General features: G+C 58.3%; 3 protein-coding genes across 3 annotated transcripts; all 3 read right to left on the reverse strand.

Annotated features, from left to right (window-relative positions):
- Positions 1–3,042: 3,042 nt before the first annotated feature.
- RBM38 (RNA binding motif protein 38) lies at positions 3,043–10,340 on the reverse strand. Its single transcript, XM_056107454.1, has 4 exons — positions 10,107–10,340; positions 9,492–9,615; positions 9,307–9,361; positions 3,043–3,331 (listed from the first exon to the last, which is right to left on the reverse strand). The coding sequence occupies exons 1-4, from the start codon at positions 10,296–10,298 to the stop codon at positions 3,061–3,063; spliced, it is 642 nt and encodes a 213-aa protein (XP_055963429.1). The 5' UTR covers positions 10,299–10,340; the 3' UTR covers positions 3,043–3,060.
- A 4,579-nt stretch (positions 10,341–14,919) lies between these two features.
- Positions 14,920–23,546, reverse strand: RAE1 (ribonucleic acid export 1). Its single transcript, XM_056107452.1, has 12 exons — positions 23,528–23,546; positions 21,534–21,627; positions 21,158–21,262; positions 20,879–20,971; positions 19,175–19,261; positions 18,401–18,487; positions 18,247–18,318; positions 17,155–17,262; positions 16,669–16,775; positions 16,521–16,596; positions 16,226–16,420; positions 14,920–15,236 (listed from the first exon to the last, which is right to left on the reverse strand). The coding sequence occupies exons 2-12, from the start codon at positions 21,618–21,620 to the stop codon at positions 15,150–15,152; spliced, it is 1,104 nt and encodes a 367-aa protein (XP_055963427.1). The 5' UTR covers positions 21,621–21,627; positions 23,528–23,546; the 3' UTR covers positions 14,920–15,149.
- Positions 23,547–28,362: 4,816 nt separating this feature from the next.
- Positions 28,363–45,485, reverse strand: SPO11 (SPO11 initiator of meiotic double strand breaks). Its single transcript, XM_056107453.1, has 12 exons — positions 45,352–45,485; positions 40,327–40,415; positions 39,861–39,927; positions 39,519–39,627; positions 38,748–38,834; positions 37,938–37,974; positions 37,527–37,636; positions 34,507–34,606; positions 34,165–34,202; positions 33,207–33,283; positions 29,233–29,344; positions 28,363–28,482 (listed from the first exon to the last, which is right to left on the reverse strand). Exons 1-12 carry the CDS (start codon positions 45,483–45,485, stop codon positions 28,363–28,365), a joined length of 1,080 nt encoding a protein of 359 aa, XP_055963428.1.
- Positions 45,486–69,011: the final 23,526 nt, after the last annotated feature.

A 69,011-nucleotide genomic window follows, 5' to 3' on the forward strand; every position in this document is an offset into this window, starting at 1 on the left:
ACCCAGGGCCCTTCAGCGCGTCCCCATCCGACGAGCTGTGCCCGCACCCACTGCTCGGGCCGTCTGAGTGTGGTCCCGCCTCTGGCCCTGGCGCCCCTCGCCTGCCCACTGTCCTGTCCACTGCTGGCAGCTCTCGGCCGTGCGGTTTCTTCTCCCTCCTTGGCGGAGATCCAGCCCCGGGAGTCTGCCGGGCTCTGCTCACCGCGCCGTCCACCCGTCCATGCCGAGCGAGCGGCCGGGCTGTCCGGCAGGTCCCTCACTCCTGCTGTTGCCTGCTACATCTGGGGTCCCCCCCGGCCCCGACCGGCCCCTCTGGCAGCTCCCGGCCCCCAGCGCACCGTGAGGAGCACAGCCGGGACGGGCTCTGGGCACTCGGGGTGCCCCTGGGGGTGCTCCTGGGGCCGGGCCGGGCAGATGCAGTTCCCTCTGTCTTGGGGACCCACCGCGGAGCTGATAGGCTCCTGGTTCCACCCACTCCTCACACATCCCTCTGCTCGCCCCCGCCTGGGGTCGGGGTCCACGCCTCCTGCGTCTGCATCACGGCTGTTCTGGGGGCGAGTCTTCCGCTCAGGGGCCGGAGCTGCTTCTTCCCTGGGTTCTTGGCCAACTGGCCCAGCAACTCGGTGTGAGCCCGGTTTGTGGTGCCGCTCAGGCCCTGTGGGCTGGGGAGTCCCCTGCCACCCACCCACGCAACATCCATCCATCCACCACCCATCTATCCCCCCACCCCCCGTCCACCCACCCTTCCACCAACTCTCCCTTCGTCCGTTCACCATGAGCCGCCCCTCACCTCCCCACCCCCTCACTCATCCCTCTCCCCAGCACCCACCCCCCACCCTCTCACTCACCCACCCATCATCCCTCCACCTCCCCTCCCCTCCCCTCCTTCCGTTTTGCAGGAAAACACCTTCCCCCCCCCATTTCTCTGAAAGGGCCCGGTCCCTGGGGAGGAGCCCCAGAACGGGTGGCAGCAGCTGGGGGGCTGGGCTGTGGGGGAGGCAGGGTTCACCCCATCATCCATCCCAGGCCGCCGAGTGCCCCGGTGTGTGGAGCAGACGCGGGGCCGGGGCTGATAAGCCGAGCCGGGCACTTATCGGCCCCCACAGGAGGCCCAGGAGGCTTGGGGTGCGGGCACACGGCTCTGGGCACCGAGGCTGCCCGTCCCCCCCACGGGTCCAGCCCACGGGTCGTGTTTACATCTGCACACACAAACGTGACTCAGCACCCGGGAGGGGGTGGGGAGATGTGGACTCTTGGGGTTCCCGACCTTGGCCCAGCCGTCCGGCGCCCCAGCCGTGCCGCCCCCGAGAAACCGGAAACACCCAGACCCAGGGGTGCTGGCCGTCGGAGCTCCGGAGCCTGGGGTGGGTCAGCCCGGGTCTGGCTGGCCGGTGTCTGAGCCTGGGGACGTGGGGGGGGGGGCCCGGAGGGGCCACGGGGCTCACGGGCCTGGGGGGAAGGTGAGAGCTGGAGCTAGACCCTGGAGGGGGGCACTGGCCCAGGGGGCTCTCGGCGAGCTGGGAAACGAGCAGCTGTCGGAGGCAGCCCGGCCTCGGGACTGGGGGACAGACAGACAAACCCGAGGGAAAAGGAGGTTGGTTAGTTCCGTGACGGAAAATTCTAGGCTTGTTTCAGGCGTGGCTGGGTCAAGGAGCCCCGGGAGCCTCTGTCAGCCACTCGCTGCTCCTGTGTGCTGGGCTGCGGGGTCCGTCCCCGTCTGCCCAGTGCCCGGGGTGTTGCCTGGGCCTCTGTCCGGCCCGGCGCTCTCATGAGGTGACTGCAGAGGGTCCCTGAGCTGCTGTGAGCCCAGAGGCCGCAGCCGGAGCCGAGGACGTGAGGGGCCTGTCCCCCAGCTGTGCGCCGGCCGATAGGGCCAGGAAGCAGGCGGGCCCTCGCGATAGCCCCGGCCCGGCCCCCGGGCCCTTATCAGCCGCGGCCACGGCCCCTGCTGGAGCCCGCTGACCTCCCGGCCCGTCTGCAAACAAGGCCCAGAGGTGAGGGCGGGATCGCAGAGGCTGGCCGGGGACCGCAGGGAGTGCCCAGAAGGATGCGGGGCAGGACCCAAGGCCACCGGCCTGTCTCACAAAGCCGGCGGGGAGCCGCGGGCAGCGGCGGGAGTGGCCTCCTGGCCGACGCATCACCGAGGCCTCTCCTCACCCACTTCTCAGAGCAGGGTCAGCGGTCCCGTCCCCAGCAGGGTCAGAGGGCCTGTCCCCAGCAGGATCAGCGGTCCCATCCCCAGCAGGGTCAAAGGGCCCGTCCCCAGCAGGGTCAGTGTCTCCCCCGCCCCCCCACCCCCGCACGGTGACAGGTGGCCCTGCCTGCCCACGCCCACCTAGAAAGCATCCCCTCCCGGGGGGCTCAGAGCCGCCACCTGGGGGTCCCTCCCAGCACCAAGCCCGGTCAGGCAGCTGTGGTGACTTGCCTCCACCCCATGGCAGAGAAACCTACAGAGTAACGCTTTAAAGAAAACAGGTTTATTCTTATCGGAACAATCTAATAAAATATAATAATAATAATAACATTAGCTACCTTCACTTCCGGGCCGTGGCCGGGCCGGCTGCACCCTGGGTGCCCGCCTGCAGGTCTGCGGCCCGACACCTTCCACTTCCCTGAGGTAGGTCCAAAGGAAGAGCCCCCCGACCCCACCCGCCCCGGACCCCCGGGAGGGCGGCAGCCCGGACAGTCTCCGCGGGCCGAGAGCGGGGCGGTGGCCAGAGAGGAGGGCACAGTGGGGGCGGGGGTGAGTGGCCCCGGCACCCCCTTGGGGTCTGGCCGGCCCTGAGCCCCCCGCAAAGCCCCCCCAACTCGGAGCCGGCCGGGCCCTGGACTCTCGGCAGGAGCCTCCGTGGAAAAATAGAAATTCGGAACCTCTTAGTAGCAAAGACAAAAACGGTAAGAAAACTCGGCCCTCAGACCGGGGAGGGGGCTGCCGGGGTCCGCGTCACCGGGCGCCCCGCCGCTCTCCCGGCTCGGTCCCCCGGGTAAGTAAGGCACCTGGGTGGGGTCCCGGGGGGCCGCGTGCGCAGAGGGTCGCCTCGCCCTGGCCACCCGCGGGCGTCACTGCATCCTGTCGGGCAGAGGCGGCGGCGGCTGGTACTGCAGGAAGGCCGGGCCGGGGGGCGCCGCGGACACGGCGGGGGGCAGGGCGGCCGCGTAGCTGTAGCCCACGAAGCCGTAGGGGCCCTGCTCGTAGGCCGGGTACTGTGCGAAGGCCGGGCTGGCCGGCGGGAACTCGACGTAGGGCGAGGTCAGCGAGGGCACGGGCGCGGCCGGGATCACCACGCCGGGCTGCAGGATGGCCGGCGGGTACACGTAGCTCGGTGCCAGCCTGCGGTGAGCAGCGAGGGGTCAGCCCGGGGCGGGTCCCGCAGCCCCCACAGGGCCACGCCGGGAGGGTTGGGGGGCGTGGGCGGAGCTGGGTGTCCCCCCAAAGCCCACGGCCCTGCCCCAGCAACACGCCCGGGGTCAGGGGGCGACTCCTCCTGTCCCGCCCACCCCCGCGCCCCTCAGTGACACCCCGAGAGGCCCCTTCCTCCCTCACACCTTCACCCGGGAAGAGGGAGGAGGAGGGAAGGAGGAGGGCAGGGAGGAGGGAGAGGAGAGGAGGAAGGGGAGAGGGAGGAGAGAGGGGGAGGAGGGAGAAGGGGGGAGGGAGGGGGAGGAGGGCGGGGGGGGCCGGGCTCTGGCACCCGCTCTGGGGAGTGGGGGAGCCCCTCAGCCCCGAGCTGAGCCGTCCAGCGGGTGCCCCGGGCCACCCAAGGGCTGCTCCTCCCGTGGCCGCCAGCTGCCCCCAGCGCCCAGGGAAGGGGCGACGGGCCGAAGCCTCCCTGCAGAGCACAGCGGCCGCAGTCGGGGGGGGCGCCGTCACGGGGAGGGCTCTGGCCTTGCCCTCCGCGCCCTCGTGTCCACGCATCGCACACACACACACGCACGTGGCCAACACGGGTTCGATCCCCAACATCCCCTACAGTCCCAAGAACCCAGAGCGCAGAGCCAGGAGTCCGCCCTGAGGACCGCTGGGTGTGACATGAACAAACACCAAAGACACAAACTAACAAAGACATCAACAAACGGCAACACACACAGGATCGGGCCCAGGCGGTGGCAGCACCCTTCGCCTCGCTTCCTGCTGGGCACAGTGCACAGGGTGGCCGGCAGGGGCCGAGGACACCGGGTGGGGCGCCCTACCCCCCCCACAGCACCCATCAGGGTCAGACATGGGGCGCCAGCACCCAGGCTGAGGACAGGGGTGCAGCGACCCCCGACAGAGCGACACCCCCACGGAAGAGCCGCCCACCCGGGGGAGCCAGGACCCACCCCTGACTGCCAGAGGGTGCACACGTGCGCACACACAGCCACACGCACACAAACACACGGCCACAGGCACGCAGACATGCGTTCACACACACACATGCACTCATTTGGTCGTGTGCTCAGTCATGTCTTCCGCACAGACGTGTGCATGCGTACGTGTCAATACGTGGATACCGTGCACACACGCAGTCACACATATGCTGCACACCCACGTGTAGACAGCACACTCACGCAGCGACACAGTGCACTCACAGCCTCGCGCATGCACGCAGCACACACGTCGGCACACACACCTGCACACACATGGCCACAAACGCACGCGTGGACCTGCACACAAGTTGCTGGCCATGAGCCCCAGGCCGGCCCCGCCCACCCCACTGTGCCCCAGGTCAGCCTCGGGCCCAGGTGGGGCTGGGCCTCCCGATACCCACCAGGCCCGCAGGGAGGAGGCCCTGAGGTCCCCCGACCTGCTCCCCGACACTCTGTGCTCCCGCCCCCGTCCCTGGTCTCCCCCACCTGGACTGCACCAGGGAGCCCCAGCGCCCCAGTCAAACCACCGCCCAGGCCCCCAGGGACAACCCCCCCCAGCCCTCCCCACGGCCCCTCCACTAGGGCCTGCGCCCCCACAGCTCAGGCTGCACTCGTCCCCACCCCCCCAAACAATCTCCCCGGTTCTCCTCTACACCCCAGCGGCTCCACCGACCTCAGGGCCTTTGCAGGCACAGGCCCCCTCTCCCCCCACCCCGGCCAGACCGGCTGGCTCCCAGCACCTGCCCAGGACCTTCCCTGCGGCAGGGATCAGGCACTAGGCACAGGGGTGGGGGCGCCTCCGTACCCCCGCACAGCCCTGACCGCAGAGGGGCAGCTGGGGCCCCTGGTGGCCTGGTCAGGACGGACAGAGCCCGCTCCCGGGCCAGGGCCCAGCAGGGGTGTCCTGGTACCTCGAGCCCGTTTCTGCCCGTGGTCGGGAGCACGGCCCCGACTTCCCTGGCTGCTGCGGAACCCCCGGAACCCCGCGGCCCCCAAGGTCCCTGCGTCCGTCTGCCTCGGGGAACCTGGCAACTGACAGACAGCAGGTGGACGGACAGATGCCGCCAGCAGGACCGGGCGGGCGTGGCCGTGGGGACAGGCCACCAGGCGAGCGCCCGGCCTGCACTCCCTCCGAGCCACGTGGGGACGGCCCACGGCAGGGCACCGGGTGCCCGGAGACCCCCGGGGAGCCAGGCCAGAAGCGTGGCAGGCCCAGAGGCCCAGATCCCCGGCCCCACGCCAGCCCCGCACCCCCAGGAAACCACACTCCTCTCCAGGGTTTTCTGGAATCTTCCGACTGTTCTCCGCCTGCCCTCCCCCGCCCCCCGCGGGCCTGTCCCGGCTGCAGCTCTGCCCCCAGTGCTCGGGCTGGGCTGATCGGGGAGTCTGCCCATGCCGGGCAGCTTCCTCAGCCGTGCAGGGGCGACGGGGTGGTGGGCGCCCAGGTCAGGAGGGGAAACTGAGGCTCGCAGGGGCAGAGTGTTGGGGGGCGGGGCTGGGAACCCCCAGGGACGCGGCCCCGGCCCGGCAGGCGGGACAAACAGCAGGTGCAGGGCCCCGCGGCCCACGTCCTGCTCCAGCGAGCTGCCAAACAGGAAGCGACGCCTGAAAGTAAAAACAAGCCCCGGCTCCCACCACAGGGACGGCACCCCCAGGCCCCCCAGCGCTGACCTCACTTCCTGTCGTGCCCCCCACTTTCACTGTCTGGTGACGCTGCAGGTCCCAGGAAGTAGAGCCCACCCCTCCACCGGGGGCTCCCCGGGGGAAGGGGCCGGCCCTGGGCACTGCTGTGGGGGTCGGGGAACCTGACGCATGCGGACCCCCCACCACTGAGGCCTCAGCGCTGCCCCACGAGCTCGGTCTCCCGGCCCGGGCAGGGCGTGAGGCGCCAGCGCGGGCTTGGCAGGGAAACGGTGCCCGGAGGGAGGGCGTCCGCCCCCGCCGCCTGGGGTCCCGGCTGGGGAACAACAGGACACCTGGGCTGTCCAGGTCGGGGCGGGGCCCGGCTCCGGGGTGGGGCGAGGGGACCCCGACACTGTCTTTTCCACACGGGTCTGCACCACCCCCGGCCCCCAGACAAGTATCCCTGGCAAGCCTGAGCTTCCAGCCCCTGAAGGCTCTGCAGACAGGCTGCAGAGACCCCGAAGGTACCCCCAGCGGGGCCAGCGAGACCCCCCGATACCCCCACAGTCCCCCGGCAGGGCCAGCAAGACCCCAGAGACCCCCATAGTCCCCTGGCAGGGCCAGCGAGACCCAGGAGACCCCCACAGTCCCCAGTGAGTCCAGCAAGACACCCAAGACCCCCAAAGTCCCCCAGCGGGGCCAGCGAGACCCCAGAGACCCCCACAGTCTCCCGGCAGGGCCAGTGAGACCCAGGAGACCCCCAGAGTCCCCCAGTGGGGCCAGCAAGACTCCAGAGACCCCCGCAGTCCCCCAGCAGGCTGAGGTGACCCCAGATACCCCCACAGTCTCCAGTGGGCCAGCAAGACCCCCCAACACCCCCACAGTCCCTCAGCGGGGCCAGCAAGATCCCAGAGACCCCCACAGTCCACCGGCAGGGCCAGCGAGACCCAGGAGACCCCCACAGTCCCCCAGCAGGCTGGGGAGACCCCAGATACCCCCAGAATCCTCAGTGGGTCCAGCAAGATCCCCCCGAAACCCCCCAGCCCCCCAGCGGGGCCAGCGAGATCACAGAGACCCCCACAGTCCCCCGGCAGGTGGCCCTGGGACCGGCTGCCCTCTGGCCCCCGCGCGAGGGTGGACAGGAGCTGGGCTGTCCGGAACCCCCCATGGGAGCCCAAGCCAGATGTGGGGGCCGGGGCCCACCGGGCAGGCGTGCCAGCCCCGGTGCTGCTGCAGGCCAGGCCCCCAGGGACGCTCTGCAGGGGGCTCCGCTGTCCTGCCAGCCGTGGCTGCCGCCCGCCCAGTGGGCTTCTCCGGCCCGGCTCGGCCCTTATATAGTTACGGGGCAGGAACCGGCAGAGGCTGCGGCAGGGCCCGAACGCTCCCGTCCGACTTAACCAAATAAACAGGCAGCGGCGGGCAGGGAGAGCCGTGCAGGGCCGGGTCAGGAGAGCTGCCCGGCAGGACGGGGCTCCCGGCTGGACCAGGCCCAGCTGCCCAGGCCCCCCTGGCCTCTGCCAGCCCCGCACGGACAAAACTGACCGCTGAGTCAGGCCCGGCCGCGTTCCGGGCGACTGTTCGCCAAGACAAAAGGGCCGCTGACGGCTCCAGGCCGGGCGCCAGGAGGGACCGCTGACCGGGCACCCTGCCTGGCAGGGCCCTGGGAACAGCCGGCCCGCGGAGGGCCGCCCCCGCCACCCCAGGGCACAGCCGGGGAGACCCCAACCAGCTGCCCTGCCAGGAGACGACACGAAGAACCAGGCGGCCCGACACCTGTCCCTGGCGTCCCGGCCCTTGGCAGCCCAGAGCGACAGGGAGTGCGAGGTCAGCCGGGACCGGCCATCCCAGGCACCCGCAGTGCTTGGGAGGGCGGCGGCGGGCGCAGGGCCGGGCCCACCCACCCCAAGCCCACGCAGGACCGGGCCCGTCCACCCCGAGCAACATGCAGGGCCGGGCCTGTCCACCCCTAGGTCACCAGCAGGTCTGACCCACCCAGGAAGCAAGGGTGAGCTCGGCGGTCCCTTGGGGACCAGAACAGGAGCCTGGAGGGCTCTGAGGGTCCGGCAGAAGAGGACAGGTGGACGCTGGGCAGGCGGCCGGAGCTCAGAGCAGCGGCTGAGCCGTCCCGGGGACACGGCTGTTGGGGAGGCAGGACAGGGCCCAGGGCCTCTGCCAGGCCTCGTGCCTGCTAGGCCAAGACACGGCTGCGCCCAGGGTGCAGACACGCACACTCCTGCAAACACATGTTCACACGCAAACATGCACACGTGTACGAGCACACACCTGCACACACTGCTCATGTGCAATGCTGTGCACGTGCCTACACGTATGCCCGTGCTCACAAATGCACGCACATGATCACAGGCCCACACATACGTGCCCCCCCCACACATGCACACCCACACGTGCACGTAAACACAAGGCCACACAGGTCCAGGCTCACACACGGACACGTGTACGCGGATCTACACACAGGCATGTGCCCCATATGCACATGTACACACACTCACAGACCCATGCCCCACGCTCACATGCACACATGTACACACACACACACACGAGTACACATACACACAGGCCGTACTCACACGCAAATGTACACACACTCACATAGACCCATGCCCCGCGCTCACACACGTGTACATGCACTCACAGGACCACCTCACAACCTCACATGCACATGTGTACACACACGTACACACACACAGGCCGTGCTCCCACATGCAGACATGCACGCGTCTGCACACACACTGCCTGAAGCCCGTGACCCAGTGTCCTGCACTCTGATAAAATGCTAATTCCCGAAAGGAGGGGGCCGGCCTGCAGCCCCCCCCCCCGAATCGCAGACATCAATCACGGCTCGGAGGCCAGAGCACATGGCGGGGCCCTTTGTGCCCCCGACGTGCGTGTAAAATGCGTGTCCTGCCCCAAACAGCTGCCAGGCCTTCGAAGCCCTCCAAGGGAAACGCAAGGTGGGGGTTGTTGGGGGGAGCAGGAGGGCGGGACAAAGGGGCGTGCCCTCAAGCTGGACATCTGGAGCCGGATACCCCACCCCCGGCTGTCCAGCACTGAAGCCGCCGGTCCCAGGCGGTCCCAGCCCAGCAGCCGGGCCACTCACCCTGGCCCTGACCCTGACCCTGACCCGGGACGAGCCGGGTGCCCCTCCCAGGGAGCCCGGGTTTGCTGTCACCAGGGCTGCAGAGAGCAGGGCACCCCCTCCTGGTGGCCCCACCCTGCACCCCAGGGTGAGCGCCGGGGGGAAGGGCCCTTGTCAAGGGAGCAGGAGGCAGGGGCGCCGCACGGTGTCCAGGGAAAGCCCCGCCGGCCCGCACTCACCCGTAGGTCCTCTGGATGAGCGCGGGGGGCAGCTGCTGCAGGCCGAAGGCAAACCCTGAAAGCGGGCGGGGAGGGGTCAGCCTCGCGGGGGTGGACGCGCCCCCGCCCCGCCCCGCGGAGCCGCGCTTCCTCCCTCCCTCGGGCCGGGGCCGCGTCCGTCCGTCCGTCCGTCCTTCCGTCCGTACCGGGGTGCAGGCTGCGCGGCTTGGCGCCCAGGTAGGCCAGGTTGACGTTGGCCTTGCGGCCGTCGATGTTGGGGTTCGGGTCCTTGCAGGCCCTCTCGGCGGCCGCGCGGTCGGACATGGTCACCTGCGGGCACGCGGGGGTCAGCGCGGGCGTCCCCGGCGGACGGCGGACGGCGGGGGCCGGTCCCGGGGCCCCGACCCCGCCTCGAGCGAGCGGGCGAGCGCGCGCGGGGGTCTGCTCGCCGGCCGCGGGGACCCCCGGAGGGAACCCCAGGCGGGGGCCGGGGCCGCGGGGCTGCCCTCGGGCGCTGTCCCCCACCCGACCTGCCGTTGAGCCCGGACGGCGCGGGCGGGGGGGGCGGGGGGCGGACGGGGCTCGCCGCGTGCCCCCAGGGGCCGGGCGGGCGGGCTGGGGGGCGTCGGGGGAGGTGGGCGGGGCCGGGCGGGGGGCGCCGGGGGAGCGGGACTAGGGGGGCGCCGGCGGGAGGCGGGGGGGGCCGGGCCGGGCGAGCGGGGGGGCGTCGGGGCGGGGCGGGGCGGGGCGGGGTCCCGGGCGGCAGGTGCCCGCGGCGGCGGCGGCGGCGGGCTCGGGGCGCGCGGGGCTCGGGCACTCACGAAGCCGTAGCCGCGGGACTTGCCCGTCTGGCGGTCGGTGATGACCACGGCCTCGTCGATGTCCCCGAAGCCCTCGAAGTGCTTCCGGAGCGACGCGTCCGTGGTGTGGTAGGGCAGGCCGCCCACGAAGATCTTGGTGAACGTGGTGTCCCGGGGCGCGCCGGGGGCGCAGGGCGCGGGCTGCAGCAGCATGGGTGGGCGCGCCGCGGGGCCGCGCGCATGGGCGCCGGCCCGGGCGGGGCGCCGGGCGCGCGGGACGACGGACGCGGGCCGGACCCTCGGCGTCGCCGCCGGCCAGCGAGCTGCGCTGCGCTGCGCTGCGGGGCGCTACCGGGCGCTGCGGCCGCTCCAGCCGGCGCCGCGGGGACTCTGCGCGCGGGCGCCCGCCCCGCCCCGGGCTTTGTAGCCGGCCCCCGCCCCCCGCCCCGGCCCCGCCCACCCGAAGGCCCCGCCCCCGCGTCGGCCCCGCCCCCAGACCGCCCGGACCCGCCCCGCCCCCAGTCCCGCCCCGCCCACCTCCGCGGCCACGCCCCTCCCGGCGCGCGGGGCCTGTCGGGAAGTGTAGTCCCCTCCTCGACGCCTACTACGTGCCCGGCTGTTTCCTTCCGGACGCTGCCCTCGTGGACGGCGCAGCCTCGTGAGCTCGTTGGGAGCGGTCATCGGATAATGTTTACTTGTTCTGCCTTCATCCCACGGCTCTGGGGGACCGTCCCCAAGCTTGTTACAAGGATTTCCCGAAAATTCATGCGGGGTCGGGGGAGGGCGTTTGACTTGCACGCGGCCGACCCGGTTCGGTTCCCAGCACCCCATGGGGTTGGGCATCCCTGAGCACCGCCAGGAGCGATGTGCAAAGCCAGGAGTAAACCTCCGAGCATTGCCGGGTGCGAACCAAAATAAATAAATAAAATAAGATTCATGCGGGGGAAGCTGTCGGGGGGGGCCCCGGGGAGGGGCGTGGGGGGCCGCAGGGACGCCCCAGCCCTCCCCGCCCAAGGAGCGCCCGCGAGTGTTTCTGAAGTCGGGGAACAAACGGGCACCGCTTGGGAGGTGCCTGCGGAGGGACAAGGCTTGGCCTGGTCCACGGCCCGTTTCTGGCCAGAGGGGTCAGCTGGGCTAAGGGATAGGCCAGGAGGCCGGTGCCCGGGAACGCGCTTTGGCCCGGGGTGGGTACGGGAAGTCGGATCGCAGCCTACAAGTCCCGGCGCTGCCCGCGCTGCCCGCCCGGCCCCGGCTCGCGCGCCGGACACGCCTCGGCCTGAGCAGGCCCCGCCCCGGAGCGCTCAGACTCGCCCGGGTCCGGAGGCCACGCCCCCGAGGCCTCAGACCACGCCCCCGTCCCGGCCACGCCCCCTGGCCGCGCCGGCCACGCCCCACCCTGGGAGCACGCCCCGCCCGGGGGTCGGCGGGGAGGCGGGCGCTGCGGGAGCACGTGGAGGCGCCGGGCCGGAAGAAGCGAGCCGGGCCGCGGAGCCGCCGGCCGGTGGGGTCAGCTAAAGGGAAGGCAAGGGCTGAGCCCCCTGCGGTTCCTGCACGGCCCCCGGCGGTGACGGTGGCTCCGGCTGCCCCTGGGGGGTTCATCCGTGCTTTCCCGGTCCCGAAGGCATCCGGGTGTCCACGCGCGCGAATTCTGCCTGGAGTGTCCAGCAGCTGCCTGCAGGCTGTGCACGGGTGCCTGGAGCCCGGCAAGCGCAGGGAAAGCGTGTAGCAACTCCGTGCTGATTGCACGATGCGTGAACGAATGAGTGCGTGGCTTTAGAAGCGTGTGTGTGATGCACCTTTGCATGGGACGGCATGCCCGGACGTAGGACAGTGCACACGGTAGTGGGACCCAACGAGACAGCAAGTGCTGGGATGAACGCCCGCCTGCATGGGTCATGGCAGTCCCTACCGCGAGTGAACGGAGCACGGCCACTGCAGGGCTGAGATCTGCACATCCGAAATGGGTTGAGGCTGTTTGGGGGGGGGGGGGGGGGCAAAGCTTGCTTCTTTTTCCAGAAGTGCAAGTCACACGAACCCCAATGGGTTTGAGTCAAGCAACCCTTCTACTCTTGGAGGACATGCTGTAGGCGGGCACTGTGGTCACCTGTACCCGTGTCCACCCTAAGGCAGCACTTATCCCAGTGAGAGGGGCTCCTTGCCTCCTGCCCTCTCTGGGCATGGCCACTCTAGGGCACTTTCACCCTTGGAAACTCAAGTCTCTCTTGAGTTATTTGCCCGGGGACCACACCTAGTGGTTCTGGGGTGCCGGGGAGTATGTGGTGTTAGGGATCGAACCAGCCCCTTGAGCATGTCCCCCAAGCTCGTTCATGACGTTCTATGTTCTGTTTTACAGCCAGTGACTAGACTCCTAGTTGGAACCCCCTCTTCCAGGAAGCGAGTGGGCTGGCAGCCTTTGCCCTTAACCGAGATTACAGGCCGTTTCAGATTCAGGTCACACTCAATTACAATGCCCCCCCCCCCCCCACACACACACAATCACAATCACACACTCTAGGGAACAAGTAAGGGGACCATTATGACCAGGACTCCTGGTACTGAACCTCAAGACGCATCCTACAGGAGAGGGGACAGGGACGGGCCGGGCCCCGACTGGGAGGTGATGGGGATGCCCCGGGTCCATCCACCCACAAAGGCTGCACATTTCTACCCCCCACCCCCCGTCCCACACCCCCCCCCAGAGCCTTGTCTTGCTCCCCGCGGCTTGAGCTAGTGCTGGAATATTCCTGTCATCGCCTGTGACCCCATTATTAACATTAAAAATGTAAATTCCTAATGGAGACAACCGTGGCCGTTCCACACCTTGCCGTGGGTCAGTGGGAAGCGCTGGCTGCTGTTCCTGCCCAGGGCCGCACGCCGGGACCGTCGCATCACAGCTGCTCCTCGAGACTCACATTCTGGGTGAACAAGTTTATTTCTCACATCACCCCAAAGTGGCGGACAGCTTCAGCCCAGGGGTAGAAGGCTAAGAATGAAGCCGCTTACTAGAACTTTCCAGCCAGGCGTGGGCCGAGCTCCTGTCTCATTTCACTAGTGACCTGTCCCTATGACTTCTCATGCTTGATTTCTGCTCAGGGCAAAAAAGCTCTGCGCTCTCCATTGTTTTCTGCGTCATTTCCTTCTAAATTAGCTGCTAGCGGCTGGTTTGGGGGCCACACCTGGTGGTGCTCAGGCAGAGACCACTCCTGGTGACTCCTGGGGCGGAGGGACTCGGCACAGCACCTTCCTCCCTGTAGTCTGTCCAGGCCGAGGACTGGATCCGGAACCGCTCAGCGTCATCATGCTCCGCCGGCCACCCGGTCCACACCCCCAGAGGGGGCGGGCCTTCTGAGAGAGCCAGGCAAAGCAGCAGGAAGCCAGGCGGACTCGGTCACTGCCACGCACGTGCAGCTTCTGTGCGGAACCGGCTGCTCGGTCAAGGGGAAAGGCGGCGCCAAGCGTGGCTTGGAAAGTCGAGACAACAGCATCAAGGTCAGGTTCGGCGACTGAAACAGCCACACCAAGTGCTGACTCCGGGGACTTGCTCTCCACGTGGCCCCTTGGAGCTAGAACATTCCATCTCGGTCCCTGGGGCACGGCTGCAGGTGGCTGAGCCCAGGGCCCAAGGACCCCAGACCCACACCTTCAGGAGACGGATCTCGGTTTGATTCCCCAGACAGGCATTTGCAAAGGCACGGTCAACTCAAGATCCAGTTCTGCACAGGTGGGACGCAGGCCGTGGCCCCTCCTGCTGGACCCAAAGGGGTTCCCTTCCTCGGGGTCTCCTGCAACCCAGCTCCACCCCAAGTCAGGTGCGTCCGCCACCCTTCGGAGGACGGTGAGGTCCAGTCTGCAAACAGCAGCCACGCGAGCTGCCCCAGGACTCCTTGTTCTGCACGCAGCCCCCTCCGCCCCCAGCAAGTGGTAACAAAGGGGCACCCTCCCCCATGGCAGGACCCCAACAGCCAAGCGAGAAAGGGAATGTGGGCCACCAAGTGACCTGAGAAATCGGGGCCGGAGACAGGCTGGCGGGAAAGGCCCAGCGAAAGGTGGCCCCGGCCCCCGGGAGCCCCAGGACCTGACCGCCGTGTGCCCCGAGCCACAGCAGTTTTCTTCTGGGCAGGGGCAGCCTGGCAGCCCTGGGTGAATCTGCAGCAGCCTCTGAGCCGACCCCGCGGCCTGGGAAGTCAGGTGCTCAAGTACACCCGCACTTTCCCTCCAGACCATCCCAAGAGCGGCCCCAGACTGCGGACAGACACGGCCCTGCGGAGCACAGTGCCACGGGGCCAGCCCTGTCCACGCGGGCATGGCAGCGCAGCACAGGCAGCGCGCAGAGCTCAACTCCAGCTGCAGTGACCGGGAGTGCAAAGGCGCAGACCAGGCAACGGCAGAGTCTTACAAGGAAACTTTATTCCGCTTTGGGAGGAGGCAAATACATTATTTATCACAGCATCAAGCCCGGAAGGGCCCCTCCGCACTAGCGGACACGCCAGACCCCAACACGGCAGCAGCAGGGGGGCTCTGGGCTGGACGAATGCAGGAGCCCCCGCTGGGCTGATGCCACGGCCAGACTTACCCATCGGGCGAGCTCAAAGACGGAAAGAAAAAGGCCCCCAACTACCACGACTGGCGCCCGGGCCGGGGAGTATTCCCATGCAGGGGCTGCCTGCCTGTCCCGCCCGTCAGGACGACGGCTGACCAGCAGGGCCAAGGACGCAGCGGACAGAACAGTTCATGGCAGTGCGCCCAGCCGAGGCGCCCTCTCCGCACGGCCGGTGCCTCCCGCGGGGCCTCCAGAGCCCAAGGCCAGGGCAGAGATGGACAGAGCCTCGGGCAGTCTCGCACACGTTTTATTACAAAATACAGTTCGAGGTGCTGGGGTGGGGCCCAGGGTGCCCCCGTGTGGGCGCCACTGGCTGAGGACGGGCAGGGCCTGGACACCCGCCTCCCCAGAGCCCAGAGCCACGTCCAGGGCTGACACCCCATGAAAGCTGGGCCCCGAGTCGTGGGGAGACGTGGCCAAACAGAGCGGAGACAAGACGCCTCCGAGGCCCGGGTCTCCGGCCACTACTTCTTGTTCCTGGGTTTTAGCTCCTCGGCAGCATTCCGCAGGAAAATGTAGTTTTTCTTTTGTGGGTTATAAAATTCATGTCCCTAGGGCAAGAAACCAAAGCTCAGCGACACTGACATTACGGAGGGGGGCTCAGCGCTGCCCGTGCCCCCACGGACCAGACACAAGCGGGGACTGAGCAAGCTCACGAGTGGCCGGCCACCCGAGGCCAAGGCCCGTCTGCTCAGGAGGGGGACACGCTTTACTGGCGGCGACACGAGGCCACCTTCCCACGTGGATGTTCCGAGCTCCTAGCACTGGTTCCAGGCCCAGCGACCCCACGCGGACCTGTGTCCCACCACAGGGCAGGAATCCGGAGCGAGTTACTGTGATTTCAAAAGGCCCCCTGCCCGCCCCGGGGGCAGGAGACACTCACGAGCCGAGTGGGGGTGCTAAGGACAGAGCACGCGGGCAGCCTTGGGAAGGCCCACGTGCCACGGGGGCAGAGCACGAGCAGCCAGGAGGGGCGAGTGCAGGCAGCGGGTGGGGCCGCCTGATCTGCTGATGGCCCCCGTGCCCCTGTGGGAGGGCGGCGGGGAAGGGGCCACATAACTGGCAGCTGGGTAGCTCCCAGCAGGCCGTTCCGGCGGCTAGTGCGGGCAGAGGCCGGTTGGAGGGAGGGCAGGAGGGGTCAGAGCCAGCACAGAGCGCGAGGGGCCACACCCAGAGGTGGCAGGCAGGGGCAGCAGGCGGCGGGCCTGGAGGAGCGGGAGGGAGGAGGGAAACAGGAGGGCGCAGCCAGGGGAGAAGTCGGGGCTCGCACGTGCAGGCCAAGTGCTCCATGCGTGGACACCCAGGCAGAGCCACCAGCTGCTTCTCCCCTGGATCCGGGCGGGGACAGCACAGAGGGAGTCACCAGGGAAACCGCCGGGTCAGCATCCGGGGCTTCAGGAGGGCCAGTGGGGGCAGGTGAGACGGGGCCGCAGATGCCCACAGCCAGGCAGAGCTGCCAGCGCCACGAGTCTGCCCTCCCGGGGGCTAGCAAGGAAGCGCCCGGCCTGTCCACACGGGGAGGGCCACGCAGGATGCCCACCTTGGACCAGTCATAGCTGGAGGCGTAGGTGAAAATATTCCCGTTGTGGTTGAAGCAGCAGGCCGCGATGGGCTGGTCCAGCTGCTCGGAGGTCTTCAGCTTGGTCCGGGCGTCCTTGTCCCAGAAGCTGAAGCGGCCGTCGGAGCCCACGGTGGCCAGGGTGCCGTGGACGGGGTGGAAGGCGATGCCGTTGACCTGGCAGGAAGGAGACGCGGTGAGAGCTGGGCGCAGAGGGCGCCCACGGCGAGGCCCTCCTGGGACCCCCACCCATCGTGGCCCACCCCGGCCAACGTACCGCATAGATGTCCTGGGGCGCGGACGTGTTGGTGCCGTTGGAGCGGTGGCACTTGAAGGTGAAGTTGTCCTTGGCGCTGGAACACAAGGACCCTCTCAGTCCCTCACGGGGCACCTCAGGGGAGTGCCCGAGCGCGGGGCCCACTTACGGGTTTGGGGGGTTGATGTAATGAATCGCGACTCTCCCCTCGATGCTCCCCAGGGCGAAGCCAGTGGGCTTGTTCTGCTTGTCTTTAAAAATAGCCACACACCGATGCTGCGGTCGGAAGAGGGAGAGCGTCAGCACGACGCAGAGCTCAGGGGCCCCGACTCCAGTCCACAGCGAAGGGGGTGCGGACCCCCAGAGCAACAGGCCCGTCTCCTAAGCACGAGGACGAAGCCCGCGGCCCCTACTCAGCCCCGAGACTTGAGCCCACAGCAGCCCCCCACTGACCACCTGTGCCTCCTCCACACAGCAGTTCCAGAGGCTCAGCCCGCCTGGCCCTCCCAGGGGTCCCAAGAGTGTCCCTTCCCGCCCGTGTGCTGGGCAGGTCCGAGTGGCAGGAGCGACTCTCGCTGCTTCTGTGACCCCCGTGCTGTTGCCCTCCAAATGGCAAGGTCACGGCTCTCTGCACTCCGCCACCCCCACCTCCCACCTGGTGCTTCAGGGGAGACTCGATCCGCCGGAACTCGGAAGGCTGGTTCTCCAGCTGGTAGACGATCAGGCCCCGCTCTGCCGTGGCCACCACGGCCATGGGGTAGGTCTAGGGCGAAACAGGCAACACCCACCTCACACCAGCGGCTGGGGATCGAGCCCAGGGCCTCACACGTGCCAGTGCTGGGCCCACGGGCCATGTTGCTCAGTCAAAAAGTGCTGGTTTTGATTCCCAAAGTCACAGAGACAAGTCTGATGTTTTTCCTAGTTTTAAAGTCCAACCAACCCCGAGAGCAACACTGCCCCGTGGTACCCGCTGCTCTGCGTGCCTGGCCCCTGGGTTGGCTACCCGCACCCACAAGCCCAATGTGGCCCACAGAAGCCCAGGGAAGCTGTGGACAGAAGCTAATGGTGCCGCCTTCAAGCCTCGGCTCAGGGCTGGACAGCCGACTCCAGGGTCGGAGCACTTGCTCTGAGCCACTAGTTCAGCAGTGCACAGCCCCGGGGCACAGCTGGAGGCCAGGTCCTCCCCAACACTCCTTTCAGATGGGCATCAAGAAAACAGACCAAGACTCGGAAAGGCCACAGTCACCCACTTCCCAAGTGACAGCTGTGAGCGCAGACTCCCTGCGTTTCCGGACACGCCGCGCCAGCCCAGTCACACAGCAGCCAGTGGCGCTCGACAGCCCGGGCCCCTGTCCCTGCCCGCCAGGACCCCTCAGGTCATGCCAGTGCCCCACCACAAGACAGAACCCCCTTTGTCCCATGGTGTTCTGACAACAGATTCCCAAAAGCGAAATAGCTGGCACAGGACCTGAGACCAGAAGGAGGGAGGGTGCCGGGTTCTCTCCGCCCTCGCCCACAGATCATGCCCAGTTGGTGCCCATCATGCCCACTAAGTGCCAAGAAACATCCTCAGTGCTGGCACCAATCGCACGTGTCCGTGGACTAGACATGCTGGACAACGGAAGGGAAGACTCCGGACCGCAACTCAGGCCCAGGGGCTGCCAGTGAAGTTCTAGGGCTTTCCAATGGTCCCTGAACTGCAAAGCAGCAGAGCAGCCTTTAGAAACAGAGAGGGGAGCGTGCTTACCACGTCGGCACAGTAACACCTTTCGGGGAGCTGCAGGACCATCATGGGGTTTGATGACCGCGTGTCCCAGAACTGGAGAGGGACAAAGCCGCGGGTGAGCGCGAGGCAGGTGCCCAGGGCCAGCCCAGCCCCCCGAGGCTGCGGGCGCACGCACCTTCAGAGTCTTGTCCCAGCTCCCGGTCATCACGCAGCTGTAGTTGGGGGCTTTGATCCAGTGGACGGTCTTCACAGGGGCGTCGTGCTGCCGGCAAGGAAACCAGAGGCTGTCACGGGGGCGTCGCAGCCTGCGCACAAAGCTCTCGCCTGGACACTCCAAGCGGGAGTGACTCTCTTTTTTCTCATCACAGCACTCTGGCTTACAAAGTCATTCAGGGTTTTCAGTCACACAATGTGAAGGAACAGCGTTAAAGCCTGAGGTCAGAGGACGCCGAGACCACAATGCTCGCTGGACACAAACACCTTTTCACTGTCCACCCTGACCACGCCAAACTCTGCAATGAGCTAATGGGAGGGGGCGGGGGGAGTGGGGAGATGTCACCGCCTCACTGATGACTCGACTGAGCCCTCCAGATGTCGGCAGTTCTGGATCTCTGAAAAGTTCCCGGGGTCCAGATGCTGGTTTGAGGCCTCTACCTCCCTACGTGACCCTCACCCTTCACGCAGGACCTGGATATACGGGTGACCCTCCCAGGGACCCTGTGGGCGCTAAAGCCCCGGGTCCGGGCACACTCCTCTCTCCGACTTCAGCGTCACTGAGCCCCAAGACACCCTCTTACGCACACAGGCAAGCATGGCACAGCACCCCAGAAGACCAAGAGGACACAGGTCCCAGACGGGGCGAGCTTCGGTGGGACGACCTGGTGCTCGCAAGCCCCTTCCTCGGCTGCCGAGCCTCCTCGCCAAGCCCCGTCCTGGAGGGGCCCGTTACCTGCGCGATCTGAATCGCCTGGTTGCTATTGAGGTCCCACATCTTGGCGGTTTTATCGCACGACGCTGTGAACACTTTGCTCCCGTCCTAGGAGAAGGAGAAGAAAAACCGGCACTCAAGAAAAAGGGAATCTCCGTCTACGGGGTCTGGCGGGGCATGCCGAAAAGGCTTCGGCAGGGTCAGAGCGTTACTTGCGACATTCTGGTTTCACCGCAGATTTTTCTAAGCCGTCTCGTGCGAACAGGCTCGCGAGTCGAATGGCACCCAAGTTCCCCAGGGAGAACAGCGCCCCACACCTGGGGTCACTTTAACCGACTTTACTCTGGCTGATTCCAAAGTGTCCCAAAATTCACGATTAAGATGGCGAGAACCCGAAAGGGCGGCACTAACCGCCTCCCCACAGCTGCAGACCCTGAGCCCCATTTGCTGCCTAACACAGACGCTCCCAGTGGTGCCACGCCCAAGAATCTCCCGGAGAGCATCCCACAGGCCCACTGGTGCCAGACGACCACTGGCCCGAAGTCAACCAGAGAGGCTGGGGACGAGATTAGCACACTCGTGACTTAAAGCACACTCGCACACAGAACTCCGAGAGTTCGTTGGTGAGCTACGAGGAGGAACAAGGTGATTTACAAAGGAGGCGCCGCTCCCTCCGGACCAGGGAGGCGGTGCACTTGCCCTGCTCGCAGCAAGGCCAGGGTCAAGGCCCAGCACCAGACGAAGAGCCGGCACCAGAAAGTCAGCCGAGGTTTCCTGAAGGGGCCTTTGGTTTCTGCGCCTTCGCAGTGGCCCCACGCACACCGCACAAGCAAGTGTGGGCATGTGCCAGTAAGATTCTGTTTGCGTAACTGGACAACGGGTCAGGTGTCGGCCACCGGCGGCCAGTCCGCTGAGCCCCACGGCGACTCTTCTGGTTCCACAACTCAAACATTCGTCACCACCAGCCGAGCAAAGCAATGAAAAACGCCCGGTTTACAACACCAGCAAGGGGGCCTGCAGATGAGTACAGGGAGCAGGTGGGCAGCCCAAGTCCACCCTACGTGGTCCCTGAGTGCAGAGGCAGGAGGAAGCATTGCTGGGTGTGGCCCCAAAAAAAAGACCACGTGTTCCCCCCCCCCCCCCAGCAAAGTGCAGGGCTGAGAAGGGGACGGGGAGAGGGTTCCTGTGAGGAAGATTTCCACGCGCACCCCGGTTCCATCCTGCTGCGCCGTCACATGGGCCCCAGCCTCCTCCAGTCATGACAAACGAAAACAAAGAACCGGCAGAATCGGACTAGACGCCCCTCCCCTCTCTGTGGATGCTCCCTTCAAGTGCTCTTGGCCGAACGCCATCAGAGCGGGCTGGCAGCACCGTAATGGAGTATTATCCCTGGTATTCAACAAAGGATGTTCTTTCAGCGCACACCACGGAGGAGAAATGCACCCTGACTTGAAATCAAGAGCCTCAGCACTTCCCAGAAGGAGTCAACGCACTGCACAACAGGAGCAGAAAATGGCCCCCACCCAGGCACAGGCAACGGGGTTCCGGGGGCTGTTTCCTCAGCACCCACAATAGACACTACCCCTGCCCCCCCCCACCCCAGAGGCCCCCGCCCGCCAGCACTGTCAGTAACATTCCACTCAGGAAAAGCTCTCAGAGACCATCCAACGGACCCCAAGCCATACCCCACTGAGGAAGGACCCCCGCCCCCCGCAGGGCACTCACGTCACTCCAGCAGACATCGAGCACGGGCCCCGTGTGCATCTGCTGGGCCTTGGGGATCGTCTGCCCGCTGTCCTGGACTTCCCAGCAGCGAACCTGTGGGGCAAGGGGAAGCAGATGCAGGGGACCCCCCCTCCCGCCCCCGTCTTCTAAGCCATGGAAACTGAGATGCCAGCGGAGCACGCAAGCCTGGACATCGCCATGACAACAGGGATGGGGAAGCTCACAGAAACTTCACGGTGTTTCCTGCGTGCAGGGCCCTCGCGGCTGGGGCACACTTACATCGTTGGCCCAGGATCCAGCGACGAGAAAGTTGCCGGGCAGAGTGGGGGGGCTGAAGGCCAGGCAGCCGATGCTGTCGTCCGGAGAGGACGTGACTTCGATGTCCTGGAGGAGGGAGAGTCACACCCGAGCACTTTCCCCAGCGACTGTCCCAGTGTCTGACCACAACGTTGGTGCCGGCACCCCCCTCCCCGGGGCCCCTACAGCGATTGGACTCAGCAGATGGGACCGGCCCATCAGAACCCAGGGGACACAGGCGTCCAGGGGAGCTGCGCACTGGCCCCTGGGCAGTTTCTGAGCGTCCACCCAAAGGAGGCCCCAAGTGGACAGGGTTGTCCTGCTGTCCCCGGGGAGGCCCGGCCCGGCCAGCAGTCACCTTCATCGGGTTGTGGTTGTCCGTGGTCGGGCTGCCAAACATGGTCCCGCCAGTTCCGAACCCCGAGGTTGTGCCGAAGAGACTCATTTTGGCCCTGGAAGAGACAGAAGCGCTAAGGACGGTGAAGCCAGAGAGGGGGAGACAGGTGAGGGGACCGTCTCGCCCAAGGAGGACACATCTTTCTGGACGGTCCACCGCAGAACTGCTCCTGAGGCCCAGGACATCCCCACAGATGGCCGGTGTGTGACTTCGCTCACACACGCAGTGACTCACGAACGAACCACTGCTGAAGCACAGCGGGGTCGGGGGCACCCGAGGTCAGCCACCCCAAAGAAATAAAGGCGCGGGCCTTGAGCTGGGGCGAGTCCTGATGGAGCCCCCCAGCATCTGGTCTCGATGGACCCCGCAGGAGGAGTTCGTGCCCTCTGTTTGCCGGAAAAGCCAAGCCAAGGCCGGCCCTTGTGTGTGGGTCACTGACCAAGAATCTGGGCCATGGGGCTTTTCCCGGGCAGCCTGGAGGGATGAGGCCGGCGTCTCACCTGACCTCATCCTGCCCACCCTGCTGCTAAACCGACACGAAGCCCGTCACCCGCTCCGTGGCGAGGCTCCGGCCGTGAGTCAGCTCGTTTGCAGAAAGGGGCACCGCGGCACGTGGCCACGTTTCCACAGGCTTCCACCTGCGTCCCCGGTCAACGCGGTTTCACACCCAGAAGCCACCTCTCCCAGCGCGCGCAAGAAGCGCGTGACGAGAGCCGGCAGCACCTCCGGGCACGGACCCCGGGGAAGCCCGAACCCGTGGGGCATTTTGGGAGCATCCCAAGCGTCACGCCGCCGCCGGCAAGTGCAACCTCGGAGGCCGGGCGCTCCCAGGCCAGGCAAGGCTAGTGGACACCTCCCGTCCCGGCACAAAGACTCCCCTGGTTCCAGGCACAGGAACGACCGCCCAGACCCGGCAAGGGGGTCAGGGGTGGACTCTGCAGACTCGACGGGTGCTGGGGGAGATCACACTCATCGAGCACTGAGTCTGCCTGGCAGAGAGAACGACGGGCAACTCGACGGGGCTTTTCCCTCTGGATCGGCCACACCTGGGGGAGCTCGGGCTCAGACCCGGGGTGGGGGCTCAGGTGTGGTGCGAGGGATCCCACGGTGGGGGGGGCTTTCTGCAGGGCAAACGCCCCATGAGCTCCGGCCCCTGAGCAGCAGGTCACTAAAGGCGGAGGCACAGTACAGAGCGAAGGCCCCGGCCCGGGTTCGATTCCCAGCACCCCACCCCGTGTCCCACCCAGCCCACGGGCATCGCTGGGCGCGGTCTGGTCGAGACTCCAGAGAGGCCCCTGGGCTTCCTCCTCCTCCTCCTCCTCCTCCTCGACCACCGGGCTGGAGACCTTGGGGGGAAGCCCTTCCCTCGGCCTCCTGGGTCCTGGGACCCCCCCAAGTCCGGGGGTCCGAACCTCTGCGTCCTCCCCAGCTAGGGGCGCGGCCCGGCCCGTCTCCCTGGGACCCGGGCGCAGGCGGCGGGATCTCTCCGGGGGGCGCGGGTCTCCCCGTCCTGGCCGCTCGCGGGGGGGGCTCGATCCCCACCGCGGGGGACCCCCTGCAGCCCCCCGGCCCCCCCCCCCGGCGGCCCGGAGTCCCCGCCCCGGCCCCCCCCCGCGGCCCCTCTGCAGCCCCTCCCCACGACCGCCCCCCGCGGCCCCCTCCCCACGACCGCCCCCCGCGGCCCCCTCCCCACGACCGCCCCCCGCGGCCCCCTCCCCACGACCGCCCCCCGCGGCCCCCTCCCCACGACCGCCCCCCGCGGCCCCCTCCCCACGACCGCCCCCCGCGGCCCCCTCCCCGCGGCCGGGCGGGGCGGGTCCGGCCGCACCTGGAGCGCGGCAGCGCCGAGGACACGGGCGCCGCCATCGTCCCCGCGGCCGGCCGAGCCCGCCCCGCGCCGCCCCGCGCCGCCCCGCGCCCGCCAACCGCCGGCTCGCGCCCCGGCCCGCGCCTACCTGCGAGCGGCGGCGCGCGCGGCTGGACTCGCGGGCCGGACTCCGCTGGCCGCCGCCGACCAGGCCGAGGGGCGCCGCCGACTGCCGCGCGCGCCGAGGGGGAGGGGCGGGCGCCGCGGACGCAGTGCGCACGCGCCGCCGGCCGCTTCCGGGGCCGCCCGGAAGGCGGGGAGGGAGCCCGGGGCGCTCGCGCCTGCGCACGGGCGCCGGCGGGGGCCGGGCCGGAAGCGGGCGGGCGCGGCCCACGCGTTGCCGGGCGACGGGGCGGGTCCCGCGGCGCGGGTCCCGGCGCGCGGGGCTCGGTCCGAGGCCGCGGCCCCCAGCGGCCTGCGGGGGAGCCGGGAGCCGGCGTCGCCCTCGGCGGGGCTGCCCGGCGGGCCGTAGGGGGCGCCGGCGCCCGGGCCCCATCGCCGGCCGGGAGGGGGGGCGGCGGTTTCGGGGTCCGCGGCCCGCGAGTCTCGTCCCTCCCTCGCGCCGCGCCAGCCTCCCGCTCCCGAGCGGATCGTCTCTGCGTTTCCTCTTGCTCGTTTTTTGAAGTTTCGAGTCTACTCGATGAAAATGCCGAGGTTGACGGCGTCGTTCGTCGTCCGACCGTCCTGCCAGCGCCCACCCGTGTCCTCGGCCCCCTCGGCGGGGACATACATGCAACCGCTCCGCGCGGCCTGCGCCGCCGAGGCAACTGACGGATTGGCAGATGGAACTAGCAGAGAGCAAATCAATAAAGGCCGTTTCCGATGGGTTGCTATGTGATTGTGAGCTACATCAATAACTGCCGATCGCTCCATGCAATGATACGATGCCGCCTCCCGGGGGCTGGAGCGAGAGCACCGCGGGGAGGGCGTTTGCCTGGCACGCGGCCGACCCGGGTTCGATTCCCAGCATCCCATAGGGTCCCCCCCTCCCGAGCACCGCCAAGGGTAATTCCTGAGTGCATGAGCCAGGAGGAAGCCCTGAGCGTCGCCGGGTGTGACCCAAAAAAGCAAAATAATAATAACGATATGCCTACTCCTTCCTGTGGACTCGCCAAGCTGTCTTCTGCCCCAGGAGATCGTCTGTCTCTGCCTCTTACTTGCATGAATACGGCCCTGAAGCACCAAGTATTTTGTCTTAGATGTAAATGCCAGGGCTAGAGCGATAGGGCGTTTGCCTTGTGCGCAGCCGGCCGGCCGGCCAAGCCGGGTTCAATTCCTCCGCCCCTCCTGGGGAGCCGGGCAAGCTACCGAAAGCATCTCACCCACACGGCAGAGCCTGGCAAGCTCCCCGTGGCATACTGGATATGCCAAACACAGTCACAACAAGTCTCACGATGGAGACGTTACTGGGCCCGCTCGAGCAAATCGATGAACAGCGGGAGGACAGTGCTACAGTAAATGCCAAAACGGTGTTAAAATTATCTGTGCCGAACAACTCCACACCCAAGGAATCTTCCAGAAACTCCTGGTTATTCACTATCGTACTTTTAAAAAATCCCTCTGCTTAGAGCTTTATAATTGGCGGCTGCTTTTGCATCGATCACACACAGTAGCAGCTGCACGCTGTCAACAACCACCACCACCAAAAACTAAGAGTTTCTTAACTCCTTCACTATGCACTCTGCAGTATTTTGCTTAGCTCTCACAATGCCACATGGCGTGTGTTTTCAAGACCCTGAGAGCCTGGTGACAGTTGAGGAAAGGCAGGTAGGTTGCCGCTTGTCCCAGGCACAGAGGCCACGAGTAACGGCAGATGTGATGTGACGTGACGTGATGTGATGTGATGTGGGCTCCTCTTGGTCTGACTCTCCTCCACAGAAGGTGCTCCTGAGTGACGCCCACTCGCCCTGGGCACCAGAAGGGGGTCCGTAAAGTCTGTAACTGGGTGCTGGAGCCACCCACCCACTGCACAGTGGGCCGACCCGGGTTTGAGGCCTGGCACCAGGAGTGGTCCCCGAGCGCCGCTGGTGTGGCCCTCCAAACACAGTTCACAACGATCGTCACACTTCGAAGGCGAGCGGCCAATCAAAATCTAAACTGCGATTCGGTGGTGCAGACATCCGCGGGGGAAGCTCCTTTTGCGATTCTTTGCACGGAACATTGATGAACGTCGTCCGTTCCAGGGGGCAGAGGCCACGCGTGGGGTCAGCCTCTTTCCACGGGAGGGTCTCGGGTCTGGGAGGGGAATCGCTCTGCTCGGGCTCGCAGCCCGTGGGGCCGGCGAGAGGCGCTGGCCAGCGCAGCGCGGGGCGCGGCACCCCGGCCCCTCCGAGGAGGCTGACCCTTTCTTCCCGTGACTTCCCGCCACCTCTTTCCTGGCCGTCCACGGGTTGAGCGGCGGGGGCGGAGACGGCGAGCGGCCAGCAGGGGGCGCCCGCGGCCCGCGCTGACCGTTGCTGCTCCGGCCAGTCCCTTCCCGCCAACACGCGGCGCCTCGCCCCGGGGACGTCCCTGCACAGCGCGGTCCGAGCGCCTGCAGCCGTCCCGGGCTGGGCTCGGCCACGAGCAAGGTGTCTCCTCCTGCGCCACGAGCAGGATCCTGCCCCCTGGACAGTCAGTCGCCAGCGGCAGTCCCCTGAAGTCCCGGGGTTTCCTGGGGCGTCTGCAAAGTGCGAGCTGCTGGGTTCCCCCTGAAACTGGCTCTTCCGTCATCAGCTGTGACAGCGCATTGCCCAGACGCTGGGGGACAGTCCGGACAGTCTTATGAGGCTGACGTCTGAGCCCTGAAGGGAAGACCACGAGTTGCTCCGATCTCAAGCCTCTGTGTACCTTGGAAACGAAGTTCTTAGTTGGACAAGCCGCGATTACAGAATTCAGGGACTTGAATTTGGTTGAGACCGAATAAAAACTTGGAAAGAATGTTCAGGTAAATCATACCATTAAAAAAAGCGTACTTAAACACAAAGTGAAGAAAGCACTTTATCAATCCAAACGTTTAAGCACAATCATTACTAACTCCAGAAATGAATAAATGAATCTCCTCTATGAAGGCAAAGGAAAATACAAATAAATAAAAATAAATATGACCTATTTTATCTTTTTTTAATTGGTTTTGTTGGGGGGGTCCACACCCAGCGGTGCTCAGGGCCTACCGGCCACTGGCTTAGGGATCCCTCTTGGCGGGGCTAGGGAGACCATAAGGAGCACCTGGGATCAACTTGGAGTCACTGCACACTCTCTGATAGGCTCTCTCTCCAGCCCCTATTTTATTTTTATTTTAATAAAATACTTGACATGCCTTGATAGTTATAATGTATCACAATCACGATCACGACCACCCTGTTGTTCGTCGATTGCCTTGAGCAGGTGCCAGTAATGTCTTCTTCGTCCTAGCCCTGAGATTTTTTTTTAAAGTGCCATATTCAAGGCTCTTTCAGGGTTAGGAGAATGAGACCCATCATTGTTACTGGTATTTGGCATATTGGGTACACCACGGGGAGTTTTCCAGACTCTGCCATGTGGGCAGGTTACATTTGGTAGCCTGCCAGTTTGTCCAAAGTAGGAATGAGATGATAAGATGTCACTTCCGGGAGCTGAGTGTGATAATCTCTGGATCCTGGCCGTTGTTGGAGTTATACGGCAGTTGGTGGGTGTAACTGTCTAGTTACTGGCAGGTCCAGTCTCAAACCGTGCAGGCTTGGAAATCTCAGCCCTGGGTCCCACACACCTGGGTTCTTCTGCCAGTTCTTTTATGCGTGAGGCTCATCCAAGTGTGTGGAGAGTGGTCCCAGCATGGCCTTGGCTGGGCCCCGGTGGTCTTCAGCTGTTGGGCCCTGGTGGAGACAGTCAGGCATAGGGTAGGAGACTCTGTCTTGTTCTCTCCCAGGAGCTGAGTGTGATGATCTCTGGATCCTGGCCGTTGTTGGAGTTACACGGCAGTTGGTGGGTGTAACTGTCTAGTTATTGGCAGGTCCAGTCCCAAACCGTGCAGGCTTGGAGATCTCAGCCCCGGGTCCCACACACCTGGGTTCCTCTGCCAGTTCTTTTATGCGTGAGGCTCATCCAAGTTATAATGTATAGAGTAAAATATTTTTATACTTTAATTACATATACAAGCACTGTAGCACTGTCCTCCCGTTGTTCATCAATTTGCTCAAGCAGGCGCCAGTAACGTCTTCATTGTGAGATTTGTTACTGTTTTTGGCATATCGATTATGCCACGGGGAGCTTGCCAAGCTTTGCTGTGCAGGGTGGATACTCTTGGTAGCTTGCTGGGCTCTCCAAGAGGGGCAGAGGAATCGAACCCGGGTCAGCCACGTTCAAGGCAAACCCCCAACCCACTGTGCTATCACTCCAGCCCAACATAGGTAAAGATAAAGGTAAAGACCCTCCCGTTGATGGTCGATTTGCTCGAGCGGGCCCAGTAACGTCTCCACTGGAGACTTTGTTGTTACTGTGTCTGGCATCTCGAATACGTCACGGGGAGCTTGCCAGGCTCTGCCGTGCGGGCAAGATACTCTCGGTAGCTTGCCGGGCTCTCCGAGAGGAGCGGAGGAATCGAACTCGGGTTGGCCATGTTGGCCGCTTGTAAGGCGAACGCCCTACCGCTGTGCTATCGCTCTTAGTTGGTGGAGCGATTTGTCTGCCAGCCCAACATATACATAGAAATTTCAAATAAAAATTAAAAGTAACACCACATTCTCTTAGAGTTTATTTTTGAGCACTGGATTCTATCACTTTTTACAGAGACATATAAGGGCTTCTAAAGAAAACTAGAATACAGCATTATTTTGACAGAAAATGTAATTAATAAATTAAGTTACCTCTAGAGAATTAAGAATACCGGTTCTTACAGCAGTATCACTACTGAAGACAAAAATGAATGAAAAACCTCCTGCAAGCCCACGTTGTTTGGATATATTTTCATATCCATCCTCCAAATTTTAATTTATTGGGTAAGTATACTCTGGAAAGATAATCTGATGACAGGGAGGTCAAGGCTTGGATTTCCGCCTTCGTTTTACTCTCAGCCATTAATTCCATCTGTCAGTAAAGTAAGTTGAGTCACATCAGAATTTTTTGTTCCAGTTCCATCAACTCAAACCAGTCAACCTAACTTAACCTTTTCTCTCCCCCAAACCATGAATGGTAGCCTTTATGGTCAGCCAGAATAGTTCAGAACTGTAAAGTTAAAAATATCAGGATGATTTCTAATATCGATGACTCCAATAACCAGGAGTGATCTGTGGTCCTTGGCATTTCATGCCGTCTCCTCCCACTCCCCCATCAACTACGACACAACCTGATCAATGACTATGTAACTGTGACAGGAATGAAAACACGCCACCTCATCCAACCCTTTTCTGTTAGTATTTGTCATTTGACGTTCCAATTATCACTTATTGGCAAACATTATATGCTGGGTATATAATATTTTAAGGAGGCTATTTTCAATATCCTATGGAATAATTACTACTTAAATAAGAGGGAGTGAAACATGCAACATTGAAATTTTAAAGACAAACATAACTTCTTGGGGTCGGAGTGATAGTACAACAGGTAGGGCACTTGCCTTGTAGGCAGCTGACCCGGGATCCATCCCCGACATCCCCATATGGTCCCTTGATCTCCACCAGGAGTGATCCCTGAGTGCAGAGCCAGGAAGAAGCCCAGCTGTGGCCAATTCCCACCCCCAACAACAACAACAACAGAAAAAAAAAGAATAAGAAAAGGAGAGAGGGAGAGAGGGAGGGAGGGAGAGAATTAAAGATAAAGACAGACAGACAGACATACTTCCTGTTTCCAAAAGGGTTGGCAGTTAACATAAGGTCTCTTCAGGATACTGTCAAGTTTCATTTGGTCCTGTTTTGTCAGTGGAATCAAAGTATCTTTGGATATATTTAACCTAAAAAATAGATCTCCAATTCAGCAAAAACAGTGTTCCTATAACTGGAAGAGCACATACATTTCACTTGCGCTTGCACTTACTGTACTACTTTAAGAAACTCAGAAAGAAAAGGAAGAAGATGAGTAAACATTTCCTTGTGAGGGGAGGCAGGAGCACACCCATTGATGCTCAGGGTTGGTTCCCCTGGCAGGATCTACCTAGTGAATGACAGGAATCGAACACAGGTGCAAGGTCAAAGCTCCACCCACTGGGCTATTGCTCCAGCCTCAAGACCCACTTTTTCAATCCATAACTAGGAACAGGAGTGGGCTGAGCCTGGCCTGTCCGCGACACTTGCTGCGGCTGTTTCCCCCCCTTTTTTTTTAAATTTTGGGGCCACACCTGGCTGTGCTCAGGGATCATTCCTGGTAGGGTTTGGGAACCATACGAGACGCTGGGAACTGAACCTGAACTGGCCACCTGCAAGGCGAATGTCCTACCTGTTGTATGGTCACTCCAGTTGCTAGCCCCTTGCTTTGGAAACTACGGGTTGCAATCCCATTTGGTAATAAGGTAACTGCATGCGGGGTGTTCAGAAAAAATAGGCAACAGTAAAAGGTTTCTGCAAAACGACCAAAAATTCAAAATGAACCAGATTATGAATCCAAGATGTTTCTGGTATTTCTCAGGCAAAAAGGGATCCTGAGTGGAAAAGTTGAAGAAATCCTATCCTAAACCAGCAAGCCTTTAAGTTCATGGTAGAAGTTTGTCCTGAGTGGTTTTCCTTCATGTCTTACTCACACAGTAATGGCAGGCACTGGCTATAAGCTGAATGCCAACAGCACCAGCACCCAGTCGCAACTTAGTGGCCGGCAGTGGCACTCATTCTCAGCAGTGCAGCCTGCAGGGTGAGGCTGAGGGCCAGGTGCCAGGACCACAGTTCTGCTGGGCTCTGAATTCGTGGTAATTCACTAAGAATTTTCTTAATGAAAAGGAAAGTTACTCTATCACTTTTTTTTTTTAACTTTTTGTCTTTGGGCCAACCTGGCAGTGTTCAGGGATTACTCCCGGTTGAGCTCCAGGGACCATAGGGGATGCCCGGCATCAAACCCAAGTTGGCCACGCCTAAGGCCAGTGCCATTCCCACTGGACGATGTCTCCGGCCTTCTAATACCGTCTGTACATACTAGATGCATGCACATAGGTCTAGTTTCAAAGTTTAAAGAATGCAATTTTACCTTGGGCTGGAGTGATAGCACAGCAGGTAGGGTGTTTGCCTTGCACGCAGCGGACCCAGGTTCGATTCCTCCATCCCTCTCTGAGAGCCTGGCAAGCTACCGAGAGTATCCCACCTGCACAGCAAAGCCTGGCAAGCTCCCCGTGGCATATTCGATATACCAAAAATAGTAACAAGTCTCACGATGGAGACGTTACTGGTGCCCGCATGAGCAAATTGATGAACAACAGGAGGACAGTGCAGTGCTAATTTTACCTTGATAAGTGTTCAAGAACATGCAAGATCCAGGATTTATGGGGTAGGCTACATTTTGAAGGCGCAAATCCTGAATTTCCCGAGAAAGCTCCAGTTTCAAAGTCTTTTGTGACGCCCTAATTTCATAATTTAATTTGCCAGTGGCAAGTTTCTGGATTGGTGACAATGTGACCCTAGGCTAAGAGTTTCTCTGGAAGCTGTTTCCGTGTGGCTACCACCCTGCTGGCATTATGACTTCAGGATGATCTGGAAGGACTCTTGGGGGAACGCGAGAGACACCAGAGTTCCCCTGAACTCTCCACTTTAACAGTTACTAGATTACTCACACTGAGTGTGCATTAGAAATCATCTTCAGACAAACATACATACACAAAAGTAAATAAAACTTGGATTCACTGGAGCAAAAGCATTAAAAACATAGAGTAAACACTCCTGTGTGTACTCATTTTACTTTTCTTTTTTGTTTGTTTTAGGGCCACACCCAGTGCTCAGGGATTACTCCTGGCTCTGCATTCAGGGATCACTTCTGGCGGTGTTTGGGATACTGGGGATAGAACCCACGTAGGCCTCATGCAAGACAAACCCCTACCCGTGGTCCTATTGTTCTGGCTCCTATAATTTTCTAAGACATGGTTGATCATTACCCCAAATCTGTTTAAACTCTAATTTAAGAAGCAAAAACCTGGGGCTGCAGCGATTGTACAGCGGGTAGGGCATTTGCCTTGCATATGGCCAACCCGAGTTCGACTCCAAGCATCCCATATGGTTCCCTGAGCACCAGCAGGAGTAATTCCTGTGTGCATGGGCCAGGAGTGACCCCTGTGCATCGCTGGGTATGACCCAAAGAGAAAAAAAAAAGAAGCAATAACCTGATACCAAGGTTTGCTCACTGCTAAAGAAATTCAATAAGCATGTTTAAATTCATCATTACTTAACTTTAGGGGCTGGAGAGATAGTACAGTGGGTAGGGCGCTTACAGACTATTGACCCTTATTCAATCCAAAGCATCCTACAAGGTCCCATGAGTGTGCCAGGAATGATTCCCTGAGCATGACCAGGTATGTCCAGAAACCAAAAATGATAGTGGTGGAGATGAGTTAAGTTGGTAATATGGTAAGTTTAGGAAGAGGTGTGTGCTAAGCACGAAAATTAATGGGGAAAGCATGAAAATTAACTTGTCCAGAGGTAAACTCTGAAAAAATGTATAACACGTTTAATCCAGCAATTTTGTGAATCTGTTCTACAGGATAAGAGATGTGAGCAAAGGGTTAGTTTACAGGAAGGTCTCTCCAAACTTTGTAAGAACAGTGATCTGGAAACTACCCAATGTCCCCCTACAACAGATTGACTAGCAAATTCTGGTATGTCCAGAACTGGGACTCAGTGGCATGAGAATTAAAATAAGGCCATAGAAGACAAATGTAATTACTGATATAAAGATAGTCATTATGTATTGAAAGAAAATCATACATAAAATAACAAAGTGTGATCTCAAATTTATGATTATGCACAAAAAGTAATAGACATGGGTAAAGCAACACATACGTGGGTCATTTTTACCTACTTCTTAATACTTTCCTATAATGGATATATATATATATACACACATATATATACATATATGTGAAACTTGTCAAAATTTAGGTTTCAAAACTTTAATAACTTTAAGAGAAAAATTTTAATAAAATTAAATGTCTAAATAGATGATAAAATTGAGTCATGGGTAGGAGTGATAGATAGTACAGAGAGTAAGACACGTGCCTTGCACACGACTGACCTGGGTTTGATGCCCAGCGTCTCATATGTTCCCCCAAGCACCATCAGGAGCAATTCCTCAGCAGAGAGCCAGGAGTAATCCCTGAGCATTGCTGGGCGTGACCCCAAAACAACAACAAAGAAATCTGAGTCATATGGCAAACGATTTTTCTCAATTATTACCATTTAGCTCAACTCAATGTTTTATATTTTCTAAGCATAAAATATTACACAATATTTTGCCATAAAAGTCATAGTTTTCTTGCTAGCTGAACTTTAATTAATGAAATTCATCTGTTAAATATTTTAGTAGTTCTTTTTTGGGTTTTGGGGCCACACCCAGTGATGCTCGGGGCTTACTACTGGCTCTGTGCTCAGACTCTGGAGACCTTCGGGGTGCCAGGGATCAAACCCAGGTCTAACACATGTGAGGCAAGTCCCTTGCCCTCCTTATCCTCTCTCCGGCCCCAATATTTTAGTAGTTTAAATAGAAGAATACTTGTGAATCAAATTCATAACTACATAATGCCAAGTCAGTGTGAACAATATAAAATTTAAAATCCTTCAAAGTGTTGTTCTTTTAGGCTCTGCCACCTTCTGCCGTGTGCCATGAGTTCCCAGCACCCACCTAACCTTTTAACATCTGAAGGGAGGAGACCGAGCCATCTTACAGCCGGAACGGTGAGATTGTGGGCTTCGAAGGACATAGACTAAAACAAAACACAGAAGATTAGACAAGACTAAGTTGCAGAGAACTAGAATACTTATTTTTGTAGTCAAATTTTTCACTTTTGAAAAAAGATAAGTACTAAAGTTCACATAGAACTGAAGACAATCACCTGGAGCTTCAATCAGTCAGCTGGACTTCCGGTCACAGAGAAGGGAGAAAACCTCTCAGTAATATGTGTCTTTGATTTTCCATCAAATAAAACTACAAACGAATCCTCTGGCCTGCATTTATTACTGTGACTCAGTGTCTTAACTTCTTGCTATCCCTTCCATCTGCTACAAACGTACCCCAGGGACACTCAGGCTGCACACTGCTGATCCCCAAAAGCTCTTGGTAGGCCCACCCCTAGAGATTCCAAACAAGGGTGGGGTTGGGGTTTGGGCTGAGATCTGCAGTTCTGTGAGTCCCAAAGTGAGGCTGACCGTGCTGGTCCTGGACCACACTTTGAGAACCCTGGTCAGTGGCACTGGCACATTCTAGCACTGACATGTGGTGGTTTTCTCATTTCTTCTTATGGTGGGAGAAAAAGAAATTGGCAAAGTTAGAATCTGAGGTTATATATAATTTCCAGAGCATGTTTGTCGATCACACAGTGCTATGAACCTTGGGGTACCACAATCCTTTCAGCAAATCAAGGGAGTAGAGAATGCCTCTTGCCCACAGCTAACCCGACTTTGCCAGCTGTGGTGACACTGGTTGTGTTAGAAGCCGAATCAGCCCCTGAAAAAGCCTGGCTGTAGCCTAGGAAATTAGCTCCCCGGCACATTTGGAGGCCCCCTGCTCACGAGGAAATGCAGAAACCACACGACCGAACAGGAAATCTTACAGTGGCAAAGCAGGAAACTACTTTTCTGTACTCACCATAGATCCATACTTGTAAATACACATTATTTCTATGCCTGGTAAAAAAATTGCTAAAATTAGTCTCGTATGTTATAGCCTTCAACATTTGCACTCTCAAATTATATCTAATATCAGTAACGGTTATGTTTGTGGGCTAATATTATGATGAAGAACTTATTGTTCAGTTTGAAATGGCAAATTAGCAATATAAACTGCCTCAAAGTCATAATCAATCATATTAGACATGAATCATATCAATAATATTTTTTTAAATTTTACAAATGTTCTAAGTAAAACCACAACTACAAATATGTTTTAATTGTGACTCTTGGTTCAAATAGTCAAGTGATGATAAATTACCGTGTGGATCAGCATCTACAAGAGTGAAAATGGGAATCTGAAATGTGTCCCACAGCTTCCTGACTAAAAGTCTGGTGTTCAGATCCGGCACTCCCTTTCCCTAAAAGCAAGAGTGAAAGTAAGCATTCTGATTCCAGTCGAATGAAACTATTGAAAGGATGGCTTAATTTCACCGGAAGTGTAGAAATTCACTTTCCGTTTTGGGTAGGGGAAGGCTGATGCAGACTAGAGTAAATGCACAGTACGTACAACGTGCTAAGATGCCCACCATGATTCCTAACACTCACTCAAACTCCCCAGTCCTGGAAAGAGCCCTAAAGGAAGTATTTCAGCACAAACAGGAACGGAGAAAGTCTGCACCAAGACACTGCCACTTATGATGACGAGCTACTAAGGAGTCAGACCATCTAGCCTCCGGGACAAAGAGAGGCTGCGCCATCGGCTCTGCACTACTTAGCGGGCTGAACTCGGGGGATGAGGAAACCAGCCTGTGTTTCATTCAGGGCTCTGTGGGACGCCTTACAGGGTGTTTATAAGGTTATTACAGAGCTTAAATTAATAATCATAAAGCACTCAGAAGAGTACCTGGCTTAAATTTAGGATTTAATAAACCTCAAGTGGTGAAATAACACAAAGTTATTTAAACACTAATTATGTAGAAAAAATAATGTACGGAGTATTAAAGTAACACTGAGAGAGAAAAGCAGAAAACCACATAAAGCATGAGCAGCAAAGGAAGCAAGAAGAGATTAAGAAGGACTTGGAGTTGAAATTCCCTCGCTGCCTATCCTTAGCAGGAGACAATAGGCCGGTTACCAAGTCTTATTAGTCCGTGGCATCATTTATAAGATGGAGATAAATATGCCTGCCACACAAAATTCAGTGAGTAGCGCTCGATAGAAATGCGGAACTGTGTGAATGCCAACAGTCATTTATCGTGGTGGTAATTACGTCCCTGCACCCCAGGACCCTATTATTGGAATGGAATGCTGACAGCCCCTGCCTCCCAGGGATGTCTGGGAGCCTTTACCAGCTGATATGAGACCATGAGCAGTAAATGCCGACCCAAACCATGTCAAGTGCTTAGCAGACTAGAGTGAATGATAGTGTAGTTTAACTTTTCCCTTGGAGAAAAGAGAGCACATTGAGTGGCAGAAGGTCAAACCTTGTAGCATTTGAACATTCGAAACTTTGGAAGATGTACCAGAGGACATCGAGTGACGAATGGCCCCTCCCAGTCTGACCCTCAGCTCCGCACTGCAAAAGGAAGCCACTACTGCTGGGCTTGTGGGTGTTTCATGGTAGTGGACCCATCACCAGTGGGGATGGCACAGAAGCAGGGCACAAGAAGAGTAACAGTAGGCAAAGAGGGTGCTGGGTGTTTTTTCCCTTCTACAATGGTTGTTGTGTTGCCTTCTAACCAGCTATGCTAGCTGCGTATCTCCAAAGTGTTCGTACCAAACGAACCCTCCAGCGCCCAGGGCGAGCCGGAGACCCAGGTCTCTGCAGCTTTCCTCAGCTGTCGTGGTGTGAGTCAAGAAAAAGAAGACGACAAGGCTGGAAAGTGAATCTGAGGGCAGCCTCCGCAAGAAGATATTTCTGGGGCTCAAATATAGACTATTTTTGGGGGGTGGCATATCCGGCGGTGCTCGGGGATCATTCCTGGCAGGGTTCAGGGGGCTCCATGGGGTGCCAGGGATTGATTTCAGGTCAGGAGTGTGCGAGGCAAGGCCCCTACTCGCAGTCTTCTCCCTCCCGCCCCTACTTAGTTTAGAGGTTTCAGGCTGCACCTCCCATCTTAACTATGGACTCTTCACTGAAGCAGGCAAACGTCACAAGGATTTCCTGCTAAAATCTCAACATCCCGCTTCCAAAACCACACACCAAATCTTTCCTCCTTTCTGCACTTGGTGTGTGTGTGTGTGTGGGGGGGGGGGCAGAAGTAGGGGGAGAGGGGGAACAAAGGATTTAAAAAATTGTGCTTCCAAGAGGCGACCCAGGGGGGCAGGAGGGAAACTGGGACACTGGTGGAGGGAAGTAGACCCTAGTGAAGGGATTGGTGTTGGAGTACCGAAATCTAAGACACACTCAGGAATCACTCTGTTAACTCTGTAACTCATGGTGGTTCAAAAAAAGTTTAAAGTATCTTTCCTTCTGAACAGAGCCTTCTTGTCAGTGACCCTCAGTCCTTCCCCGCAAGTTTTCTTTTCTCTCTCATTTGTTTTCTTCACTGGTCACTTGCCTGTGCCCTCCCCTTCTGATGCCATTTCCCCCTGGAATATTCTGGGAGTCCACCTGGGGGGGGTCCCATGGCCCAGGCTGAGAAAGGAGAGGTGACTCTCAACCATGCCATCATGTCAGTCATTCTGATCCCTCACCCAGGCTCCCCAAGGCCACTGGAATGGCCCTTAGGAAAGGCCTCCCTCAGTCTCCTCCCCGCTGATCCTGACACCAAGACGGCCACCCACAGCTCCCCTGGCTCCTGGCCCTCCCGACCTAACTGATGCTTCTGCTAAACATTCTTCAGCATTCTACCACGAGGCCCCTGGGACTGCCCCCATTTCCCAGATGCCTCAGCCCCCACCACTCAGCCCCCTGCGGCCTACAGTTCTGCATTACTGGCACTTTCCCAAACATTGAAAGTAAGTGGGTGCCTTTGACCGAATTAACTTGCTACACAAAGTGGAGTGAGGAAAAGGAGGCGTGGCTTGTTTTGTTCCATTTCCCCCCAAAGCCTCAGGGCTACCAAGTTTGAGTCTAGACATGCCCCTGGGAAAGGTGACACCCCTCCCCCCAAAAGACTGGCTCAACTCGCTATAGCAAGTCACTGTACTTAAAAAATGGGACCACTACCCTTATTTCAGTGAGATTTAGTGTGATTTAAATGAACTTTTTGGGCATTTTTGTTCTATAACCCCAAAGGGCGCTTCCAATTGATTAGAGAATAACATCATAAACTCCCTTGTAAAATGCTCTAAATTGTGTTGGTCTTGGAACTGTGTTAAAAGTCTATGATGTACCGTCACCATGATGCAGGGAGACATTTTGTGGCAAAAGCTATCATCTAGGAGGCGCTGAAATGTTGCATCTTTTTCTACAATTAACAGAAATTTCGCATCTGTGATTAAGTCTGTGAAGTTAAGGCTGATAAACAGAAGACAAGGGTATTTCAGTTTCACCACCGACTGAAAAGCCGCTCTTGGTTCAGTAGTTTCCATTTTATCTACAAACGTAGAAACGAATCCTTAGGTCTGTCTTCCCCACAAGATGGGGAATGCCTAAGAGTCCTGAAGAGGAAACCATGGTGTGTTCCTCTTGGCCACTATAAGGTCTAATTGGTTCCATTTACAAGATGAATGCTTGATTTATTAGAGTAATGAGTGAAATGAACATTCTGTAAGTTTATACGGTTTTTCCCTCTCAAAGGATACTCTGAATTCCTTGAATATTAGATGGCACAGCTACAGCCTAAGTTTAAAAAAACAAGACAGATTTTATTTTAAATATAAAGTAAGGATAACCACATTTTAACTTTTATCACACCGACTATATTTTCATTTTTCTTTGGAAAAGAAACCTCTGGTGGCCAATGAAAGAAGAAAACCAGTGGGAAACATTTACTCCTCGGAAGGAAAAGAGATGAATGACCCCAAACCTTTTCCCAGCAAGGAAAGACTTCCTTAGGCCACTGCTCACTGCAATTACTCTTCTCCTTGCTAAATCGCTAAGTCGGCCCCTTCTGATGGTTGTGCCAGTTGCTGCTCTGGGCCTTCTATATATCCAAACCCAACGGGCAGTGTAGTGCGAAACATTAATTTCAGAAATGGAAAATGGTATGGAATATATACAAATAAACTTGCGGAAACATCAAGCTTCACTCCACCTGGATCAACAGGCTGCTTGGTTTTGCTTTATGCTGTTGGTTCCTGTCACAGTGCCAGGGATAAAATCCAGGGCCCTGCACACCCCAGGTCAATGCTCTTCCATGGAGCCCCACTCCCATTCCACAACTGAACACTGCTTAGAAAAATCCTTATTTTTGTTTCTTTCAGATGACACTTGACAATCGACGTATTTTCAAACTAAATAATATATAACCCTGCAAATCAAGTACCTATGCATCCTTTCCTTTTAGTTTAAAATCTGAATCTCAAGACTATGTAACAAAGGAGATAAAATTCATTTTTAAAACAAAGGCTCTAAAAGGGTGTTGGGAATGTGAAAATATTCAGTAAGCTTACGGTTGCGCCACAGGTACAATTCACTTTGGTGCCATCTTCCTCCATGTACCTCAGATTGCCGGCAATCAAACCTTTTGATGTAGATAACTGAAAAGATAATGGACATATCTGAAAACTGTCCATGACTTTTTTGCTTGGTTTTGAGGCCACACCTGGTGGAATTCAGAGCTACTCGTAGCTCTGTGTTTAGGGATTGCTCCTGGCAGTGCTGAGGAGGCCATATGTGGCGTCAGGGACCAAACCCGGGTCAGCCACAAGCCAGGCAAAAGGCAAGCACCTTATCCATGGAACTATCCTTAGGGCTCCATGTGTATACTTGGCAAAGTCCAGATCGGAATTTTTAAAATGAAGAAAAAAATATATATTTATGTTTTTCTTTCTCTCAATGTATTCAGAAGTGAAATCTATTTGGGGAATACCATTTTTTTTTTGCTCATTTGTATCAGGGGCTATACTGAAACTAGAAAATTCAGATTCATAATGAGGGTTGAAGATATATCTCCACAGGCTGAGCGCCCACACTGCACACAGGAGGCCCAGACAGTTCAATCCCTGGCACTGCATAGAGTTCTCAAAACTGCCAGGAGCAACTCCCAAGCACAGGGCTAGGAGCAGCTTCTGAATACCACCGGGTGTGAACTTCAAAACGAAACAAAAAGCCCCCAAAAAGTAATGAGAAAAAAAATACTATCACACATTTCAAAAGGAATAGACTTATTCTATTATAATTATACATTGTTTTAAAGTAAAATGGTTTGTATTGTTACTTACTATATGTAGACTCCTCCTTGGCAATTTCAACATGCAGGAAATGTCATTGATAATATTGTCCACAATGGTCTGATTACCAAAGAGTTGGCTGTCTGTATAATATATGTCTCTATGAAGATTTAAAATACATACTTTTAGTTAAACATATTCTCTTCGAATATGACAAGAATTGTGGCATTATCTAAAGAAAATGTCAACTGGATGAAACAACTTATAAATGATTACATCAATTACCCATCGTTTAGCAAACTTCTCTAACACTTCAAAATATATCTTGCAAATTTATCCAACTCAATGTTACATTACCTTTTAAAGAGGAATTTGCCAGGTCAACGTATTTACCTTTTGGTTGCATAAGTGTTGCTCTGTACCAATTTATAAATCATGGATAATATTTTAAGAATTAGAGCTGCAAAATAAGACGCAATCAACAAGTTATGCTCATCATTTCTCTTCCCAATCAAAAATATACTTCTATCATGGATTTGAACTCTACCTGCTTTCTGTAACATAAATATTTTTTATCTATGATGAAAACTATTTATAGCAGTGTAATAATCTATAGAACAATAATTACCAGAAGAGTTAAACAAATTTGATGGTACTAATAGTAGCAAGGGTGACATGTACTGAATTATTTACACTGAAAATTGATTTTGAAATGATAGTGTAACTACCATGGTTAGTGACATAAAAAATTCTAAAAAGTTATTTCAACTAATGGGTGGTCTTTTTGACTAGGAACAACTGAAACCCAGAAAATAACTAAAATCATTTTAGTACTAAAAAGTTAAGAAAGGTCATTTACCAAACTTTTTCACTGATTTTGTTGAATCACTTCTGATTTTTCTCATGGCACAATTACATACCATCTGAAGACCCACAGAATCTTCAAACCTATCATTTTAAAACAGGAGAATAAAATGAACAAAATTATCCCTGAACTCAAAATGGTCTATACTTACTGTCCTATTTAAACTGAATCTTTGAGGAACTTGTTTATAAGCGTAGCTAATTCTAGTAATTAGGAAATTAGCTTTGTGACAAGAGAAGCACTAAAGGACAGTGTCTAAAATGAATGCATTATATATCTTTACGCAGTGAGCGTCTGGGTATTATTTCTTGGAAAGACAGTGTGTGTCAACTATTTTCAAAAACCTTGTAAGTTTATTAGTGTTTTGTTTCTTTTAATAATTACTCCATTTAGTGTTGTTTCAAAATATCTTACTTTGGACGTACCTCCCAAGCTATATTAATTTACTTATATTGAGTTACTAAATTGAACTGCCAAGCCTGTCCTAAAGGTGGCAGAAGGCACCAGGCAAAGATGCCATGTGTCAGTTCTTAAGGCTTAAGGAAACCCAACTTGGAAAACATGATTTAAAGGTTTATAACTTCTATTGATCATACTGACACTGAGTATTTAGCACCCAAGGTGCCTCAAATGAACTTTAGCTCTGTTTCTGTAATTTTACTGAGAGCTGCTCTTGTAGTATTTTGCATTATTTTTTGGAAGTTCCTTCAGGTTGAATATTTGAAGAAGCGAAACAAAATAAAGGGCTATAGAGGGTTTGAGGACGTGGATGTTGTTGGTTGGTATTGCCCTCCCTTGACACGTGACAGCAGGGGAGAGGTCCTAGGGAAAAGAGTTTCTGAAATGTGCTCAGGACACATTTATTTTGATCTCAGTATGGAACTGGGTGTAGCAAGTGGTTTACATGGGAAGCTCAGATGAGATTCCCACAGGTCACATTCCCCCCTTCGAAAGTGCAGACTCAAGTCCAGAACACTTTTTAGCAGGACTGCAAGATTTGAGCATATGCATTTTGAATTCTAACCTCTTTTGGAATTTCATTTTTGTTGTTACCGTTGTTCCTAGCAGTGTTTTTCTTTCACCTTCTTTCATAGCTCGTTCTAGTTTATACAACCTGATTCTATGGTGGTGTACTTTGTAAAATTCCTTAAATCTATTTTTGGCAGAATAAAGACAATAAAAAGAATGAAATCTGACAAACTCAAATATATTCAAGTAATGGCACACTACACTTAAAAACAAACTTAAGAGAATGCCCACTTTATATTTTCCCAGCTGGATCTGCTGTCTATTGTGAATGCAGGTGCTTCATTTCTCGCCAAGCTTTTGACTATGTCCTGGATAGTATTTTCTATAGATGCAAGAACCTCAGAACTGAAACAATAAACAGAGATTCAATTTCAGTTATATATAAGGCCTTTAACATGGCGTAACATTCCTCAGACCAGTATTAACCCTTTGTTTCATTAGTTAACAGAAGGTAATCCATATGATAATGATCACTCCCATTAAATTCTGACATCAGCACTGCATTAAAAGAACAGTTTTATAGTGGTTTCATTCCAAGAAATGCCATTTTCTTGTAATTTTTTCCAAGCAATTGATAGTTAAAGTAACACCTCCCATTTAGAGTAATAACTAGAAATAGAACTTAGCAATGGATTTCGTGCATTCCTCATAGTAATCTACTTTAAATACAAACTAATTGGATCAAAATACTACTGAAAATGTTTTAATTTAAAATGATGTAATATTGGTCTTGGATTCCATTTCTTTTCCAAAAATGCAACGCGAAAAGAACATTTCAAAAGAAATACTTCTTGTTGTAGTGCATTACTCTAACTGATCTCAGTCCTTTTGAATTTTAGTGATACAAAAAGAAAAAAACTTTAATCACTACCATGAAAGGACTTGGCAACCCTTAACACCACTTTAGAGCAAAATATTAAGACATAGCCCAGTGTTTTTTTTGTCAGCTGACTTCTAATTTCACAAGCCATCAGCTTCAAAAAATGTTGCTCTGTTATAAATACCATTAGCAATCTGCTGGGAAGGGAAATCAAATTAAATCTAGAGAATAGGCAAAATGGAGTGCAATTTCCACAAAAAACGTCAGAGCTTTCATTGAAAAACGCCTGGATCAGAAAATAAATTTCAAAATAGTCTCTCTCCTCTGATAGCTGATAAAAATTCATTCCAACATCTCGTTTTCTCCCGTCTGGGGGTGGAAAAGGTTCAAGGAAGTGTCCTAGCCAACTCTTGAGATACAATCGGGCGATTTACGTCCGAAATGTCAACGTCTCATTAACATAGCAAGTTAAGAAAAGTGAAAGCTCCTTCCCGCCTCCTTTCTCCCCGCTAAAACCCTCCTGTAGAAATGGGTCTGCTGGTGGGTTTTTCTCTTCTTTCGTTGTTTTGGCAGTTGGCTCGGGCTTAAAAATAAGACGCTGATTTGTTTAGGCTGCAAAGCTCCGCTGATAAAACCGACAGGGCAGATGCAGGGCGCGCTGCGCTGTCCGGAGACGCGGGCCTCGACCCTCCGTGGTCGGTTTGGTTGGTCAGCACCTGCTCGGCCTGACCGGAAGCCCGTCGTTTCCAACCGGCGGCCCGGCTCCTCGGAATCGCGTCCAACGCGCGGCCCCCTTGTTCGCTGGGGTCCACGCTCCTCCGTGAGAACCCACGACGCCTCGATTCCCGCCTCTCCTCTTAAAAAAAACGGTTAAAGCCCTGGAAAGTCCCACCCGCCACTGCCCACCAATCTAAACACACACACACACACACACACTCACACACTCACACACATGCGCACACACACAGCCCAAACCACCCGCCACTCCCCACCAATTTACACACACACACACTCACACTCACACACATGCGCGCACACACAGCCCAAACCACCCGCCACTCCCCACCAATTTACAAACACACACACACACACACTCACACTCACACACATGCGTGCACACACAGCCCAAACCACCCGCCACTCCCCACCAATTTACACACACACACACACACTCACACTCACACACATGCGCGCACACACAGCCCAAACCACCCGCCTCTCCCCACCAATTTACACACACACACACTCACACTCACACACATGCGCGCACACACAGCCCAAACCACCCGCCACTCCCCACCAATTTACAAACACACACACACACTCACACTCACACACATGCGCGCACACACAGCCCAAACCACCCGCCACTCCCCACCAATTTACAAACACACACACACACTCACACTCACACACATGCGCGCACACACAGCCCAAACCACCCGCCACTCCCCACCAATTTACACACACACACACACACTCACACTCACACACATGCGCGCACACACAGCCCAAACCACCCGCCACTCCCCACCAATTTACACACACACACACACACTCACACTCACACACATGCGCGCACACACAGCCCAAACCACCCGCCACTCCCCACCAATTTACAAACACACACACACACTCACACTCACACACATGCGCGCACACACAGCCCAAACCACCCGCCACTCCCCACCAATTTACAAACACACACACACACTCACACTCACACACATGCGCGCACACACAGCCCAAACCACCCGCCACTCCCCACCAATTTACAAACACACACACACACTCACACTCACACACATGCGCGCACACACAGCCCAAACCACCCGCCACTCCCCACCAATTTACACACACACACACACACTCACACTCACACACATGCGCGCACACACAGCCCAAACCACCCGCCACTCCCCACCAATTTACAAACACACACACACACTCACACTCACACACATGCGCGCACACACAGCCCAAACCACCCGCCACTCCCCACCAATTTACAAACACACACACACACTCACACTCACACACATGCGCGCACACACAGCCCAAACCACCCGCCACTCCCCACCAATTTACAAACACACACACACACTCACACTCACACACATGCGCGCACACACAGCCCAAACCACCCGCCACTCCCCACCAATTTACACACACACACACACACTCACACTCACACACATGCGCGCACACACAGCCCAAACCACCCGCCACTCCCCACCAATTTACAAACACACACACACACTCACACTCACACACATGCGCGCACACACAGCCCAAACCACCCGCCACTCCCCACCAATTTACAAACACACACACACACTCACACTCACACACATGCGCGCACACACAGCCCAAACCACCCGCCTCTCCCCACCAATTTACACACACGCACGCACACACTCACGCACGCACACACGTACACACACATGCACACACGTGGGTACACGCACACGCACACACACGCACACACACAGCCTCACCAACGCCAAACTGGCGCCAACTCTCAGTCCCAGGAAAACCTCAGAAAACTGTTGCCTAGCAGCGTGGAAGCTTCCGGAACATTCTAGACGGGGTACGTTCTAGCAGCTGGGGTGAGGGGGGGGTCGTCGACAGACGTTTGAGTTGGAGTTAAGGGTCACGGGCTGGGCGCCTGAGGGGGCCTCTGGGGGTGCCTGAGGCGGCTCCCGAGGGGGCTTTGGGGGTGCCTGACCCCCGAGGGGGTCTCTGGGGGTGCCTGACCCCTGGAGGGGCTTTGGGGGTGCCTGACCCCCGATGGGGGCTCTGGGGGTGCCTGAGGCGACTCCCGAGGGGGCTTTGGGGGTACCTGACCCCTGAGGGGCTCTGGGGGCTCTGACCCTGAGGGGGTCTCTGGGGGTGCCTGACCCCTGAGGGGCTCTGGGGGCGCCTGACCCCTGAGGTGGGCTCTGGGGGGTGCCTGGCCCCCGAGGGGGGCTCTGGGGGCGTCTGACCCCGAGGGGGGCTCTGGGGGTGCCTGAGGCGGCTCCCGAGGGGGCTTTGGGGGTACCTGACCCCTGGGGGGCTCTGGGGGCTTCTGACCCCCGAGGGGGGCTCTGGGGGCGTCTGACCCCGAGGGGGGCTCTGGGGGCGCCTGAGGCGGCCCGCGGGGCTGCTCGCGGCTCTCAGGCCTGTACCTGGAGGCCGGGCCCCGGGGCGCGCCCGCCCGCCCGCCGCCGCCCCCGCCTCTCAGGGCGGCCAGCAGGGAGGCGCGGTGCCGGTCGACCGCCTCGAAGAACGAGGCCTCGGGCCCCATGGGCGCGAACGCCATGAGGACACGACCCGCCGCGGGGCGGCAGCGGACGGGGAACGCGGCCGATTTTCCCGGACTTTCCCCGCTTTCGGCCAGCACGTGCACTGAGTCCGCGCATGCGCGAGTGTGGAGGGGGCGGCACCTGCGCGCCGGGACTGCGCATGCGCCACGCACGCCCCTGAGTGCAGGCGCACAGGACACCACTGGCTGCAGCCGCGTGGGAGTCCTTGGTCCAGGTCGGGCCTGGGCTCTTCCAGCAGAAGCGTCGGTGTTGCTCCTCCCCCGTGGAGCGTCGTGCCCACGAGTCTTCCTTTCTCGAAAGAAAAGGCCAGGGGGTGGCTCCAAGAATTGGCGTGTGCGTTTTGCACTCAGGACGCCCCAGCACCACACGTGCCCTACACACACCCGCCCCCCCCACCCCACGCTCAGCACCGTTGGGGGGCCCTCCTCCCCCTCTGAAGCCTGGGTCCTTTGAAGACTTACGGAGGGCCAGCAGTGTGCCAGACACTGTTGTTCGCCCAGGGCTCAGCTGTGATCAAGGGAAGTGAAATTCCTGTCCTGGCGAACGTTTCAAGCGAGGTCACAAAGCGCATTTCACTGCGTCGCTCTCTTTCATGCTGGCAGCCACCCTGGAGGTCCCTGCTGTGATCATGTGGATTTTGCAGGAGAGAGAAAGGGAGGCCCACAAGCTCAGGCATGCCGGGCTTAACACCCCCGCGGCCCCAGTCACTTTGTAAGGCCGCCAGATTTAGCAAATTAAAATACAGCACGCTCGGTTAAGTTTGGATTTCGGGTAAACAATGCATACTTCTGATCGGCTCTTTTAGGTCTCCTGCAATCTTTGGGACACAGTTTTACTAAGAAAAATATTCAGGGGCTTATCTGAAATTCGAATTTAATGGGACTTCCTCACCTCGCAATTTCCCCGCTGCTCTCTGAGCGTCCTAGAGCGGAGGACGACCGCTGAGGTCCAGAGAGCAGCAGGGGGAACCCCAGGGCTCCACAGCATGTGGGGGCCTGTTCTGCGTGGGTGGAGACCTCCCGGGGCTCTGCCCAGAGGGCCTAGGGCTGGGTCCCCTCCCAACCGTTCCTGAGAAGCAGATTGCTCCCTTTGTTCCCGGCTAGTTGGTAGTTTTGAAAGAAGGCTACTTTGCCAAAATAAACAGGAGTGATGCTTTGTTTCTGTCTTAATGTTTCCTGGGCACATTCTGTGCCTGTCTTGCACCCCGTGTGCCTGGGGCCGTCGTCATCATCATCATCATCACAACAGGTTCTTACCCGGGCTCTGCACTCCTGTGAGCCAATACCACCCCTGTCGCCACCCGGTCAAGCTGAGCCCTTACACTTGGGTGCCTCCCTGAGTATAAAGAGGGGCGTTCTTGTTAACTTGGCACTAGAGAAGGGCATTTGCACCAGCTTCCCAGGAGGTCAAAATTCGTGACCCGTTTCACAGAGGAAGAAACTGAGGGTTGAGCGCTTTGTGTGAGAGGGCGCTCCCGGGAGGCCCAGAGCTGAGAGGCTGATCTCAACTCCAAATTCTTGGGCTGAGCACTGTGGCGAGGCCCCTGGGCTGCATGTCAGTTTTGGGCGCGGCCTTTTGTGGTAAGGATGACTGACCCCTCCGGACTCCGTTTGCTCATCTGCACCTGAGGCCTGGCGGCAGGTGACCAGTTATCATCTTCCGGGAGGAACAAACACGCAGGAGGCTTTTTTTTTTTTATTAGTGAGACACCATGAGGTACAGTTGTAGACTTACAAATTTTGTGCTTGGGTTTCAATTATACAGTGATCAAATACCCATCCCTCCACCAGTGCCCATTTCCCACCACCACGGATCCCAGTATCCCTCCCACCCCCATCCCCCCATCCCACCCTGCCTCTGTGGCAGGGCATTCCCCTTTGTTCTCTCTCTCTCTTTGGGTGTTGTGGTCTGCAAAAGAGGCATTGAGTGGCAATCATGTTTGGTCTAGAGTCTACTTTCAGCATGCTTCTCCCATACTGGGAGGATCCTCCCAAAATCCTTTATTTGGTGCTCCCTTCGCTTTGAAGGAGAGTGCAAGGTTTGACTGTTCCAGGTGCCTCTCTCCAGGGACCGGCACCAACCGTCCGTCCTTATCCCCGAGTCTTTGATATCACGGAGCACCGAGCTCAGCCGTGGAGTCCAGAGCGAAAGCCCGTGGCCAGGCCGGATGTGACATGAAAGTTTCTGAGCTGGGCGGGGGCCCGGGGAGGGAATCAAAACGGCCCAGGGAGCCGACCCATCAAGAGCCCGGCATTCCTGCCCGAGAAACCGCAAAGTGCTGACTTGAAAGGCCGAGCACCGTTCCCACTGCGGCAGACCAAAGGGAGGGCACCCGGCGCCCGGCAGCTGATTCCCTCCAGGTACCGGCGGGGCTCAGGTCACTTCACGCACTGACAGGCACCGCCTCACATCAAAGCCACCCCTCCCAGCCCGGGGCGGAGAGAGGAAAAACATTTTCCGCCTGCCCCTAGCAACCAGCGGCCGAGGGAACTCCTCTGCTCCGTGGCAGCCGCAGGCTGAGGCGCTGGGGACCGCGAGGCCCCTGGCCTTGAGCCACACTGGCGGGAAAGAGAAAAGCGATTCCCAAGCTCCAGCAGCGGCCTCTGTGCTTCAGAGGGGGCTGGAACGAGCATCGCTCAAGTCAGGTGCAGAGGCTGCTCCCAAGTGTCAAACCCCAGCCGCACCCCATACCCCAGCTCCAAGGAATCAAGAAAGGAGGCAGGGGGCTGGAGCCGTAGCACAGCGGGGAGGGCGTTTGCCTTGCACGCGGCCGACCTGGGTTCGATTCCTGGCATCCCATAGGGTCCCCTGAGCACCGCCAGGAGTAACCCCTGAGCATCGCTGGGTGTGACCACCCAAATAATTTTTTTTTTTTAAAGAAAGAAGGCAGGCAAGGAGGGGGCTGCCCTTCCAGTCAGCGGGGCAGAAGGTATCATGTGTGTCACATTTAAACCTGGGTGGCTTCTGGGTTTTTGTTTGTTTTGGGGGGGCACATCCGATGGTGCCTGGGCTTACTCCAGGCTCTGTGCTCAGGGATGACTCCCGGTGGTGCTTGGGGGGTTTTGTGCAGTGTCAGGGATTGAACCCTGGCTGGCCACTGCAAGACAAGTACCTTAAGCCCCTATACTACCCTTCCAGCCCTTACTTGAATTTTTTTTTTTTAATAAAAAGCGGACACAAAGCTTTTTTTCCAAATATTTCTGGTAAAGAAACACCCCCGACACCCGCTGCCCCGGCCTGTGGACCTGAAGTCATAGTTTGGAACCCAGCGCTGTCCGGTCTGCAAATCTTGCCCGCAACCTTTGTTTCTGCACGTCCCTGACATTCCCATCTTTAAATCCTTTGTTTCCTCTTCCTCCTTCCTGCTGACCCTCTTCAGAGTCCAGCCAGGCTAGTTCTTCTCTGTCCTGGGGTCTTCTGCTGGACACACTGCCCCTTCGTTCCGAACCCTGGAATCCCTGCGCCCGACATGCATGCCCGTCTCAGTTCTGGGCGTCTTCACCGGGAGAGGAGGGCTGAGTTCATCCCAAGGCCCTCTCCTCTGCTTTCAGTTGCGGCATCCCACAATGGGCATCTTTTTTCACAGGTGCCCACGTAGGCATCCGTCTTTCCCACGAATAAAACCCTCCTCGACCTTCTGGGGCTGCCATGACAGTCAGTCATTGAATCTTGCTGTTGTCTGCTTTAGCCAAGCCCTCCCGGTGGGAGGGGTGGGTCCTTGGCCCAGCGATTCTATCACCTTGCGGGACCTGGACCCCCGATGTAAAGGTGGTCAATGAAGGAAATTGGGTCAGGTGTTATGACTCACCCCAGGATCGGTGAGCAGTCTGAGTGAGCACGTGCTGTGCTTGCTTTGAGGACAAGAGTGCTAGAATGTTCCACGACGGACCTGCCTGCTGCTTCCTGGCCTCAACTCAGGGCCAAGGGGGCTTTGTGCCCCTGCCCCAGGCCTCCCGGTGAGTTTGAAGCAAATCCCAGGCATCGTATTAGCTCATCTGTTAGGACGTGGATCTCTGAAGAAGTGTCTGGGACAATCCCCTCATCAGGCCAAGACACAGAGGGGCAAGAGCACCCCAGGTCTCAAATTCTCCCAGTCGGCCCGTCAGACGTGTGTAGAGGCTGCTCCCGCTCTGGCACAGGTAAGGCCCCGCGAAGGTGCTGCGGGTGGGTGAGGCAGCCTGGTCTCGGTGCTCCTCTCTTCTCCCGCCTTGCAAACGGTTGAAGCCCTGAGTCTCGGCCTCTGCAGACACTGTGCAAGTCACATGGCCAGTTGCAGCCTGGTTGTGTCACCAAACACTTTTCTGTCACATTCCTCGTATTTCCCAGCAACTAATGGCTTGACACTATTTAGTCTGATTTTGAGTTTTCCTTTTTCTTTTTTTTCCAAGTAAAGCAAATTCACAGGCCATTTGGAATGGCTGGGACCTCCAGGTTGCAGGAAGTAGCAGAACCTCGGATTACCAGGAGACACCCCGCCCAGGGCTGCTCGGGAAGGTGCAGCAATGTGCCCTGGAGGTTAACCCCCCTTTCCCGGAAGACCAGGAGAGACTCAGAATCTCCCCCCCACCCCACCCCCGCCCCTGCGGGAGTCGCCCCCTTCCTCCCTCCCTCCCACAGCAGCAAGCAGGGTGCTTTGTTTTCTTGCCACAAGCTGGCCTGACTCTTGCTCTCCTGTTTTCCTTCTTGTCTTCCTCACACCCCAGCTGGGCTGCTAATTGATCTCTGATCCCGGACTTGTCCCTCCCAAGTGTCCCAGCCCTGATCCATGGCTGTCTGCTGGGCTTGGAAAAGCTTGGTCCATGCCTCAAGGACTCGCTTTGACTCAAGGAGAATTAATACCTTTTTTTTGTGGGGGTACACACCCGGCTATGCTCAGGGCTTTCTCCTGGCTCAGGGTTCACTCCTGGTGGGGCTTGGGGGGCTCCACAGCCGCTGTCCTGTGCTCCAGCCCTGACTTTACAGATGTGAAAGGAATCCCCCTTCTCACCACCCCCAAACCCACCCACTGCTCTGGCTTCTTTCCTTCCTTCCTGAGATAATTTCCAATGAAAAGTTTTTTGGGTTTTTTTGGCTTTTTTTTTTTTCTTTTTGGGTCACACACGGCGATGCACAGGGGTTACTCCTGGCTCTGCACTCAGACATTATCCCTGGCGGTGCTCGGGGGACCATAGGAGATTCTGGGAATCAAACCGGGGTCAGCCATGTGCAAGGCAAACTCCCTACCCGCTGTGCTGTTGCTTCAGCCCTAATGGAAAGTTTTCTTGGCAATTATTTGTGATCGAACACAACCCCTGACAAATGAGCAGGAAGCATGGCAGGTGCCGCCCCAAGCCAAGGTATGCGTCGGCAGGGGAGATTTGCCCCCCCATGGCCTTTCCTGTCCCCCCAATCCACTTACGAGCAGGCTGGGCTGAGGGGTGGTGTCCAGGAGCCTCTGGGTGGCCTCCTGGCATTGAAACAGAGGAGCGAGGTCACCGAATGCCCACGCACACATGGCTGGCATTTTGCTGGGAAGACGGAGCCCGAAGGCAGAAATCCAAAGGCAGGACCTGGAGCCAGCCACGCCGTCATGAGCCGAGCAGATCCAGATGGGACATGAGGAGCAGGGCGGGCGCTGCAAGTCAGGCAGAGGGTGCGGGACAAGTGGGGACCCCCCGCCCTCAAGGGGCCCTTGGAGAGCAGCAGAGAGGCCAGGGCCAGAGGCTGGAGGACCTCACCCGGCTCCTCCCAGCTGTCATTCCAAGGAGGGCGTCGTGTCCCTGGGGAACATTCCGCAAGCTGGCAGTCATCTTTCCCTGCTGGGCCACAAGCAAAGGGGCGGGGGTGCCATTGGCATCATAGGTGGTGGCCATGGCCGTGCCCAGTGGCCAGAGCCAAGGCGGAAGGAGGGGGTTGCAGAGGCCACCAGAGGCTCCAGTTCCCCTCTCCAGTGCTCCCAGCCGACGTGCCCAGAGCAGGGAAGTCCCAGGAGGGAAGGAAGGACTCGTGTCTAGACGTGCAGGCCGGCCAGGGGCGCTGTCCCCAGGACAGGGGGAGGCGGCTGCGTGGAGATTCTTCTCTTCAAGGACCCCAGGACTGCGAGTTTCTGAGTAGGATGCAAACATTCACCTCGGGCACGACCCTAGCCCCCAAGTGCGTTAGTTTCTACGCTGGGGACGTGAGGACACGCCAGGCCCTGCCCTGGGTGAGTGCAGAGTGGCCTGCATGTGGCTGGCACTCAGGAAGCCTCATCTGTGCTCAGTGCTCGTCCCTCCCAGAGACTTTGCCGGGTGTCTCTGTAGGCCAAAGGCTCCTGGAAGTCCCACATGAAAAGTAAACTTGCTGGACTTGTAGGAAGTCCAGTCACTGAGTGTGTGTTGCCACGGCCTCGTCTCACCAAACTCAGGAAACCAGACAAGGGCGGAGCCATAGGACAGCGGGGAGGGCGTTGGCCTTGCACACAGAGGACCCGGGGTCCATCCCCGGTATCCCATATGGTCCGTCGAGTACTGCCAGGAGTGAGTCCTGAGTGCAGAGCCAGGAGTAACTCCTGAACATCACCAGGTTTAACCCAACACCCACCCACCCCTCCAAAGAAAACCAGGGACATTCTTTTCATAAGTAGGGCCCACGCCCAGGGGTGCGCGGGTGCGGGGGGTGATGCTGGGGAGTCAGAATGGGCCGCGCAGAGTAGGACTTGGGGCCTTCACATGGTAGGCATTTGCTTTACTATTCAACCCCCCCTGGCCCCCAAACCAGAGCTCTTTAGAGCACCTTTTAAATTAGCTTAGGGAGCTATGATTCACTCGTCTCAAAGTTCACCCCCTCCGTGTACGTCATAGAATATAAACCCAGTGATCTTTTTAGGAATATGAGCGTGTAGTTGAAAGTCTGTCTCATGAGCTGTGGAGAAGGCAGCTGGGATAGAGGAGGGATCCCTAAGACAATGATAGTCGAGGAATCATTCGGGATGGGAGGCGTGTGCTGAAAGTCGATAAAGGACCAAACGTGACGGCCTCCGAGTATCTATATTGCAAACCATAATGTCCAAAGGTAGAGAGAGTCTGGGGGAAATTGCCTGCCATGGAGGCAGGGGGAGGGTGGGAAAGGGGGGTATACTGGGGACATTGGTGGTGGAGAATGTGCACTGGGAAGGATGGGCGTTTGATCATTGTATGAAACTCAAACATGAAAATTTTGTAACTGTATCTCATGGTGATTCAATAAAATATCCCTGTCACTGTCCTCCCGTTGTTCATCGATTTGCTCGAGTGGGCCCAGTAACGTCTCCACTGTGACAATTGTTACTGTGTTTGGCATATTGAATACGTCCCGGGTAGCTTGCCAGGCTTTGCCATGTGGGCGGGATACTCTCGGTAGCTTGCTGGGCTCTCCAAGAGGGACGGAGGAATTGAACTCACGTCGGCCATGTTGGCCCACTTGCAAGGCACATGCCCTACCCACTGTGCAATCGCTCCAGCGCCAATTATATATATATATATATAGAGAGAGAGAGAGAGAGAGAGACCATTCTCACCAACTAAACAGTTTGTCCCCACAGTACACGCTGTACCTGCCATTCTGCCATTCCATACTTGCCCCCCTGAAAAGCATCATCTTCTGTTCTAGAACACTTTTTTTGGTTTTGAACAATATTTTGGTTTTGAGGCCAGAGCAATAATCCGGTGGGGAGGGTGCCAGCCTTGCACGTGACTGACCGGGTTCAATTCCCGGCATCACAGAGGGTCCCCTGAACCCCTCCAGGAGTGACCCCTGAGCGCAAAGCTGGGAGTAAACCCTGAGCTTCGCCAAGGGTGGCCCCCAAACAAAAAAATATATATATCAAACTTGGTTTTGGTCTGCACCTGCTCTCAGCTCTGTGCTCAGGGCCCATGCGGGGCTGGGGATTGAACCCTGGCTGCCCACACACACAGCCTGGGCTCAGCCCTTTGAGCTATCTCCCTTGAGCCTGGACAATTCCTTCAAGAACCTCGCGGCCGATGTGACTACGACTGGCTTCTGTCACTCAGCGTCGGAGTCTGGGCTCATCCGCCCCAGACTGTGCTTCGACCCTTGTTGAGGCCAAGTTCCCTAGCCTGAAGGCCACGCCCCCTTCGCTCTCCTGTCATTAGCTGCTGGACACTCACCCAGGAAGGGACCCGTGAAACATGCATGAGTCCAGGTTCTTGGGGGGCCCGGGGCCTCACTTTCCTCAGGAGCCCTGGAAGGAAGCGTCTGTGGCCGTGTTCTGGGGGTGCCCGGCTGGAGAAACTCTCCTGGGGGACACAGGGACTGACCACACGCTGCTGTGTGGGTTTGTGTGTGGGACCCACATTTGTTTCTTGCCGAGCTGGAGCACCATGGAATGGAAGCCGAGAAAGCTGCTCGATTTCGTTCTGATCTCAGTGCCGGCTGCAGCCGTGACCTTGTTCAACCCAACGCCTTCCGTGCTGTGACCTTGGACAACCCAACGCCTTCCGTGCCGTGACCTTGCACGAGAGGCTTGGGCTCCCGGCTCACTTTTCTCGCCTCTAATATGCAGACAAAGGGCCCAGAGAAAGAACAGCAGCGATCAGAGCCCGTCCTTCTGGACCCGAGAGTCCGAGTGCAGGCAGGGCAGCGGCGCCTGTGACTAAGCTGGGTGGAGCCAGCACCCCTCGAGGGCTGGGCCGTACCAGGGTGCATCTGCTCCCAGGTTTGCTGGGTTTCCTGAGCTGCGCACGGTGGGCCCAGGCCCCTGTTAGAGGGACCGCCGGGAGGGTCTTTCCTGAGCTGGACCCCACCCCGGTATCTCTTCCCTCCTACTTTGCCCGCATGACCTCGTTGACCAGATTTCACCCCATGGTCATTGCGCCTGGCTGGGGTTTGTTTGTTTTTCAGTAACACCGGTACGATTTAATTTTTTTTTTTTAAATGCTTCACGTCTCTGTCTCTGTCTCTGTCCTCCCGTTGTTCATCGATTTGCTCGAGCGGGCCCAGTAACGTCTCCATTGGAGACTTTGTTGTTACTGTGTCTGGCATACCGAATACGTCACGGGGAGCTTGCCAGGCTCTGCTGTGTGGGCGAGATACTCTCGCTAGCTTGCCGGGCTCTCCGAGAGGGGCGGAGGAATCGAACTCGGGTCGGCCCTGTTGGCTGCGTGCAAGGCAAACGCCCTACCCACTGTGCTATTGCTCCAGCCCAATGCTTCACATAATGGTCACAACCTACTTTGTGGTTGTGGGGGGTGGTGGGAAAGGTGGGGGGTGAAAAATTGGTGATGACTTCTGCGGTAACATAACGGTGATCTGGAAGCAGCCCAGTGAGCAGCGGCTCCAGTGATCTGCACTGGGGGGGACGGGGCTCCCGGCTGCTGCTGAGGGTCTCTGGGGGCCCCAGTGATCCTTGGCCCCAGTCCATCGTCCCACACAAGATGCTGAGGACTGACGTGACTCAAGCCCCACAGTGCCGCGGTGCTGGCGGCTTCAGGGCCGTGTCCGGTGATGCTCGGGGTCGGGTGCTGGGAATCAAACCTGGGTCTGCTGCATGCCCGGCCAGTCCATGGCCCCGGGAACAGCAGGTGGCCGGGACAGGGGCGGGCAGACCCAGGGACAGGGGTGGGACAGACCTGATCTCTAGACAAAGCTTTTCCCTCCCCTCTGCACACTCACACTCATGCTCACACTTGTTCTCACACTCACAGCCCCACACACTCATCTCACACACACATGCTCACACTCACACTCACACTCGTGTTCACACTCACTCGTGCTCACACTCACACACTCACCTCACACTTCCGCTCGTGTTCACTATCACTCATGCTCACAGTCACTCATGCTCACATGCACCCATGCCCACACTCATGCCCACGTTCACACACTCATACACTCGTGCTCACACTCAAACTCATGCCCACACTCATGCTCACACTCATGCTCATTCTCACACTCACGCTCACTTATGCTCACACCCGCTGCTCACACTCATACTTACACACTCACACACTCATGCTCACACTTACGTGCTCACGCTCACACACTTGTGCTCACATTTATACACTCATGCTTACCTCCTCAGATAATCACACACCCGATGCTCACACACTCACACCCATGCTCACACGCATGCTCTCACACACTCACGCTCAATGAAGCACACGCTCATGCCCACACTTTCATGCTCACACACACTGGTGCTCACACACACTCCCACTCACATTCTCACTCACACTCTGATCTGAGTCTGTCCAGCCACAGCGGGGCATTCACGTCCCTCCCCCCGAGAGCGCATGGCCAAGACCCTCCTTTTACCCCATGGCCCGGGGATTAAGAGCCCTCTGCTGCACGGGGCAGGTGGGGAGACCGAGGTGCCAGGTCTGCATGGCTCAGCGTGTCCCGCCAGCCCCGAGGGCCTGGAACCAGTAGCTGCTCTCTGGTCCCACGCGGAAGAGGCACCAAGGGTGTTCCTGGGGTGGTTCTTGGGCTGGAGCCCAGGCTCTGCTGGGAAACCCCGGCTTCAGTGCCCTTGAGCACCAGCACCGTGGTGAGAGTCCCAAGCCCCCGGTGGGAGTAGCACCCCCCCCCCCCAGCACTGCCAGGCGTGGCTGTCTCAAAAACAAAAGCAAAAATGAAAGGGAAAAAGGAAAGGGAAGGAGATGGTTTTAAGAAGCCCATGGCCTGGGGATGGAGCGATAGCACAGCGGGTAGGTAGCCTTGCACACTGACAACCCGGGTTCGATTCTCAGCATCCCATATGGTCCCCCCGAGCATCGTCAGGAGTGATTTCTGAGTGCAGAGTCAGGAGTAACCCCTTAGCATCGCCGGATATGACCCAAAAAGTTAAAAAAAAAAAAAAAAGAAAAAAGAAGTTCGAGGACCCTGGGGAGACTTCCTGGTCTGGTCTGGGGCCAGGCAGGGCCTGGGCTTACGGGGGCTGAAGTTTTCTGGGGCCTCACAGATGCACCCCCAGAAATGGAACCTCTTCCTCTGCTGGCCCTTCCAGGAGGGGCAGATGGGAGACCCCAAGGCCCACCTCCGCCATCGGGGAGCAGGAGACCCTCCGTCCCTCTGGCCTCTTCCTGCGGGCTCTCGGCTCCCAGCAGAGTGACAATTTGATCAGCATCGCTCCTGGCCGACACCCCACAGCTGCGCCCTGAGCCCGACAGCCCACGGCTCCTCTGGGAGGAGACCCACAGCCCGAGAGGAGCTGGTACACGCCGGGGTTCAGGCTTCAGCGGCAGGGAGCCCCGGGAGGAGGAGAGGGGCCAGCCTGCCCCCTGAGCCCTGGAGAGGAGGCCAGGGTGGGCCTTTCTGGGAGTGCAGGATGGAAGGGGATATTTGGACCCCACGGCTGCCACGCCTTCAGGGGGCAGTCACCCTTCACCCCCTGGGCTTGGCACCTTGGGGGGGGTCCAGGAAAGCTGATACTGCCCCCCCCCCCCGACTTGGAGGAGTTAAGGAGATTCCGGGGCAGTGGAGCGGAGTCCCCACCTCATAGCTGAAGCCATTGCCCCCTGGCCCACCCTGTGGCAGCCACAGGTGCCCGCTGGCACCCCACGCATGGGTCCTGCTGGCTGCCCACTGCTGTCGGCTTAGGGAGAACCCCGTGACCTCTGGTTCCCCCTCGGGGGCCCCAGGACCAGGGAAGTGACTGGCACGTTAGCTGGCAGATGGGGTGGGATTCAGAACGGCACACGTCCATCCTCGGACGGTACTGCCCGCATGGGGGCGGGGAGGCCCTCCCACAGTGTGGCCTGCCTGCGGCTGCCTGTTCCTTCGGTAGGACACTGTCGTGACAGTACTAATCTCCAGACTGCTCCACGGCCTGGGCTCTGGACCTGTACCACCCCCGGAACCACGTACCCGTCAGAGAAGAGGGTCTTGCTGCCCAGATGGGATGAAGTCCAGAGCCGGCCCTGAGGAGAAGGACTCACCCCCTGGACACCCCACAGGGGCCGGCTGCCCTGCCACACCACGTTCCCAGGGCTCTGCGGGAATCAGGGCCTGCCTGGGATGGGGCGCAGGGCCGGCTGAGGCGCCCCCCGGGAGCGGGGTTTGGGGGCGCGGCGTGGGGGAGCCGCTCCCCCATCTCCTGCAGTCTTGCCCCTTCTAGGCAGTAAAGGCGTGAGGTCGTGTCCCCAGGGGTGCTGGCGCAGGTGCGGCCAACCCGGGAGCCACAGGGGCCTGGCGCTGCTCGGGCCGGGAGTCCCCCCGCCCCGCCCCACCCCGCCCTGCATCTCCTCTCACGCTGCCAGCTGCCCTGTAAAACGGGCCCCAAGGTGGCCCTGGGTCTGGCTGGGGAGAATCACGGGAGCAGGCAGCGGGCAGCACAGCAGCCCGGGCTCCCAGCGCCTTCTCCGCGACTCTTTCTTACCTTTTTTTTCCCTTTTCTTTTCTTATTTGGGCCACACCCAGCTGTGCTTAGAGGTGGCTTCTGGGTCTGCACTCAGGAATCACTCCTGGCAGTCTCAGGGATCTATTGGATGCCGGGGATCGAACCCAGGTCGGCCGTGAGCCAGGCAGCCCCTACCCGCTGTCCCATCGCTCTGGCCCCTGTTAAGTTCCGAGACATGCAGTGGGCGTGCACTATACTCTCTTCTCTTGTTTTGCTTTCTTTTCTTTCTTTCTTTCATTTTGGCGACCCCCAGTGGAGCTCAGGGGACCACGTGTGGTGCTGGGGATTGAACCGGGATCAGCTGCATGCAAGGCCTTCACCCCTGTGCTCTCTCTCTCTCTGCCCGCCTCTTTCTTTCAATGCTGCCGATGTGTTTACCTTTTAGGGGGTACAGTTTGAGCCATACCCAGCAGCAATGCTCAGGGGTCCCTCCCGGGGGTGCTGGGAGGGTTCTGCAATGCTGGAGGTCAAACCAGGCCGCATGCAGCGCAATCCCCTCACCTACCCCGGTCCCCCCTCTCCAGCCCTTCCCCTCCCACCCCCCCAGGAGTCCCGAGCCCATCCCAGGATGGGTGCTCGCCGCAGCCCCGTTCCTCAGGAGGCTCAGGAAGGGTTAAGAGTCTCGCCCAGAAGCCCACGGAGGATGAGAATGCACTCTGCACCCCTGGGTGTGTGAATCCGGGCCTTTGGTATGTGCAGACGTGTCCTGCCAGCCGGGAGAGGCAGGAAGCGGGAGAAGATTTCTTAAGGGGTCACAGAGCAGAATCACTCCTGCCCTTTTTCTCACCGAGTGACCATGTCCTGCCGAGCCCTGACTTAGATGGGCTTAATCCTCCGCCACAGGGAGTGACTTGGGGGAGCTGGTGGGCTTCGGAGTGAAGTAGGCGACGGGGAGGGTTCCCGGGAGCTATGTGACTCTGGAGAAGTGGGTAACCCTCTCTGGGCTCAATGTCTCTATCCCGAGGGCCAGGTCTGAGTAGGGTGGGCAGAGATTCCAGGCCTGCAGCTCTGCTCAGGGCTCGGGACTGACCCCCCCACCCCCGTGGACTAGACTCTGGCAGGTGGGTCTCCCTCAGAGCCCCCTGGCCCTGCCCCGAGGGGTGCCCGCCGGGTGTCCCTGCTGACAACGCGCCCAGTAACAACCCGCCCTCCCTCTTTGGCTCTTTGAAGATGGAATTCATATTTCTGTTATCTGTGTAGGTGTGTCTGAGAGCAAGTTAGGGAGGGGGGGCAAGGAGAGAGAGCGAGAGTGAGTGGATGAAATGGCTGGAGTTCAAAGCCCGGAGCTTTGAAGCGGCGGCCAGCTGGGCCGGTCACCGGAGCGCGCCCGTGTTTGTCGGAGGGAGGAAGGGTCCGTCCAAACAAAAGCGCCTGGCGGGGTCGGACAGGGAAGCATGAAAAGCATTTGGTCCCGAGCGCGAGGCCGCACGGCCCCCCACCCACTGTGCCCGCGGCTACCCCCCCCAGAGGTTATTATGTGGAAAATGATTAAGGTTGCTAAGTGATTTCACCCCTTGAGAACCCGCTAGAAAGGCATCCTGTCACTGTTTAATTAAAAATTGAAGACGAGAAAGAAGGGCAAGGGAGAAGAGAGGGAAGGAGGAGAGGGAAGGAAGGAGAGGAAAGGGACCCAGGAGGGAAAAAGGGAAGAGGGGGAGGAGGAGGAGGAGGAGGAGGAGGAGGAAGAATGAAGGGGAAGGAGGAGGGGGAGGGAAGGGAGGAGTGAGGAAAGAGGGAGTATGAGGGAGGATGAGGGGAGGGAGAGAAGGAGGGAAGAGGGAGGAGGGAGGAGGGAGGGAAGCCAGGAGGAAGGAGAGGGAGAAGTGGAGGAAGGAGGGGAGAGAAGGGTGGAGGAAGGAGGGGAGGGACAGAGGAGGGGAGAGGCAGGAGGAGGGCAGGGGAGCTGGCTGGGGCTGAGCGGAGATCCTGGGCAGGCCAGGCCCCCTGCTCAGACAGCAGACAGCAGAGCTGTCCCTCCCTCCCCCCCCCCCCCCCCCCCCCCCCCCCCCCGCACACCCAGGCATCTGAGAGCAAGGGGCTGGGGAGTCCTGTGATGGAGCAGCTAATCCCTAAAGGCCCCGCGGGGGTCCAGCGGGGCCCTGTGGGCCTGGGTTCCAGCTTCTGGGGCTCCTGGCTGGGGTCGGGGGCCGGAGGGGTCCTGCCTTGGCTGGCCGCTGTCCCTTATCTTGCCTGGGAAACGGTGGCGGGACAAACACCTTCTCGCCACCTCCTTCCCCTGAGCCCCGTGAACCGCTGAACCCGTGAACTGGCTCCATTCACAGGCCCCAGGGGTGGACGCAGCCCTTCTAGAAAGCTCCGTCCAGTGGGGACCCAGCCAGGAGCAGGGGCTCTGGACGGCGGGTCGTGGCACTGACGCGCTGCAGGGACTGGTCACATGGGTAGCAGGGAACATTCCAGGGAGGAGAGGCGGCCTGGAGTTCAGCCAGAGGAGCCTGGGGACAGCGGGGCTCTGGCCAGTCCCGGCAACGGCTGCCCTCGTGCTGAGGACGAGCAAACTGAGGCTTGTGGAGCCATCACTGGCCTTTACCTGGAGTGGGGCGACCACGAGGTGAGCCCGTCACCGGCCGCACTGCTAAGCAGTGCTCACTCGGTCAGCCCACCTGCCCGTTCCTTCCAGAAGGTTCCATGCGGGCGTTTCTGTACTGGGCCCTGCACTGTCCCCGGTTAGGTCTGAGGAGGCCCCAGCGACACTCAGAGGTGAGTGGCCGCAGCTGTGGCCTGTAGATGTCCAGGACCCCAGCGCTCATGTCCTGGAACTGCCCACAGGCCGATGCTGCCGGCACTTCCGCGGGATCTCGGTTCCCCAAGTGCGCGGTCTCCAGTGCTCTATGGCAGGGGGGACCCCCAGATCTCACAACAGGGCAGGGAGAGGGACAGCTCTGCTCTAGGGCCTGGACAGAGGGGATATAGGGGTGCGGGCAGGGGTGCTGGAGGCCTGCAATGGCCAGTTATCTCAACTCCTGGCGCCAAGGCCCTAGAATAATCTGCATTTGCTGAGTCCCACATGGTGCCCTGAGCACCGCCAGGACTGATCTCTGAGCGCAGAGCCAGGAGTAAGCCCTGAGCATCGCTAGGTGTGGGAGGAAAAAAGGAGGAGGAGGAGGAGGAGGAGGAGGAGGAGGAGGAGGAGGAGGAGGAGGAGAAGGAGGGGGAGGAGGAGGGGGAGGAGGAGGAGGAGGAAGGAGGAGGCCGACCGAAAATGAGATTTATGACACCAGTGCTGTTTATAGAAATAGGCAGGCAAGAGAAAAGCTGAGAAGACAGAGCCATGCGGGTGAGGGCGCTCGCTCTGCCGGTGGGTGAGCGTGGGTGGGTGAGCGTGGCTCTCTCTGCTCCCTTGGGCTTCCTGCTGGGACTCAATGTTGCGTGGGGCTCCGGGGAGCTGATTTTGGGACACGCAGGAACAAGCCAGGGAGGTTAAAGCAGAATCTCATGCCGCTTGGTTATTACCCAGAGCAAATGGAAAGAAAATGGAAAGAGGGCCAGAGCGACAGCACCGCGGGGAGGGCGTTTGCCTTGCACGCGGCCGACCTGGGTTCGATTCCCAGCATCCCATAGATCCCCAAGAACCCCAAGAACCCCCAGAACCCCAAGAACCCCAAGAACCCCAAGAACCGCCAGAAGTGATTTCTGAATGCAGAGTAACCCCTGAGCATTTCTGGGTGTGACTCAAAAAGCAAAAAATAAAAAAGAAAGGAAGGAAGGAAGAAAGAAAGAAAGAAAGAAAGAAAGAAAGAAAGAAAGTGAAGAGCTGCCTTAGACCGTGGGGCTCAGGCCTGACACTGATTTCCATCCATCCAAGCTCGACCATTCACCCGCTGAGGACAGGGACGCTGGTGCTTTGGTGGGTGCGAGGGGCGAACAGAGCCAGAAGTAGGGCAGACCGGGGTGGGAGGGGGCAGGCATCAGCTTGGAGAAGGTTCTTTGCATACATGGACTTTCTTTGTCTTCATCTGGTTTTGGGGGGCCACACCCAGTAGTGCCCAGGGCTCCCTCCTGGTGGCGTTCGAGGGGCACCTTGGTCATTCCCATGCGGAGGATCACCACAGCCCCTGGAATGGGACCAGACATTGGGACAGTGTCGAGTGGAGGAGGAGAACGTTCTGGAACGGTGGATGGAGCAGACAGGGCGTGCGGCCGTCTGGGAGGGAGGCCCTGGGCAGGCCCAGGCAGAGGTGATGGGGGGATGGGGCGTCCCCACACAGGTGGAAGAAGTTGGGGGGTTGACTTGACTCTGACGGATCCGAGGGGCCCGGGAGGGCCTGGGTGCACCCCAGTGGCCCAGGCCCAGCTCTGTGAAGGTCCGAGAGGGAAGCATGGCACGTGCCCCTGCTCAGAGGCGCGGGGGGCGCGGGGTCTGGGCAGCGGGAGCAGGTGTCCAGGCGGAGGGAGGCCACAGGCTGGGCTTGGGTTCGGCGCCAGAGCCGTGTCAGTGCGCGGGCTGATAGCGCCTCCTCATTACTCCTCCCTGGAAGGAGCTGTGATGGATAAGGCAGCATGCCAGGCCGGGGAGTGTGCTCCACGCCCAGACGGTCCCTGGCGGCTGGAGCAGGTGTGGTTCGGGCGGGGGGCGGCCGCGAGTGCAACTTGATGAAAGTCCAGAATTTTCTCTCTGAAGGTCTGCATGACCTTTAATTACTTGCAGATTCAATGGGACATCCTTCCGCGTGATTTATTCTGCCGAAAGATTGATTAGTAATACAACTTGAATTGTATTCCACTTCCCCGTGCAATTTAAGATGATTTAGTGCCAAATCAAGGCCAACCCCACAGCCCCAGCTCCAAAGAACCCCCCGCGCGCCCCTCCCCCTGCCTCTGACGCACTTGGAAGGAGAAAACACACCCCCGCCCATCAGAAAGCAATCCCATCTCTCCAAACCGTCAATTAAACGAGGATCCAGAACCTTCCCATCCTGGCTACGGCTAAGTGGGGCGACATTGGCGGGGGCTGGGCCGGTCCTTCTCGGGCACGTCGGGGCCTGTGCGAGTGTCTATCCGCACCCCAGACTACCAGCAGAGACCAGCAGCGCCCTCTCGCCCAAACCGGGCCACCTAAAATGCCCCCAGACTCCTGGGGGGTGGGGAGCAGAATCACTAAGGTTGACTTGAAATGGGGGGTCCAAGACTTGATCCTTAGAAAAGAACAAAGGAAAACCCTGAAAAACCTCATTTGCACGTGTGTAAGGAAAAGCTTCTTTTCCAGGAGTATATCAGAGCTTTTTTTTTTTTTTGGGGGGGGGGAGGTATTTTTTGATCCTGTTGTTACCTAGCCAGCAAGGTGGAGGGGAAGCCTCAGTTTTTGCAGGGGGCGCTGGGCGTGCCATGGTGCCCTGTGAGGGGTGCGAGACTCCTGCCCATCTCTTCCCTGCTGTGTTCCAGCCTCCGCGTCCACCCAGGGGACCCCAGCTGCCTCGTGATGAAAAACAGCGGGGCCAGAACGTGGCTCCCTCCGTGAGCTGGCCAGCTCAGGCCGGCCAGGCGGACACACGCTGTTCCGGTTAGTGGGTCTGCTCTACCAGCTCCCAGGGTTTCCGAAGTGGGGCGCGCGGGCTCGCCCAGGATGCCATCTGCAGTCACGGCGTGTGCGAGCGTGTGCCCGTGTGGGTCTGGGTCCTGCACACGCTGTGGGCGCTAATTATGAAAACTGGTGGCACGGCCCTCCTCCCCCCAGCCCCCACCCCCTCTTCTCCATCTCAGGCAACAAATAAAATCGCCCCGTTTCCCTTTGCGGGCGGACCACCGGGGCTGAGCAAAGGGCCGCCGGCCCCTCCCGAGGGCTCCCTGGGGCTCTGTTCCACTTGGCTCTTCCAAGGACGTCAATGAGTGGCCTTGTTGAGCGCTCCACTGGGCCTGGCCTAGAAGGGACCATTAGAAACAGTTTGATGGGAACAAAAGAAGTTCTGTTCCTATTGTCCCTCCCCCCCCACACACACCCCCCGTTTTGCAGCCTCAAGGAGCCGCTGAAAATCTATCCGCGCTGGCCTCCAATCTGGATGCGGCTCTCTGCCGTTGGAGTTTGCCCGAAGCAGGGATTTCTGGACGGATCTTCCAAGCAGATAATTTACAGCTGAAGCAAAGCACCAGGAAAGCCTTTTTGATTTGGCACAAATGTTTCCCATTAAAAGCCTCCCGAAGCCCCTGGAAACCGGAGCTCTCTTCTGCCTGCAGAGCTCCAGGTAATGAGATGTTCTGAGATGGAGCGCGGCCTGGAAGAATTCCGAGCGTGGCTTCTGATCCCTGTCCGCGAGGAACAGTGTGGAAGGTGCCGGTGAAAGGTCTCCGGAGGGCACAGCCCGGGAAAGACGAATGTCTCGGGGTGGACTTTACACGCCTGTCCTACAAGCTCTATGGTTAGTGATTTTCCGCTGTTGGGAACTTCGCACCGGGAGGGGACCTACATGGTCAACTTCCAGAATCTTCCGGAAACACAGAGAATGGTCCCCTCCCCTCCCACCTCAAGTGGAACCGAAGCGAGCTGGGGAGGATGAGGGAGTTTGGGGGCCAACTTTCTGTGACATCCCATGAGTAAGGGGCTTCTCTCCTTCAGAATTGACCACAAAATCAACCAAATGCCTGTGGTTCTAACAACCTTCCACACTGTCCTTCCAAAAACCAGTAGAGTTATGGAGATAGTAGAGGGGTTAAGGCGCTCGCCTTGCATGCAACCAACCGGGGTTCAATTCCAGGCACTGTATATGGTCCCCCAAGGACTGGCAGGAGTGACCCCTCAACACCACTAGGTGCCCTATGCCCCCCCCCCCAAAAAAAAACTCCTACTAAATTGGCAAAGACGAAATTTTCCAGAGTGGCCAGGTTCTTTTTTTAAAAAAAATTTTTTTTAAATTTTATTAGTCAACAGGCTGGAGCAATAGCGCAGTGGGTAGGGCATTTGCCTTGCAAGAGGCCAACACGGCCAACCTGAGTTCGATTCCTCCGTTCCTCTCGGAGAGCCCAGCAAGCCACAAAGAGTATCCCACCCACATGGCAAAGCCTGGCAAGCTACCCGTGATGTATTCGATATGCCAAACTCAGTAACAATTGTCACAATGGAGACGTTACTGGGCCCGCTCGAGCAAATCGATGAACAACGGGAGGACAGTGACAGTGACAGTCAGTCACCATGGGGTACAGTTACAGGGTTATAAACTTCCGGGCTTGCATTCCAGTCACACAACGATCAAGTCCCCATCCCTCCCCCAGTGCCCATTCTCCACCGCCAGGAGTGACCCCTGAGCATCGCCGGGTGTGACCCAAAAGCCAAAAAGAGGAAAAGAAAAGTCCCGCGCACGTCCCCAGCGAGCTCACTGGAGGGGGCGGTGGGCCCGCTAAATAGAGGCACCGGCGTCCCCAGCTTCCGGTTTGGTCACGTGGCTGGCTCTGCCCAATGGGGTCACCGGGAAGCTGGGCGGGGCTTCCGGAGCATCTTCATCCGCTGTCGGGAGGCGATGGTCCAGACCGGGCGCCCATCCCTCAGCCCAGGTGGATGCGGGCGTGGCCTCATCCTGGAGCAGTGACCACCACTGTGACTGCCAGGGCCGGCCAGGAGACGCCGAGGAGGGCAGAGCAGGGAGGACAGCAGCGAGCGCTGATGCTGCCGAGTCCCCCTGAGCTCCTTCCCCGCTGTAAGCTGCGGCCACTCGGTCCCCTTGTTAGTAGGGTCTCTGGGGGCCCCTCCCAGCCCTACGCTGCAAACTCCCATCAGCCTCTTCCCTGCAGTGTCTCTGCCCCCTCCTCTTCCTCCTGTGGTCCCCACTTCAGCCTGTGGCACCTCCTTCCCCACGGGGCGCACACACACTCCGACCGCACTCCAAGTCCTTCTCCCTCGCCGCCGTCCTCACTCTGCAAACCCTTAGGCTCTGCCTTCAAAAAGGACCGGAGCGATAGCACAGCGGGGAGGGTGTCTGCCTTGCATGTGGCTGACCTGAGTTCAGTCCCCGGCATCCCATCTGGTCCCCCCGAGCACCGCCAGGAGTAATTCCTGAATGCAGAGCCAGGAATAAAGCCTGAGCATCGCCAGGTGTGACCCCAAAAACAAAAAAGAGGACCCAAGTCAGCCTCTGCCTGGCCCTGGAGACCCTCCTCTGGGCCTGACTGCCCGCACTGGCCGCAGAACATGTCCCTCAGCCGGCCTGATGAGCCTGCCTGACCCTGACAGCCCGACGTGAAGTGCCCTGGTTTCTGGACTCACACCCCGTGTCCCGATCCATAAGGGTGGCCTAAGTGACAGGCCGCAGAGCTGGACGCGGCCTTCACTTGGGAGTGGGACCCTGTCCAGAGGCTGTCCCCTGTTTGGACGTGCTCCTAGGGTCAGTTAGGAATAACGCTCTCCCGGACGTGACGCCCCAGCAACTTTGGCCTCTCTCATCATCAGATGTACATCCAGGGGCCAGAGAGACAGTACAGTGGGTGGGGCACTAGCTTTGCATGTAGCTGGTCTAGGTTTACTACACGACAACTCGTATGATCCCCTTCTCCCTACCAGGAGTGAGCCCTGAGCACAGAGCCAGGAGTAAGCCTTGAGCATTGCTGGGTGTGGACCCCAAACCAAGCCCCCCCAAAAGAAATATATCCCAAGCACAGCTGCCCAGCAGGGATCGTGACCATCCCCCAAGAAGTGGAAGTGAATGGGGGTCATCTCGGAGTCCCTGCCCAGTGGTCTTCCAGATCCCCCTGGTGTGACAGCCCCCCCAGGTCTCAGAGCCAGACCCCAGTTCCTGTAAAGGTGCTCCCACCGGCTGCTGGCTGCAGGGACCTCGGCTGGCACACTGGGCAGGGCCTGCTCAGGGCCTCGCTCTTGTTCCCTGGCGATGCCTCCTTTGCCCTGGCTCTGGGGGGGTCTCTGCAGAGACCCGACAGCTGCAACCCGTGGTCTGGTTCCCCGTTTCTTGCTCTGATCTCAACCCCCATGTCTACCAGTCCCCAGCACTGATATTCCATGAGGCAGGGAGGCACCATCGCCCACGCGGTTGCTGAGGCCACCAGCTCGGAGCAGAGCCAGGCAGAGCAAGGCTCTGGGCATGACAGGTGGAACACCCAGAAAGGACAGGATGAGACGGAAATGTTTCAGAGGCGAGGAGGGAAAGGTTTCGGGTCCCCAGGCCCAGCCCCGCCAGCAACAGTGCTTCCCCAGGTGATTCTGAGGTGCCAGTCCTCTGGGCAGAGACCTCAAGGAAGGGCAGCGCGGAAGTGGGGCATGGGGTGAGGCGGCGGCAGGGGTGCGGGCGCCCCGCCCATTTCTGTGGCTGGAGATGGGGTCAGGCCACCCGCCACATTAGCCACCGGGGCCCCCGTCTCCAGCGCTTGTGACCTGCCACTACCAGGGAGATATGCGGAGCCAGAGTGGCCTCTGCTTAGTCCTCTCTCGACTTCGGGAGACTCCAGCCTCCCGAGACGGACTCCGGAGGCCCCCGCCCCTAACTGGATGGAGCAGTCCTGGCGTCTCTGTCCAGTTCATCCCACTCAGGTGAACTGGCAGAAGCCGCCTCAGCACTCTGTGTGCCCGTTGCTGCTGTCTGCGGAAGGCCAGAGAAGGACACTAACACCCCCCTGACTCAGCGGGATCCAGGGTTTCTTTCTTTTTTAATTTATGCTTTTTTGGGGTCACATCCAGCGATGCTCAGGGGTTACTCCTGGCTCTGTGCTCAGGAATCACTCCTGACAGGGGACCCTATGGGATGCTGGGAATCAAACTTGGGTTGACCACATGCAAGGCAAATGCCCTCCCCACTGTGCTATCGCTCCAGCCCCCGATCCTGGGGCTTTGAGGCAGCTCCTTGCAGCTCGGCAGAGAGAATGAGCTGCACCCCCAGTTTTCCTGGGTGTTGTGGGGTTCAGCCGCAGCACGAGCTGAGTGCCGGTGCGGGGGTGGGGGTGCACTCTAAAGTCCTTCCTGCTGGATCAAGAAGTGTCCTGCCCCCGAGATGCCTCTGCCGTGTGAGCTCGGGCTGTGCTAGCCGCGGCCACGGCGGGGCTCTGAGGTCCCGGCTCGACCTCCAGGTAGGGGCTCCGTGTGCCCCCGCACAAGCGAGTCATTTTCCTCCTTTGAAAGTGGCCATAAGAGAACGAAATGTCTGTAAATTAGATTTTCTGCTCATAACGAGGCTTTTGAACCCCGGTAAATCATCCTTTTATTCCTCTGCTTCCCAGTCTTCCCCCCTCCGCCCCCCGGACTACCTCCAGCAAATCCCCACAAGGCACTTGGAATCAAAAATGACGAGCCCACCAAGCAAAACTGGGGATCTAGCGCCAGTAATAGAGGAGGGACATGGGAACCAAGACTGGGGCCCGGAGGGGGAGGGGAGCCTCTGCTCTTCACTGGAGCCGCGAGGAACACCTGCACCCGGGTCCAGCAAGCCCTGACACCCGCCTTGATAACTGAGACCATCGTGCTTGCGGGCTTCCCCAGGAGTTCTCTCTGCTGATGACGGACACTGGATGCACGCAGGACAGTCGGGGCTGTGCCCAACAGCACTCATGTCTAGGCGTCCTTTGGGGACAGGGCCCAGGCTGGCAGTCAGGATGAGTTTCAAGAACAGAATGGGGTGGTGTCATGAAGACCCCTGAGTCCTCCTGAGGGAGCTCTGGCATTAGGGGGCATCAAAGGAAAAGCCAGAGCTGTCAGTCTCTCTGGGGTCAGAGCTTCAAGACTTACCCCAGGGCCTTTGCACATGCTGTTGCCTCTGCCCCGTCAGTCACACGCCCATTGCTTCTCTGATGCAGCACGATTCAAGGAGTCTTTCCTCACTGTGGCTCACCTCATCTGTGAAAGTGGGAGCCGTCACCTGTCATTTCAGGGCTGTTAGAAGATTCCAGATGATCTGTCTGAGCTCCAGGCCACATACATGCTCTCATCCGCATCACCAGGAAGACGAGCGGGGTCCAGATCACCCGCACCCCCCAGTTCTCCTTACGCACCTGGGTTGAGTGGAAAGCGTATTCAGGGAGAGGCGGAAACCCAAAGGCCTGTCGCAGTACTGCGCATCACTCAAAACGGGGCAGACACAGGGTGAGGAAGCTACCCGGGAGGAGAGGAGGCAGGGGGTCTGAGTAACTGCGCCCGAGGCCACACAGACAGCACAGGAGCTGAGGCATCTGCCACCGACGGGCACTCCGGACAGTCCCCGGCGCCCTGCCAAGAGTGATCCCT

The sequence above is a fragment of the Sorex fumeus genome, unplaced genomic scaffold, assembly GCF_029834395.1.
Source record: "Sorex fumeus unplaced genomic scaffold, SorFum_2.1 ptg000166l, whole genome shotgun sequence".
NCBI lineage: Eukaryota > Metazoa > Chordata > Mammalia > Eulipotyphla > Soricidae > Sorex > Sorex fumeus.

What these genes read in the sequence shown, in the direction of transcription:
- RBM38 (XM_056107454.1), bottom strand. Translation starts at nt 10,298, where the DNA reads ATGCTGCTGCAGCCCGCGCCCTGCGCCCCCGGCGCGCCCCGGGACACC. An exon ending in AGTCCCGCGGCTACGGCTTC is followed by an intron (nt 9,616 to 10,106) that starts GTGAGTGCCCGA and finishes GCGTGCCCGCAG; the next exon opens with GTGACCATGTCCGACCGCGC. An exon ending in CTCATCCAGAGGACCTACGG is followed by an intron (nt 3,332 to 9,306) that starts GTGAGTGCGGGC and finishes TGCTCACCGCAG; the next exon opens with GCTGGCACCGAGCTACGTGT.
- SPO11 (XM_056107453.1), bottom strand. Translation starts at nt 45,485, where the DNA reads ATGGCGTTCGCGCCCATGGGGCCCGAGGCCTCGTTCTTCGAGGCGGTC. An exon ending in CAAGGAGGAGTCTACATATA is followed by an intron (nt 38,835 to 39,518) that starts GTAAGTAACAAT and finishes TTATCTTTTCAG; the next exon opens with TTATCTACATCAAAAGGTTT. An exon ending in CTCCCTGCATCATGGTGACG is followed by an intron (nt 34,607 to 37,526) that starts GTACATCATAGA and finishes TCTTGCTTTTAG; the next exon opens with GGAAAGGGAGTGCCGGATCT.
- RAE1 (XM_056107452.1), bottom strand. Translation starts at nt 21,620, where the DNA reads ATGAGTCTCTTCGGCACAACCTCGGGGTTCGGAACTGGCGGGACCATG. An exon ending in CTGGATCCTGGGCCAACGAT is followed by an intron (nt 20,972 to 21,157) that starts GTAAGTGTGCCC and finishes CTTGCCCCACAG; the next exon opens with GTTCGCTGCTGGGAAGTCCA. An exon ending in CGCCCCAGGACATCTATGCG is followed by an intron (nt 16,421 to 16,520) that starts GTACGTTGGCCG and finishes CCTTCCTGCCAG; the next exon opens with GTCAACGGCATCGCCTTCCA.